The sequence below is a fragment of the Zootoca vivipara genome, chromosome 7 (assembly GCF_963506605.1).
Source record: "Zootoca vivipara chromosome 7, rZooViv1.1, whole genome shotgun sequence".
Taxonomy (NCBI): Eukaryota; Metazoa; Chordata; class Lepidosauria; order Squamata; family Lacertidae; genus Zootoca; species Zootoca vivipara.
Genome location: NC_083282.1, coordinates 6,967,162 through 7,028,109, shown reverse-complemented (window position 1 = coordinate 7,028,109; position 60,948 = coordinate 6,967,162). Strand labels below are relative to the sequence as shown.

General features: G+C 44.2%; 1 protein-coding gene across 1 annotated transcript; it reads right to left on the bottom strand.

The window, feature by feature from the left end:
- Nucleotides 1-1,375: 1,375 nt before the first annotated feature.
- On the bottom strand, nucleotides 1,376-47,755 carry LHX4 (LIM homeobox 4). Its single transcript, XM_035123574.2, has 6 exons — nucleotides 47,743-47,755; nucleotides 43,838-44,009; nucleotides 10,743-10,945; nucleotides 7,257-7,411; nucleotides 5,564-5,735; nucleotides 1,376-1,810 (listed from the first exon to the last, which is right to left on the bottom strand). Exons 1-6 carry the CDS (start codon nucleotides 47,753-47,755, stop codon nucleotides 1,416-1,418), a joined length of 1,110 nt encoding a protein of 369 aa, XP_034979465.1. The 3' UTR covers nucleotides 1,376-1,415.
- Between the last annotated feature and the right edge of the window lie 13,193 nt (nucleotides 47,756-60,948).

Below are 60,948 nucleotides of genomic sequence, written 5' to 3'. Positions count from 1 at the left end.
CATGGTGCCATATTATAACGTGCTGAAATAATGAGACAGCAAAGGAATTTGCACTAGATTATAGGCATTGTCAAATTCTTTGTAATCCAATTTCCTATAAACTTAAGACTCCTTTTTTCATTTCTGATCAGACAAAATATGCCTTGTGCTTGACTTGTATACAGAATGCAGCCTTGGAGTAGCGGAGACGGTGTTAAAGGCCTACAGCGGACTTTTTGCCCATGCTGGACCCTTGCATGCTCACATAGTTGATGGGGACTACAAGTCCAGTAAAATTGTGCATTGTGGAGAGAGTTGTTGTTGTTGTTGTTGTTGTTGATCATCGATCTTCTTCTTCACATGAAAGGAGGGAAAGTGTCCCAAGGTAAAGGGACTGCTCTTGCAGTGGTTATAATCAGTGATCCCCGCAAGTCAAGAAAATAACTGCTGTAATCACCCTGTGACCCACCTGTGGTGCAGGTTTTTCTAGCCTATGCAAAATCAATTTTTCCTCTCAGCTCCTCTGAAGCACGTTGCCCAATTGATCACAATGGCACCTACTCTCCCCTAGCTGAAAACAGGACAGGCATGGCTTGGTGGCTGGGAAGGGTTTCAAATGTAGGAGATAAAATTGTATCTGGCTTGTTTTTGGTGCTGTGCCTTGCCGGTTGGTACAGAGGTTGGGAAAAGAGAGGAAAAGGCAGCAACAGCCCCTGTGATGCTGCGAACTGCAAATGCTTAAAGGCTGCAATGTAGGTAGGAAGTAAAACCACCTGTGGCTGCCCCACCATTTATCCTGCATAAGGCAAAGATATACCAAAACAGCCAAGGAAATGTGAAGCAGCTGCAGGACTGGGTGAGGAAGAAAATACAGAAGGGGGGAAGGGGGAAATTGCAATCTCCCAATAACTTTCCATCCCTTCAGCAGTCAAGTCTGGATTTAGCAATATTGCATTTCCATTGGTTGACTAGAGGTGAGCAAATAAGGACAGTGGCCATGCCACACGAGAGCTGATGTGGAGCTGCCAGAGGCCAAAATGTTGAGTCATTTCAACATGTGCTAACGTTGCATTCAACAGCAGAGCTCTATGGAAAGAGTCAAGAAACTCTTATTTACTACAGCTGGCACCCCTAAAGTCATACAAATACTATACACACCAATGTGCTCTGTTCAGGAGCAGTGCCTCCTATGTCCCACTCTTTCAGACAGAAAGCAAATATATATATATCTTAATACCATGTTTTCTTTCAGCTCTACAGGAAACAAATAGTGGATTCCCATTTTAAAATAATGGAAATGTTCTCTGAATGGCACGCCTGTGATCCTTGAAGTCTGATTGCCGTCCCTCAGTGGGTGGCTGTTTGTTTTTTTTAGTATGCTTTCAGGCCCCAGAGAGCAAGTGGGGATATGGCAAAACTGAAGGGAGTGCGAAGTTTTAAAAAGGAGGATGATCCATTTCATCAAGCCAAGAGGCAGGGCTTGTTGGAAAGTCTGGATAACCAACGCTGCTTCCAGTAGAAATATCAGAGGTTGGGCCTCCAGCCATAGCTCTGAGTGTCTGACTCACCCCCTGCCCTCCGTGTGCCATTATTCCTAAATTATTGTCCATTGTGTAATCCAGGCCATTTAGCAACGGAGTATGTGATGGAAGGGATGATATGGAAGCGGGAGACTGTGGGATTCCGTAGGGGCTTCCATCCCTCAAGTCCTGATACGATTGTCCAGTCCCATCCATTGAGAAAGTACCGTTCATTAGCTGTCCACTAGCCACCTCACCAGCATTGTTGTAAATTCTGTTGTTGTGGCCAAGCTCTGAGAGGATTTGGTCTTCTGTAAACAAAGCAAGGAAAACAGCATTTTAAGTGCAGCACTGCATACATTTGCCATGAAAGGAAAAAAGAAGAACACAGGTACGGTGGCACCTCTACTTACGAATGTTTCTACTTACAAACGGAGCTCCGTCCGCCATCTTGGATGCGGTTTAGATAGGATTTTTTTCTACTTACGAATTTTTAGATAGGGTTGCTTCTACTTACAATTTTTTTCTCCCAATGCATTCCTTTGGGATTCGACTTACAATTTTTTTCGACTTACAAATTTAATGCGTTCCGAACACACATTTGTAAGTAGAGGTACCACTGTCATCTATCCAATTCCAGCCCCATCCAAGACAGCCAACCGTTCTCAAGTCCATTGATGCCAATGGATTTAAGCTGGCTTTGTATCTAATCACCTGTCTGGTAGCTGGTAGGCGACAGAGAATTGTAAAAATGTTACTAGCCTGGCAAGGGAGGGACCTTACCTGGGACAGCATAGAAACCCACAGGCAGGGCAGAACTGTCTCCTCTTCAGCACCTAGCAGACTAGTAAATGTTGCCACAGGCTAGTAACTTTTGTGACCTTATTTTTAAGGCTTATTCAAGCACACCTGCCGCATCATAAAACAGGATCAACCCCACTCCAATTGGCTGTAGAGCTACATTAACTGATTTCCCTTTCTTCTTGTGGCAGTTATGAAGTTCTGACAATCCAAAGACTGAGAAGCCTCATACATGCTCCACTGCCCACTTCTGGAAAAGACTAATCAAAGCAGTGCAGATGATGAAAGACTGACATGTTTTAAATGTTCTGCGCAAACAGTAGTTCTGAACTTCTCAGAGATATTTACATTGCAACATTCATCAGTGTCATTGAAAGGTCTATACTGGCATCAAAAGCCAAACTGTAACAAAAAGCCCTATTGTACCTGTGTGGGAAATGGTTGTGTTGTTGTTGCTTAAAAAATACATTTACTATTTTGACTTATTTTTAAACCACCATTTCTTTCTCACATCTCATTTTTATTTGACTACTTGGTTAATCTCCCATCAACTTATTTCTTGCTGATTCACTTGCTGATTCAGCACATACCTTTGTGTATTTAAGGCATTAGATGGCCAAACAAAGTGCTTAAAGTCCAGTTTATTTCAGTGGCAGAGTTAAGCCTAGGCTAAACACACACACCCCGCCATTGTCATCAGTGGGACTTACAGGGTCTAAGTTTTTCAGCTGGTGCTTGTTTTTTAAGATTCTACCTTTTCATCAGCCACAACTGAACAGACCCATCTTGTGGCGTCACTGTTTTAATGAGGGTTCACAACACCACATAAAAAATGCACACAGAACACCACACAAAACTTCCAGTGGGATCTAACATTTCACAAGCAGATTTATGGGAAATGCACACTCCCAGATCTGTTCCAAAGGGTCCCCAGCCCTCTGGAGGAGATTTGTGGGGAGGAAGAGGAAGGTGAAGTCCCATTGTGCCAGCAGAAGGCCATTCCATGCACACACAGAGACACCTTCACATTTAAAAGGAAGGGGAAATTCCAAACCTTAAAACAGGGAGGAGGTTTAATTAAATTGGATCTGGCTTTAGTAAAGGCAATCAAGTTTATATGGCCTTGCATGTCTGTGAATATCTCTTTATTCTGCCAGGTTTTATGCAACAAAGTTCTATTTGTGTGTACCAAGACATAAGTCCCATTCAATTCATTGGGCTTTACTCCCAGGTAACAGTATAAGATTTCAGTCTTCAAATGCTACCGGGCAGAGTTCAAGATTCTCATGGCAATGCACAAAGCCCGGAGCAACTTGGTCCTGGATATCTTAAGGACTCCTTATATCCCAGCTCAATCACTGAGATCATCTGAAAAAGCGCTGCTTATGTTTAAGAGACCTGAGACATTTAGTCAGTCTCATGCTGTGGAACACTTTTCCAGTAGAGATTAAACAGCAAGCCTCCTTGTTGACTTCCAAGCATCTTTTCAAGACCTTTTTATGCCAACAGGCCTTTGCAGCTGCTATTTATCTATCGTTAGGATTAGCCTGCCTCTTTAATTATTAACTGTATTGTTTGAATGGTGCTTTTATGAATTATTGTTGTATACCACCCTTAGATTTTATGATAGTGGCAGTATGGAAACATTTTTATAATAAGAGGTTAAAAATATGTGTTACTTGGTGGGTTGGTCTGGCTCTTCTTTTTTCCTCTTTTTATTATTGGTTACACTTCTTGTTGTTTATGGTTATTTTTTATATTTTAAAAAAAATCTTCATTAGCCTTAAATACCTTAAATAATGGGGATGAGATGTTTGAAGCAGGTAATTCAGGCTGCAATTCTCAACATACCCTTGGTCTAGCTCAGGGCCCTACAAGTGCAAAAGTAGGTTTCTAAATGGACTGTGTAGGCAGTTATTTAAGTCCATTTCTAAACAGCTTAATTTTAAGGGGGACGGGACATTTAAGCAGCATACAAGAAAACTCAAATGTATAATAAATTTACAATCTGTACAATATAAATGCCTATGGAATTTGGCTTATGGGGAGGCTGCAAATTACCGATAGCTTTCCAAACAGTTGCCATTACCTTCTGAGCAAATGTTTATGCATTCTTAAGGAAGCATGTTCTGTTTCCAACCTGTTTTGGCTAATGATTTTGAATCTTGTTAAGAACACAGGTGCTTTTAATGTGAGAAGAATCCCCGTGAAAAGCCAATGAGAAGTGTTCTCTCACGGGATGTCAGCACAGAAATGTTTGGGGTGGGAAGGTCACATACCGCCCATTCAATCCTGAACAGGAGCACTCCACACGGCACCATTTTGCAGGTCCACTGCCACATGTAGGGCCTTCTCTGCCTTGCAACTCCCACTAATAATTCTCTCTGGGTACTGGAGTTCATATCTGTTTGATACTAAAAATCCAATGGTGATACCAGAGGCTCCAAGTTTACTCACCAGATGCCTATGGGATGATTTACCCAGCCATTCTCCAGTCAGTCAAAGACTATGCATATAGCAAAGTGGTTGTTGTTTTTTTGGGGGGGGGGGAATTGTCACAAAAAAACAGCAAATTCAGCTCCCATCGGAGAACTTCATTATAACAAACAATTCAGAAGTTCAATTTGTCGTTTGAATTGGGCAGCCTGCACACAGTGAGGGCATGAAAGCAAAGGTTGGATTTTGCTGCCCTCTCCACTGCATGTAGAATGTTGCATTTGGACTGCGGCCTATGCCTAGATAGGCATACCCCTCACGCAACCCATTCCTTTGGGTGGCCAATGTACAATGCTTCTGTACGGGAGATTCTACGTCGAAGAGGGGAAATCCCAAGCCTCCTTCATGCCACTGCTTTTGTAGCCAACATAGACTAAAACGGGTGGGGAACCTCAGGACTTGACAACCTGACAGCAGCCCTCCCAAGACTCGCGTTGGCTCTGCTGTGTGCTTCCCTCAAGCAATTTTGTCTTATGGGTATATTCTGTCCTTGAACTCGATAATGCCTCTCACGTAAATGGATGGAAGTGTTTATATGTAGAGAAACCCTACGGCTTGCTTTTTTCTCTTGCACTGCCCACCACCAGCACGCAAAAGGTTGCCCTCAGTCTGAAAAAAGTTCTCCATCCCTGAGCAAGGGCAACTTTAGGCACAAGCATATGTGAGCCTGTGGTTCAATCTGCCTTGTAGAGCAAGTTTGCATTGTCTTGTGGACGACAGCCCTAAGGCCAAGCCTTCCCCCAGCCTCTGCTCTCCCCCATGCCTACCTCTGAAGCTCAGCTCACTATCACTAACCCCACAGTCCTCTGCAGAGCTCTCCTTTTCATGTTTGCTGCCGCCTCGATTCCTCTTGACGCTCTTGTAGAACTGGCCCCAGCGGTGACGCCCAGCATCTTTCTTCAGGCGTTTCTCTTTGGCTCTTCTATTTTGAAACCAGACCTGGAACCGTAGGAGATAAAGGAGGAAAAAAACAAGCCTTGAGAGTCCCATCCAAGCAGAGAACTCTAGTGTGGTTCAGTGGGCAGAGAGCAGCAATTTGATCTCCTGCATCTGAATTCAAGCCCTACTTCTGCCATAGATAACATTGATTTCTTTCGTTATTTGTAGCACTTCTACCCTGAAGCCAAAGAAAAGGCTCCCAGGGTTGCATACAGATAACCACAGAAGGACAAACAGAACAAACAAAATGAAAATGGTGTAAGAGGGAGGAAGAAGCAAGCAAACTCAGACACAAGTTCTTGGTTCCACGGTCGTCTGGTGTGATGACCAATAGGTGGAAAAGTTCAGAAGAGTTAGCTGATCTCTCCATTGTGCTGCAGTCAGGTGCAATGGCTGCTGGAGGGAGAGAAGCCTAGCTTCTTGCAACAGAGCTGGAAGTGGCCAGGCATCTGTTTTCTTCCCTCTATTACAGCCTCGATTATGGGACTTTACTTCTCAGCTTCAATTTCTGCATTCCTAAAAATATTACCTGCATTGGAATAATATTTATTTCACAAGATTTATAGACAATTTTGTTTCCTTTGTAAAAACCTCCAGGTGGTTTGTAAAAAGGTAGAATAGTTTCCCAATGTAAAGTAATGCCATTATTAATGGCATTGTAGCAGCTCCCCCCCCCCCAAAAAAAATCCCAAGGCAGATTAATATCTGGGGTTATTGTTTTTGTGTATTACTCTGTTCCGTGCTTTTGTGATCCTTGAAGGGCATAAAAGAAATTTCATAGATAAATAACATTCCTGCCAAACCAGACGATCCACAGTGCAGTGTGACACAAACAGCTGCCAGTTTACCTGAAGAGGAGCTCCGTGACAATACAAGCCTTATACACGCTCAGTTGGTACGGTTAGTTTGAAAATCCCTTGGAGGATGGGTGAGAGTTAACATGGGAGCACATGCTAGGAGGAAAGCCTTGGAGCTGCTTTTGATATCCCTAAAGATCTAAGAGGGTTTATTGTTGTGTCTAACCATCGGAGGATTCATCAGCCTTGCAATTAATGTCACATCCAAAGCTACCGTACCTCTGCATATGTTTGAACTGGTGCTGCTTTCTGCACCTTCTCTGAATGTGGCCAGATGAAAAAGAGGAGAGGATTAGTAAAAGGTACCGGATCGTGTAGGTGAGGGGATTTGCAAATTTCCCCACCGCTGCTTGACAAACTGCAACAGCTGATATTCCTTCTTCCACAACAGATCTTCATAAAAGCCCTAACATTCTATGCATTTCTTTCATTCTGTTTCTGCATCTGAGGTCCTTAGCAGTCTCCAGATATGCTTTATCAACCCCATGAAGTGCAGGATCAAGGAATTTTAACCCACAGGTAAAGGGACTTCTGCTGCCTCCTGCTTCCACACACAAACGTCTCCTGCATGAGCTCAGCTAATGCCACCTGGCAAGTAATTAATGCTGTAGATCAATCAATTACTTAGTTGAGGACAGCATCTGCATTGTGCCATTTGGCTCACCTGTACAACCCGCATGTCCAATCCAGTTTCAGAAGACAGCTGCTCCCGCACATGCCTCGCTGGTTTGGGGGAGTTTTTGTAGGCATTTTTTAATGTTTCCAACTGTTTGGCTGTGATGGTAGTTCGAGGCCTCTTAGCTCCAGCTTCTGAATCGTCTGTAACAGAACAGTTTCCTTTTATTTTGGATCACACGGAGCATGAAACGGAAGCTTGGGCAGAATATAGGTATATGTGCGCAGGGAGTTTTGAAAGTGGAAGCTGTCTCAGGAATGAGAACCAGCCTGCGCTGCCCTTTTAACAATAGGTTGACGCTATTTGAATGGCAATTTAGAGCCATTTGATTACACAGCTTGCAGAAGCAAACAAATTAGAGAACCCCCAACCTTGTTTGTTATCATCTAACTACCTTGTGCTTTTGATTCTTTTAATTAAGTAACACTTCAACTAGAAATGGATCTCACTGTCCGTTGGATCTGCAAGCAGCAGCATGTGCAATTCTCTGCAGTTAAAACAAATGTATAATTTGACAAATGTATAAACTGACTCCAAATCTGATTTAGTCTCAGATAATTGCCTATGAATTTCAAGGAGAGCAGCAACAGCCCCTATCATCAGATCAGCAATAAAAAATGCTAGTGTGAATATACTCTCTGGTTGAAGTTGCCAGGCTGAAATGGGTAAAAAGTGCTTGTTTTTATTTCTGAACTCTCGCAATGGGTTGCTATTTAGCAGCCATTCTAACAGTAGTGTTTTTCTTTCTTTTTTTGAAGGACAGTGCATAGTCTGGAAGAAGCATAACTGCCGAAGTCACAAATTCAAATATGCTTCATGGAAGTATGCTACATACTCTGATAACAAAATTTATTGCTATAGAAGCACAGTCTCTCCCCTTCCTTCATATATAGACAGTTTAGCAATCTTGTTTGGTCCACGCCTTGGAATTCCTCATCTCTTGCTTTGCATCTCCTTGCAGCTGCAAAACTTTATGACACTGTAGCCTATCGATAATGCTGAGTCAATAATAGAAATTGAGCAATATTCAATCTATGATCTCTTAGCCCTGCCCCCCAAACCAATCCCCTTAGCACAAATAGGCATTGCATCACCCTAGCTAAATTGATTAGGTCAAAATAGAGTCCTTAATTAATGAGAAGTCAGGGCTTGTCAACATGAAATCCATTAAAGACCAGTTCAGTTTTAATTTCAGTCAGGCACTGTTTGGCAGTCTCTGTGGATTCATTAGCGTTTGGTGATCTATAGCCTCTTTCTGTCTCACTTGCCTCAACCCACCCCCAATTCTGGGTTTTTCACCTACAGTAAATATTGGCAGTTTAGACCTCGGAATGAAAAATGGGAGACTCTCTGGGTTAAGGGCCAGATTAAGCTGATGTATAAGATACAACTCTGTTGCCTCAAGCAGAGCTGAGCCTGGGGTGTGTGTGTGTTTGCTTGCTTTTGGCTCTTAGATGTTCCTTCATGCACAGCATCTTAAACAGAAAATAGATGGCATGCATCCCTCTATCGCTCATCAATCCCCTGGGAATATAAGATTCTTTTTGGAGATAAATTTGTGGGGAATAAAAAACCAAATGTTTGGCCCAGTTCCGGGAGCTTGTGGGAGGAACTGAACAATTAGATGCTCAAGACCTGCCCCTGCTCCTTGCTTCCATGCACCCTGGCACAGCCATTTTGCCAAAGCTGAGAATGTGCCAAGGATGATGTTATGCAAAGAGATTCAGGCTGGGGAGGCTAACAGCAAGAGAGAAAACAATGTGTTGGAAAAGAGGTGGAGATCCTATTGCAGGCATCCCCAAACTCCGGCCCTCCAGATGTTTTGGCCTACAATTCCCATCATCCCTGACCACTGGTCCTGTTAGCTAGGGATCATGGGAGTTGTAGGCCAAAACATCTGGAGGGCCGCAGTTTGGGGATGCCTGTCCTAGGGTGGCAGGACAGAGCCAGGCCATTGTTCAGGCCTAGTGAAATGGGCATGTTCTGGGTGCCTTTTCCCATTTCCCTGCACCTGTATTTTCGCAGGTAATACTGTCCTTTCCAGTAGGATGTGTGTTCACTCGATAATACAGTAAACAGTATGCCCATCTATTGCAATTCTTTTCTACGATAAGGGAAAAGAGGTTTTGTGTGCACAGAACTTCAGAGATTTGGTGAGGTGCATTAAATCTCGAGAAAAGGAAGAAGACATGTTCTCAGTAGGAGAGCCCTTGAAATCCAAGGGAGGCAGGTACATCATTCAAATGGGAAAGTTACAAACTGCAAAAGTTCGGCTTCCTGGCTTAGCTGCCACCCGGCCATGCCCTTGCTATCTCTCAACACTGTTCACCCAAGGCATTCCTCCTTTCCTGAGACATAGAAATCTCCCCAAGAAACAATGCCGGGCTTTGTGTCTTGAGTATGGAGTTTTGAGCTGGAAGGAACGCAGCAGCACTTTGCTCCAGACCTTGCACAGCAGAAGGAGCCAGCCTGCAACGTTCAGGCAACAACATCAAGTGGCCAAAGGCAGCAGGAGGGGTGACACGATTGGAGAAGAGCAGGAGAGCCCACAGGTCATGGCACGACTCCATTCCCCAGCTCAGGCAAGCCACCCCACGGTACAGGGATCTGCAAGTGTACATCCTAGAGTGGTACCCGCATCATAGCTGCCAAGTCTCCCGTTTTCTCCGGGAAATCCCCGTGTTTCCAGCTGTTCCTAGCTGGAAAAACAGCTTTTTTTGTTTTTTCCCGGTTTATTCTGGCGCGGCGGCCATTTTGGAATCGGGCGGAGCATGCTCAGAAGTGACTTTTGATGCTGCTCTGCCCAGTTCCAAAATGGCTGCAGTGTGACTTCTGGCGCGGCGGCCATTTTGGAACAGGGCAAAGCAGCATCAAAAGTCACTTCTGAGCATGCTCCGCCCAGTTCCAAAATGGCGGCAGCACTACTTCCGGTCTGCTATTTCCGGCCCGGTCCCTTATTTCTCTGACAGCAACTTGGCAGGTATGACCAGCATTTGATTCAATTCCATTCATGGCACTCTTGCAAATGAGGCTGGGCAGAACTGATGTACCATAATGTGCATCCATGTGCCAGGATTGGATCCCAGGTTCCCAAAGGGATTACTGCCTTGCAAAATGTTATTTCCCACAAACCGATTTGCTGCCTTTCCTGCTCACATGTACTTATGTTAACACTGGGTGGTGCCAGAGGGGGAAAGAGGGGCAAATGCCCCCTAAATGAGGAGCTTGCCCCCCACTGCTGGACTCCTGTCGTTAACATGATTAACATGATTTTCTTTCATACCTTGCCAACCTAGAAATATCCTTTGCCCTTCCTGCACCTGCCCCCCCCCCCAACCTGGCCACTACTGATGTTAACCTGAAAGAAAAAGAACCAATTTTCCCCCGAATTCACACAAGCTCTCCTGTCTGTCTGTCCAGAAGCAACTGTATCTTGCTGCAGAGAAATGCCTGGCATGTTTGCTGAATCCCTACCGTTCTGCTTGGCTGTCTCATAGTCTTCCTTGCACACCAGGCGTCCGTCTTCCATGAGGTAGAACTCATCGCCTGTGGCCAGTTGGCGATTGCAGATGATGCAGGCAAAGCAGTGCAGGTGATAGACAAAGTCCTGGGCTTTCCTGACCACCTGCGTGGGTGGGATCCCCTGCTGGCACGCTGTACATTTTGTACCGAAACGCCTGCAAAGGAGAAGAACAAGAGACTACACCTATAACCAGAGCAATATATGTACTGTACTGTACTTGGTACGGGGGAGGGGAGCACAGAAAGTAGCATTAGGCACAGATTTCAGCTGAACACAATTTCCTGCTCATATGACTGTCGAGAGCTAGCCTAGAGTGTATGGGTAATGCCTGCTGAAATCTCAGAAGCCAGAGACATTCCTATATCTGCTTTTGAGAGGTAGAAGGCAGGGTTTCAGGGCCCTATATAGGTATTTGCCTCTTCCAAGGACCAGCAAAACTAGAATAAATTAGGTTAAAAAAAACACACACACAATGCAGATTGGCACAATGCATGCAGCTTTTCTTGGTCGTATAGAGGATGGATTACCTAGGCACCAAATTTTATTTTAAGGGTGGGATGCACACAGCTCTGCCTGTAGCAGAAAACCAGGATGGAGTGAGTCACTCTTCTGAGCAAGGGAGGCCAAGAGATCCTCTGAAGAAGATAAGTACTCAAAATGAAGAGAAAGGGATGTGGACGAAGGGGCAGAGTTTAAAGCAGCAATCGACCCAATTATGCATGACATTTCACACAGCAGGGCTTAATCTTCTTCACTGGAGAGAGACTGGCCTAATGGATCGCAGGGAGGGTTGGTTTTTAATGGTCCTTTTAACTAAAGCCTATGTGGGCCGTGCAGTTGCCCCCCCCCCACAAGGACAGTACATATTCCATCCACATTAAGTCTAAATTAATTACGGCTAAATAAATAAATTATAGCTGGGATGATGAATACGGAACTAATTTAGAATGATGGGGTCTCGCATGCGCCAATAATACTGGGCACAGTATTATCAATGAGATACTGTCCCCCTGCATGTGAGTGGGGCCCTAATGGTCTATATAAGGCAGTGCTAAAAGCTGTGCTATGAATCAGTGCCCAAGACAGATAACAGTCTCGGGATGGAGTGCAGCAACAGCATGCCAGCATGTCAATGTGAACATAATCAGCAGAGCCCCAATCCTGTGCAGTAGATGTTTATTCCCCTAAGAATTCAAGGATGCCATCTGTGAATTGTGGGGTCTCTTATGCACTCCACAACGTTGCAAGAAAGTTGAGGGCGCGCAAACTGCTCTAGCAAGTAACAGGAACACATTCGGTACATTGCAATGTTTACCAGCAGCAGATTTGTACTCCCAACGGGCAGGTGACTGCAAAAAGGCTCCCACAGCTTTTGGGTTTTGCTTATTGGGTTTCTGCCCCTTTTGGTTCTTTTCAGATGTATACTTAAAACATCTCAGGTCTACACCCACTGAAAACATAATGTGCGGTTCAACCCTTAAAGCTCCCTTCTCTGTTAGAGCATCCCAAGAAATGCAGGTCTTCCCGTCTGCCTGATTTGTAGCTTACCTTCAGTTTCCAAATGTCCTCTGCATCACAGAGAGAGAGAGAAAGTGACTGTATGCTCCTATATTCTGGGACAGCATATACCCATAAAGTCGCATTAAGGCAACATTAAGGAGCCACATTTATTTTAAGTGCCGGAAAAGCAGAGTCATAGCATCACAGTTCAGCCATGCAGCCACTTGATTTTATGGCCTACCTTCCCAAACCTAAACTGCAGCTAATCAATCTGCAAATGCAGGAAAGAGCATAAAAGCTACTTGCAGAAATTCACCTCTCGGTTTTTCCAAGTGTCGACACATGAGTGCTGGTTAGTAGTAGCAAAAGCAAGAAAACATTTACTCGCTAACTTTTGCAATTTATGCACACCTGCAGGCTACCGTCCTACAACAATAACAACATAAAATGGGAGAGTAGAGGTAAATAAATCTCCAGGCCTTCTCCACAATAACCACCTTTGGCTGAAAACAATATTGTATTGTTTTGCAGCATGCATGGATGTCCTCGCAATACCATGAAAAACAATTGACCTGGGGTGTTTGGATCAGCCCTCATTCATTGACATTTTAGCTATCTTTGTATTCATACTACTACTCCTTCTGACCCTGCTGCCCTCTGTTCCCATCTTTGCCTTTTCTATAAACAGCTTCCACCACTGGCCTTATAGTCAGCATGCTGGTCTTGATTTTATAACTGGAAATAGGAAATAGTTCCTTCCACCCCCAGTTGTACATCCAATCCTTAGAACTTTGCAAGGGGAGGGGCACTGGGGGCAATTTCCCCAGGGTTTTCTACATGGATGGGGCCTCATACACAAGGGAGCATCATCAGCATTGCCATTGCTGCATTTTGTCAACTTCTATAAGCTGCAGGCAAGCAGAGGCCTGGACACTTATGGGTTGCTCAAAAAAGGAAAATGCATAACCAAAAAGGGGGGGGGAACAGCATGGAGGGAGAATAGAGGAGCCGGGGGGATCATTCTGGTTGATCAGCTGAAATGCTTGTGCAGTTGGAATGACTGGAAGGGCACAACCCATTTGGATTCCACCCATTGTATTTCTTCTTTTAATCGGGGATCCTTTTTCGGTTCTAACAAATCAGGAATGCAGAAGCAGGTATACAGCATGGAATGGCGGTGGAAGAGAACTATTGTTGCATGCCACCCCAATCTGTGTGTGGTGCAAGATTCCAGGGGTTCCAGGCGTGCTCACCCAGGGTGTGACTGTGGTGTCTTTATCATATATGGTTTATTTACACATATATACAGTGGTACCTCTGGTTACGAACACTTCAGGTTATGAGCTCCGCTAACCCGGAAATAGCTGCTCCTGGTTGCGAATTTTGCCCCAGGATAATAATAATAATAATAATAATAATAATAATAATAATAATAATAATAATAATAATAATAAATATATTATTTATACCCCACCCATCTGGCTGGGTTTCCCCAGCCACTCTGGGCGGCTTACAACAGAAAAATGAAATAAAACAATTAAACATTAAAAGCCTCCCTAAACAGGGCTGCCTTCAGATGTCTTCTAAAAATCTGGTAGCTGTTTTTCTCTTTGGCATCTGATGGGAGGGCGTTCCACAGGACAGGCGCCACCACCGAGAAGGCCCTCTGCCTGGTTCCCTGCAACTTGGCTTCTCGCAACCAGGGAACCGCCAGAAGGCCCTCGGTACTGGACCTCAGTGTCTGGGCAGAACGATGGAGGTGGAGACGCTCCTTCAGGTATACTGGACCGAGGCCATTTAGGGATGCGAACGGAAATCGTGCGCCGGAGGCGCACACACAACGGGAGGCCCTATTAGCGAAAGCTTGCCTCAGGATAAGAACGCTTTCAGCTTAAGAACAGACCCCGGAACTAATTAAGTTTGTAGCTAGAGGTACCACTGTACAACCTAAGCCCATGATGGAGAGATTCGCAGCATTAACACTCTGAGAGGGTTTTGCTTTGCCCATAGGCACAGCTCTGGATCCAAACAAACATCAGGCATCGTGCTCTGTCCCTCTCTCCAGCTTGCTCTAAAAATATCTACTACAAACTCTGCCTTTGTCTTCGAACTAACTCTGAGCCCTCTCTCTTTGGCTTTCTCCATGGCTCCTCACCTTTGTTTTGTTCCCTAAATGGCTCACCTCAAGAGGAAACTGTCCGGCTTATTTAACTTTTAACATCTGCTGGGTCCAGGGATTAAGAGTCTGGCACCCACAAACTCATAACAATATGAACGGTGTGCTTCACAACTAACATAACGTACAAAGCTGTCGTAGGGGGATCGTCCATAAGCCTATTAAATCCATGTTTAATGGGCTGCACCACTGCTCCTGCGTATTGCCTACCTTGTGAGCATAAGGGGCAGTAGTACTAACTTGATGGTATCAATAGGGTCTGTCTGCTCCAACAGAGCAACAAGGAGCCAGAAGTGGCAGCTTGGCTCCTGAAGGCCAAGGCTCCACCCTGTATATTCAAGAGCTTTCAGTTCCATGAAAGTCACTTCCAGGTAGGTTTGCTCAGGGGCCAACAAGCCCTTGTTTTCTCAAACTGTGAACAACCCCCTTCCATCCAAGATGGTGCCAGGATGCTCTTCTGGCTCCCTACTCCCCCTGCTGCCAGGAAAGGAGACGAGGATCAGTTCTGACTTAACACTGCCAGTGGAGTATGTAAATGATTGGTTGCACCATCACCAAATCAATGAAATGTTTAAAGAAAATGGAAAAGAAAGTGGATTTGATCATAAGAAATCAAAATTTGAAATTGAAATACTGAATAATAGTTGTAAAATATTGTCTAAAATGTATAAAATACTGTTGGAATGGCATTTGAAAGATGAGGAGGTAAAGGCGGTGATGATACATTGGGCCAAAGATTTTGGATATACCGGTAATATACAGTTAGAGGACTGGGAGAGACTGTGGAAAGAAGGAATAAAATTTACTGCATGTAGTACTTTGAAAGAAAATATAATGAAAATGATGTACAGATGGTTTATTACACCAGTGAAATTAGCTAAAATGTATAAAACAAGTAACAAGTGTTGGAAATATAAGGAAAGGAGGAACATTTTACCATATGTGGTGGGAATGTAAGAAAGTGAAAAGCTGGGAAATTATATATGATGAGATGAAAAAGATGTTAAGACATGCATCCCCAAACTGCGGCCCTCCAGATGTTTTGGCCTACAACTCCCATGATCCCTAGCTAACAGGACCAGTGGTCAGGGAAGATGGGAATTGTAGTTCAAAACAACTGGAGGGCCGAAGTTTGGGGATGCCTGTGTTAAGATATACATTTATTTAAAAAACCAGAAGCTTTTCTACTTGGTATTGTAGGAGAGAATATTAGTAGACGAGATAAAAAATTGTTTCTGTATGTGACGACGGCAGCAAGAGTACTATTGGCACAAAAATGGAAACAAGAATTGCTGACAATAGAAGAATGGCAGACGAAGTTAATGGACTACGCAGAACTGGATAATATGACAGGGAGAATTCGAAACCAACGGGACCAGAGGTTCTTGAAGGACTGGACTAAATTTGAGAAATATTTGAAAGACAATTGTAAACAAAAAATTATGCTTGTAGGTTTACAAGAAGTTTTGTAAGGAGAACTATTTGAAATATTACAGCAAAAAGTTAAGAAAGTAAAAAATTGGTGATTGTTTTTTAAAGTAATAGTGAATTATGGAATACAAGAAGAAGTTAGGAAGATTGGAAATATTTAGACATGGCTGAGGGAAGTCCAAAAAGATGTATCAGATATGAATGAATGTTAAATGATGTATGGAATGTATGCAAAAACTTAATAAAAATATTTACTGTATATTTTTTTAAAAAAACTTGACACTGCCAGAAGAGGGAAGGCATCATTCAAAATAATCATCCAAAAGTTCACTTTGAAAAATCTGTCGCAAACAAGATGGTCCTTTGGAGAACCAGCCGCACAAGTTCTTGTAATAATAATAATAATAATAATAATAATAATAATAATAATAATAATAATTTATTATTTATACCCCGCCCATCTGGCTGGGTTTCCCCAGCCACTCTGGGCGGCTTCCAACAGAATTATTAAAATACACTAATTTCCTAAAGATTGGTTACAGGTAGGTAGCCATGTTGGTCTGGATCGAAGTAAAATAATAATAATAATAAATTCCTTCAGTAGCACCTTAAAGACCAACTAAGTTTTTATTTTGGTATGAGCTTTCGTGTGCATGCACACTTCTTCAGATACAGTGAAATGGAAGTTTCCAGGCACTTATGTAGAGAAGGGGTGGGGAGGGGTGGGGATGGGGAGGGGGGATCACTCAGAAGGGTGGTGGAAATGGGTGATTGACTGACTGATAGCTGTTGATGACCGCAAACGACTGCAAATGGTTTTGCATGTAAAAGCAAGGGTTGAGATGGCTGAAGATCGCTTATCATGTATAATGAGATAAGAATCCGATATCTCTGTTCAAACCAGGTCCCTCCATGGTTTTGAGCTTGGTGATAAGTTGCAATTCAGCAACTTCTCTTTCCAGTCTATTTCTGAAATTCTTTTGTAGTAAGACAGCTACTTTGAGATCTTGTATAGAATGTCCTGGGAGATTGAAGTGTTCTCCTACTGGTTTTTCTGTCTTCTGGTTCCTGATGTCAGATTTATGTCCATTTATCCTTTGGCGTAGGGTTTGGCCTGTTTGTCCAATATAGAGAGCTGAAGGGCACTGTTGGCATTTGATGGCATACACAATGTTAGAAGATGAGCAATTAAATAGTCCTGAGATGGTATGTTGGATGTTGTTGGGGCCAGTAATGGTGTTGTCTGGGTGTATGTGGCAGCAAAGTTGGCATCTGGGTTTATTGCAGGCTCTGGTACCAGTGTCCATGTTAAGTCTGGTGGTTGTATTATTGTGGGTGAGGAGTTGTTTAAGATTGGGTGGCTGTCTGTAGGCAATGAAAGGTCTTCCTCCCAGAGCTTGAGAAAGGGAGCTGTCATTGTCCAGGAGAGGCTGTAGATCTCTGATGATGCGTTGTACTGTTTTAGCTTGGGAGCTGTATGTGATGACTAGTGGTGTTCTGTTATTTTCTTTTTTGGGTCTGTCTTGCAGCAGGTTCTCTCTAGGTATACTGTGGGGCCATGCGGGTGCCCATGGCTGTGCCGCTGATCTGGAGGAACAGGTCATCACCTTACCCACAACCACTTCAAATTTGGTGATGACCTGTTCCTCCAGATCAGCGGCACAGCCATGGGCACCCGCATGGCCCCACAGTATGCCAACATCTTCATGGCAGATTTAGAACAACGTTTCCTTAACTCCTACCCACTCAAACCTCTCCTGTACCTGCGATACATTGACGATATTTTTATTATCTGGACACATGGACAACAGACCCTGGAAACCTTCCACCAGACATTCAATGACTTTCACCCCACCATCAACCTAACAATGAACCAATCTATGCAAGAAATACATTTTTTGGACACTACTATAAAAATACAGGATGGACATATAGACACCACCTTATACAGAAAACCAACTGACCGACAAACATATCTACATGCTTCTAGCTACCATCCCAAACATACCAAACAATCCATCGTATACAGCCAGGCCTTACGTTACAACCGCATCTGTTCCAACTCTACAGACAGAGAATCTCACCTAAGAGATCTACAGCAAACCTTTTTAGAACTAAAATATCCACCTGATGAAGTTAAACAACAGATCAACAGAGCCAGACAGATACCTAGAGAGAACCTGCTGCAAGACAGACCCAAAAAAGAAAATAACAGAACACCACTAGTCATCACATACAGCTCCCAAGCTAAAACAGTACAACGCATCATCAGAGATCTACAGCCTCTCCTGGACAATGACAGCTCCCTTTCTCAAGCTCTGGGAGGAAGACCTTTCATTGCCTACAGACAGCCACCCAATCTTAAACAACTCCTCACCCACAATAATACAACCACCAGACTTAACATGGACACTGGTACCAGAGCCTGCAATAAACCCAGATGCCAACTTTGCTGCCACATACACCCAGACAACACCATTACTGGCCCCAACAACATCCAACATACCATCTCAGGACTATTTAATTGCTCATCCTCTAACATTGTGTATGCCATCAAATGCCAACAGTGCCCTTCAGCTCTCTATATTGGACAAACAGGCCAAACCCTACGCCAAAGGATAAATGGACATAAATCTGACATCAGGAACCAGAAGACAGAAAAACCAGTAGGAGAACACTTCAATCTCCCAGGACATTCTATACAAGATCTCAAAGTAGCTGTCTTACTACAAAAGAATTTCAGAAATAGACTGGAAAGAGAAGTTGCTGAATTGCAACTTATCACCAAGCTCAAAACCATGGAGGGACCTGGTTTGAACAGAGATATCGGATTCTTATCTCATTATACATGATAAGCGATCTTCAGCCATCTCAACCCTTGCTTTTACATGCAAAACCATTTGCAGTCGTTTGCGGTCATCAACAGCTATCAGTCAGTCAATCACCCATTTCCACCACCCTTCTGAGTGATCCCCCCTCCCCATCCCCACCCCTCCCCACCCCTTCTCTACATAAGTGCCTGGAAACTTCCATTTCACTGTATCTGAAGAAGTGTGCATGCACACGAAAGCTCATACCAAAATAAAAACTTAGTTGGTCTTTAAGGTGCTACTGAAGGAATTTTTTTATTATTATTATTTTCCTAAAGATTAAAAGCTTCCCTAAACAGGGCTGCCATCAGATGTCCTCTAAAAGTCTGGTAGTTGTTTTTCTTTTTGACATCTGGTGGGAGGGCGTTCCACAGGGTGGGTGCCATAACTGAGAAGGCCCTCTGCCTGGTTCCCTGTAACTTGGCTTCTCGCAGCGAGGGATCTGCCAGAAGGCCCTCTGCACTGGACCTCAGTGTCCAGGCAGAGCGATGGAGGTGGAGACGCTCCTTCAGGTATACTGGACCGAGGCCGTTTAGGGCTTTAAAGGTCAGCACCAACACTTTGAATTGTGCTAGAAAACGTACTGGGAGCCAATGCAGGTCTTTCAAGACTGGTGTTATGTGGTCTCGGCGGCTGCTCCCAGTCACCAGTCTAGCTGCCGCATTCTGGATTAATTGTAGTTTCCGGGTCACCTTCAAAGGTAGCCCCACGTAGAGCGCATTGCAGTAGTCCAAGCAAGAGATAACTAGAGCATGCACCACTCTGGCGAGACAGTCCACAGGCAGGTAGGGTTTCAGCCTGCGTACCAGATGGAACTGATAAACAGCTGCCCTGGATACAGAATTGACCTGCGCCTCCATGGACAGCTGTGAGTCCAAAATGACTCCCAGGCTGCGCACCTGGTCCTTCAGGGGCACAGTTACCCCATTCAGGACCAGGGAGTCCCCCACACCTGCCCGCCTCCTGTCTCCCACAAACAGTACTTCTGTCTTGTCAGGATTCAACCTCAATCTGTTAGCCGTTCTCTGACAGGGAATTTTGAATTTTTAATATGAAAATTGTCAATGACTTGAAAGAGAAGTTGGCAGTTGAAGTCAGAGGCAAACTCTTTGGTAAAAACAAACAAGCCTGAAAACATTTGAAATACATTTAATGGCAGTAATCTGGGCATAAAGTCCTTCAAAGATTTGACTGTGTCAGCAAAATCCTAACAAAAACAGGTCTTGATGTTATGTCAAGGAAACAGTTGCTCTTTCCCCCTTTTCCGTGGCATGTAGAGCAACTCTGAAGAAATTGAAGAGGCAAAGGAAAAATGAGACATCAAGCAGAAGCCACCTATTCAGATGAAAGAGCAACAGCATAGAAACACCAATCAGTTTTCCCAGGTGGAAAAGGTGATGGCAAGCTAACTGGCAGAGACAAATGAATGGTTTGAACAATCTCTCAAGTGGAACGGAATAAGAGCTCCTGGGTTTCCCCAGAAATTGTGGATTTAATTCAATTCCTGACAAGACTTTATCACTCTTCCCAAAATAATGCTGCACTTGAAAGGGATGCAGTAGCTTTAGTGAGAGCTTACCTAAAAGATCTTCAAAACTCTGTTCCCTGATCTGAAACATTTCATTTTCTTCTTGGATGTAATGGACCTGAGATTATTGCATAAAGCAGTTTGAAGATCACTTAGAGCGAGAACCTGGTAGAGGTGTTTCCAAAATGTATCATAGCTGATGATAATCTTTAACTAACTCTGCCTATTTCAAATGGTGAAGGAGAAAGAGAATTCTCTAAATCATATCTTATGAAAAGTAAATTATGGTAAGCAATGCAGCAGTCAAGGCTGTGATCGTTATCTGTTCTCCCTACAGAATAAGATCTTAGAGAGAAATGTCTCCTGATAATCTCATTGCTGATTTTGCTGCTCAAAAGAATAAGTTATCCAAGGCTGAATTCAAATAACCTTGCATGCTGGCAGTGCAAGGACTCCCAGTACCACACTGAGCCTCTCCTTCTCCTCTATGCCCAATGCCGCCCCCCCAAATCTGCTCAGGAGGGTCAAGAAAACCCCCCAAAACAGCAAGCGGAAGGAGGAGAGGAGATATTGTTCTGTCTGGCAAACAGAAATGTTTACACTGACGGGCAATTGTAATAGTGCCCAATGTTGAGCGCCACCCAAAATTTCTACAGTAATGTAACTTCTACAATAATCTGAATGTGGTTTGTCATTGTGTATAAATAGATTCCTTAGATTTGTTTTTGTTTGTTTATGGATCCCAGATGCAGGCGGACTCAAGGAATGTTTGCAAGCAAACCTTATAAAACTATCTTCAAATTCTAGAGGCATATCTTAACGCACTCTTTCTGACATGAAATCAATATGTTTTTAATGGATTGCATGCATATTTGCTCTCTTTGGGGGTTTTCCGCAGCTGGAGGCGGGGAGGAGAATGGCATTAGCACATGGCATTGGTTTTCAGCCAGTGTGCCACGGCACCCTGGGGTGCCTTGAATGATGGTCAGGGGTGCCATGGGCAATACTGATCTCTGTCCCTCTTCCCTTCCCTCTCGCATCTCTGCCTCCCAAAGGCTTGCACAGCTGTTTGTTGCAGCAGCCCTGGCTACAAGCTCCCCAGGCAAAGGGAGCCTCTGGGGCTGGCCAGGGGGTGCTTCCCAGGCCCCTGTGGGGCAATGTGAGGAGGCACCTCTCTTTGGGGTGGGTGGGCAGATCAGAGACCAGGGGTGGCAAGCAGCGGCTGCCCAGAGGGCTCCCAATGAGAGGGGAGAGGAGAGGAGGCTGAGGGAACACTCTACAAGGGAGGGTGTTCGAAAAAGGGTGAGAGGCTGCCCGCTCTGCAGGCAAGGGGTGTCATAACTGGGCTCCTGAGCCCCACAGGGGTGCCACAGAAAGAATGTAGTTGGTCAAGGGAGCTGTGGACTCAAAGGTTGAAAACCTCTGGCACATGGGGTAAAGGTAAAGGGACCCCTGAAATTTAAGTCCAGTTGCGAACGACTCTGGGGTTGCGGTGCTCATCTTGCTTTACTGGCCGAGGGAGCCGGCGTTTGTCCGCTTCCGCAGACAGTTTTTTCCGGGTCGTGTGGCCAACATGACTAAGCCGCTTCTGGCAAGCCAGAGCAACACATGGAAACGCTGTTTACCTTCCCGCCAGAGCGGTACCTATTTATCTACTTGCACTGCATGCTTTCGAACTGCTAGGTTGGCAGGAGCTGGGACAGAGCAACGGGAGCTCACCCCATCACGGGGTCTCAAACCGCCGACCTTCCGATCAGCAAGCCCAAGCAGCACAGTGGTTTAAACCACAGCACCACCCGCTTTGGTGGGGAACCCCTCAAGCGAAAGATCTGCCCCTGCTCAGAACACAGGATTAAATGCAGTCCTCCCTACATTGGTAGCCAGTCTCCTGCCAGAACCTTCCAAACACCATGATTACACTTTAATACATCTTTTTGCCTCTATTCATGTTGCATGAAAAATGTTCCGCTCTCGTAAAAAACATGTTCTTTAATGGCACCTGTCAGAGACTATCAGCAGTCTGGAAATGTGGCTAAGTAAACACGCAATTTGTTACCGAGGGCAGCAACGGCAATTGCTGGACATCAGATCAATCAGTTTTTAAAAGGCAAATTAATAAAAGGGTACATGGCGGCCTAAACACATTAACATGTGGAATTCATTCAATTCCTTCCCCAGTTGGATGCCTCTGTGAGTAATATGAGAGCAGCCAGGTTCTACCTAAAGAGAATTGCTAGCTTCAGCTCTAATATTGCTGCATTTGGCAGCCATCGGGTTTGCAGGGATATGGCAAGGCTGTGATGTCAGTCAAAGGGCCTCTTCACACATTAAACGTTTGCTGTACAACCTAAAATGTTTCAAGTGAACGTTTAAACAAGTGCATTGTGGATGCAAAACAAGCCCTTCGGTTATTGAAAGTCGGAGTCTAGTAACCCACCTTTTGAGGCTAACCAGTTTTAAGACAGCGTACATTTTCAAGAATTGCAGTCCAACGTTCCTCCTCAAATCCCTGCCCTGACTTTTCGCCAGCCCCAGCGCCCCCCTCCCCTCAGTTGATGGGTATTGTCATTCAAATGGTGCGCAAGTGCTGTGTCATGTGAACAATTATGTGGGGCAGGGATTACCTCCCCCCCCCCTCCAATTATTTTATTCCTGTTGGCACCCCTGTTTCCGACTAAACATCAGGAAGAACCTTCAGACGGTAAGAGCTGTTTGACAGTGGAACAAACGAGATGGTCCTCGGGCTCCCTTCCAATTCTATGAAATATCCCCCACCCCATGATATTATATTAGCATTTGTGTGTTATCTGGAGAAGCATTATCGATGCTTGAAACATATCTGGCTTGCAGTAGTGCCTAGCAGTTGGGTCTGGCCTTGGGAGTCTCAACCTACCCAAAGTCCAAAAGATGACTACCGTAAATCAAACTGAAAGCAACGGTCCTGACGTGAAGACTTGGCACTCACCAACCTGCTCTGTAAAGAACTTCAGGAAGCCACTTAGCAGTGCTGGTAAGATCTCCAGTTAGTGCACTGAAAGGACATTCTGTTCCAGAGGCCGGGGGTGTCAAACAAGCAACTTCCATAAGCTATGTGCAACTTAACAGTTTCAAGCACCAGAAGGGATTCATGACAGACATGGGCTCCATGGCATCCACTTCACTTGCCCCACGGGGGACGGAGAAGCTACAGGGCGATATTGGACCAGTGTGAAAAGGCTGTCCGAAAGATGGATACAGCAACTACGCTCAGCATTTAAATGTGAATCAGAAGTCTCAGACTTCCCTGAGGCTTTCAACAAATATCTCAAGGTCCGCCTTGATATCCCTCCCGGTTAATGTCCCTACACCTCCTAAGATCAGTAGTCCATCTATGTCACCGTTAATAGATCTAAATACTTCTCCTACCTCTCCTCACAAGGGGACTAAATCTTCAGGAAAAGGCTGTTGGCATTGTGGAAAGAACGAACAGGGAGGCACAATTTTTAAATGCTTTTCAGAGTTGCTGAAATGGCTAGAGCCAGCCCTAACGCAACCACTGTTGCATTTTGATAGCAAAACCTTTTGAACATGGTTCGGAGGGCCTTTGTTTTGTTTTGTTTTTCTCTGGCATTGGGGTCATTGCGCTCATGCTGTTTTTACATTTATATCTCGCCTTTCCTCCAAGGAGCTCAAGGTATTACGAGTGGTTCTTCCTCTCCCCATTTTACCCTCAGAACCACCCTGTGAGGTAGGCTAGGCTGACAAGCATCGGGGCGGTGGAGGGGGGGGGAGATATATATTCTCCTGAAGGGAAAACAACCATGGGGGGAAAACAGAGCTAAGGATAAAATGCCCAAAAGGGAGGCAACTGATGAAGACAAAAAGTTGAAATGCATCTGACCATTCTAATTTTAATTAGAATGTACCTTATAGAGTACAGGAATGCTTTATAAATATGTACGTATGTGTTTGTAGAAATTATTTTATTTTATAGAATATTAAATATCATTTTTTATGTCTGTAACTCTCGAGCATTTTATTTGCAATGGAGGTAAAACTTGGGGGTGGGGGGGGGAGAGAACCCCTACCTGAGATTATAGTCATGTCAGGCTATATAATGGCCCAATTATCTACCTCTGTTGCAATGGCAGCTTTATATTTGTAAATGCCGGCAATAAATATCAATACAACTACCGTTCACCCACCACACCCTAATATTTAAGATATTGGCCTTATGACGCATGACACCAAATGCGAAGTGGTTTTTCTTGATATCAAAAGCTGTTCAATAGCAAGGAGGAAGGACGCAACCCAGATGCTCGCCTCCCTAGCTGAAATCCATGCTTTAGGACTGTGGCTTCATGCTTTACCACTTCATCCTGCATCTAAATCTCTCAAGCGCCTTCTGTGATTCATCCCAACCATATGACTCATGGCTGAAGGTGACAGTGGCCTGACTGGAAGAAGAGGGAGCCAGGAAGTGCCCTCAGCCTCCCCCAACCTGGTGCCCTCCAGATGTTTTAGGCTACAACTCCTGTGATGGCTGGGCTGATGGGAGTTGTAGTCCAAAACATCTGGAGGGCTCCAGGTTGGGTGCTAGTTCGAGACCATCCTTTTTAAATCATTGCTTATTGTCTTCACAAAATCAAACAGCAAAATAAAGTGAAATAGGCAATTATGTGTGCCATAAACAAATAGGAATTGTAATTTAACAGGAGTAGGCAAGATTCACTATTTCCTTATGTATGCCTTCATATGATTTCATTTGATTACAGGGTCTTACAAAAGATCAAGGGCATCCTTTATCACATGGGTCTGTGAAGAAGAAGAAGAAGAAGAAGAAGAAGAAGAAGAAGAAGAAGAAGAAGAAGAAGAAGAAGAAGAAGAAGAAGAAGAAGAAGAAGAAGAAGAAGAAGAAGAAGAAGAAGAAGAGCTCTCTCCACTCCTGCTTTCCCCTTCCAATGGAGATATCAACCAGATAGAATAAGCAAAAAATCAAAGTAAAAATAACAACAGTCCAATTATTTAAAATATCTAAGTAAATAGCAGTTACCATGCTAAAAACAGCATTTAAAAAACCTAGGAAGTTGAAACTCAGAGATAATAAAACAGCAAAAGGATCTAAGGATGGTTGAGAAACAAGACTCAGAAAACGTTTCTCTTCAACTATGGTTTTTTAAATGGGGGGGGCATTGGTTTGTTTTTGTTTTACTATATATTTTGCATTTTTTCTGTTGTGAACAGACCTGGGATCTTCAGATGAAGGGTGGTATACAAATTTAATAATAATAATAATAATAATAATAATAATAATAATAATAATAATAATAATGGGATACTCTGAGCTCTTGGGTAGGATGCTATACAATGGGTCATGTTCCCAGCAACTGTACCTGAGAAGATAGCGGCACATTCCCTTTCCTCACACACACCCCTTCCATTGTCCTTCTCCAGTTTGCCCCCCTTGCTTCACAACTGCACTTCTCCCCATTTTATGGTACCTTGCTTTCCTTTCTTTTCTGTACCCCTTTCAGAGACCTGCTCAAGTATCACGTTGCGTGCGTCATGACAGGTAGGCTCCTAGTTCTGCACCTAGATGGGCGGGGTATTATTATTATTATTATTATTGGGATGGTTTTGGTTTTTGTTGCTGTCTCCTGTATAATGTTACGAGCCTCTATCCATAGTTCTTAAGACACTCTGTCCACCAAATCTAAATCCTTAAACCTGTTCCTCACTTCCACTCTGTATTCATAAGGGATTTGATTTAGATTGTGTCTTACTGGCCCAGTGGATCTTCCTACTTTCTTCAGTTTAAGCTGGAATTTTGCTATGGGAAGCTGATGATCTGAGCCACAGTCAGCTCCAGGTCTTGTTTTTGCTGACTGTATAGAGCTTCTCCATCTTTGGCTGCAGAGAATATAATCAATCTGATTTCGATGCTGCCCATCTGGTGATGTCCATGTGTAGAGTCATCTCTTGTGTTGTTGGAAAAGGGTGCTTGTGATGACCAGCTTGTTCTCTTGACAGAATCTATTAGCCTTTATCCTGCTTCGTTTTGAACTCCAAGGCCAAACTTGCCAGTTATTATCTCTTGGTGTCATTTCTAGAAGGTCTTGTAAGTCTTCATAGAATTGGTCAATTTCACTTTCTTCAGCACTGGTAGTTGATGCATAAACTTGGATTACTGTGATGTTAAAAAGTCTGCCTTGGATTTGTATCGAGATCAGTCTATCTTTTATGAGATTGCATCCCAGTACATCTTTCACCACTCTTTTGTTGACTATGAGGGCCACTCCATTTCTTCTACGGGATTCTTGCCCACAGTAGTAGATATGATGGTCATCCAAACTGAATTCGCCCATTCCTATCCATTTTAGTTCACTGATGCCCAGGATGTCAATATTTATTCTTGCCATCTCCTTTTTGACCACACCCAGCTTACCAAGGTTCATGGTTCTTACATTCCAGGTTCCTATGCAGGTATAGTTTGGCCCTAAGAGGTCTTTGGGTTTGAGTTCCAGACTTCTGCAGGAATAAGTAAGAAGAGATCAGCAACTGAATGAGCAAGAAGCTTGTAAATGTGCTCTGTGACACAGGCCAGGTTTTCAGCTTTTCTTTCCTCACAGCTGTTACAGCATGGGTGAAAGGATCTGTCCATTCCAAAAACAAAAGTGTTTTAGAAAGCCTGAATGATTTTTTTAAAAAATCTTCAGTCAACTTTTGGGGGGATGAGGAAACAAGAAAGCACTAGGTGAGCCTCTCTCAGGAGGTTTTTCCTTTGCCAAGATGCCACAATGAAAAAGGCCCTCTCCTTGATAGTATCACTGCACTTGGAGGGTGCACAAGGAGCAGGCCCCACCCCTAAAAAAGGATATTATGGTTTACACAAGAGAAGAGGTTAGGTACCCTGATCCCAAGCCATTTATGGGGTTTAAAAATTAAAACCAGTTGCAGCTCATAGAAAAAAGTTGAATGAATCTAGGTAACTGTGATTGGGTGGCCCACCCCACAATGTACGGTAGCAGCACAGACAAAAATTTCTAGGTTAGGTGAGCGCAGAAGTTCCCTGCCCAGACAATGATGTCAGTTCCTCTTGTATTTTCTTACCAAGGTGTCCTGAACATTCCAGAGGATGCAGAAGCTCACAGGGCCATTCTGGAGACTTCTAAAAACCTCTTAAATATGTTGCAAACTTGAAACTTCCAGGGAGTCTCCCTATATAGAAAACACTACCTTTTAAAAATTGTTATTTTCTTTATATTTAAAAGATTTTTAAAATTTTGTTTTAATTCTATTAGTGTTTAATTACCTTTTAATGACTATCTTTCCTACATTTTTAGCTTTTTCTATTTTTGTCCCACTCTAGTCTCTGGTAAAGACATGATTCACTTCTTTACTGATAGGTACCTGACCTTGAGAGTCCCATGGACTGCAAGAAGATCAAACCTCTCCATTCTGAAGGAAATCAGCCCTGAGTGCTCACTGGAAGGACAGATCGTGAAGCTGAGGCTCCAATACTCTGGCCACCTCATGAGAAGAGAAGAATCCTTGGAAAAGACCCTGATGTTGGGGACGATTGAGGGCACTAGGAGAAGGGGACGACAGAGGACGAGATGGTTGGACAGTGTTCTTGAAGCTACGAACATGAGTTTGACCAAACTGCGGGAGGCAGTGGAAGACAGGAGTGCCTGGCGTGCTCTGGTCCATGGGGTCACGAAGAGTCGGACACAACTAAACGACTAAACAACAACAACACCTGACCAATTGAGTTTGCTATTAAGGGCTCATCTACACTTCCACTTACGCTGTGCCTAGAAACTACAGGTCCAAGCAGTTTTCTGTTTCCCTGGGAATCTCCAATTCAGAGGTCCAGAGGGTCTCGACATGAGAATGGGCCATTTCTGCAGTGGCTCCCTGGCATCCAAGACAGAAGAATGTCAACAGAATACAAAGTCGTTTGCAAGGAAGATCCTCAGACTAGAGACTCGGCTGCCTTCTATCTTCCTTGTAAATTCCTCATGGATTCTGCATTTCATGTCTATGCCTTCAAGGATATTCTTCCATGGTGGAGGGGGGGGGGAATATTACAGTAGAATTGGCTCCAAGGCTTAACCTGCTGAGTGATGCCCACACGAGAGCCGTTACTTCCTTTAAAACCTGCTTATGTAATGCCATTAAAGAGGTTTTAACTAAAAGCAAAAACACTCGTTTCAAGCAGCCATTTCCCCACTCCAGAGAGATCCAAACAACTGGCGAAATGAGGGGGGATATTAACTGTTGGATTAAAAAGCTCATTAATGCCAACAAAGGAGCACTGGAGAGAGGTCTGCAGAGCAAAATATTATCTTACGACATTATGCCACTGGGAGCTTTGAAAGCTGCACAGGTTTTGGCCAGCCAGCCAGCAAAGCATTATATGATTTTTGGGTGTCCATAGAATGAGATATGAATGCTAACAAGCAGGTTTGCCAACATGAATAAAATAGGGGTGGTGAGGAGTAAGCCTTGCCCTGCATAATCACAGGATGTGGTGCATGCACACCATCAATTTGGGGGGAGGCCCTCAAATATTTTATTGGGGGTGCCAAAGCAACCTTGGCCCCTAGGAGTTGGCTCCTATGCTAATAGGGGATTCTTCATGTTTGCCATCCTTCTGAGTCACCCTAAATCAGGGGTCAGCAAACTTTTTCAGCAGGGGGCCGGTCCACTGTCCCTCAGACCTTGTGGGGGGCCGGACTATATTTTGAAAAAAATATATGAATGAATTCCTATGCCCCACAAATAACCCAGAGATGCATTTTAAATAAAAAGGACACATTCTACTTATGTAAAAACACCAGGCAGGCCCCACAAATAACCCAGAGATGCATTTTAAATAAAATGACACATTCTACTCATGTAAAACATGCTGATTCCCGGACCATCCGCGGGCCTGATTTAGAAGGCGATCGGGCCGCATCCGGCCCCCAGGCCTTAGTTTGGGGACCCCTGCCCTAAATCAAGCCTGTAAAGGGCCAGTTTTCAAGTTATTTGGTGAAATGGCTATTTCTAAGCAATCACTTGTTTTCAGCTCCCATAATTCTTTGAAAGGGTATGTGAGCACGCCCTTCAAAGGTATATATTGTGTACACAGCATAGGTTTTACTCAGAGTAGGCCCGCTAAAATTAACAAGACCTATCTGAATCATGTTCATTAATTTAAATGGGTTTACTACAAGTAAAATTTAGTCAAACACTACCCATACATAATCTCTAAAGACGGTTTACAAAATAAAAAAATACAAGCAGCAAACACCATCACCAGGGAGCCATTAGCTGTCCTCTTCCTGTTGCTCTAATCCCTTGCATAAACAAAAACCCCACTCTCTACATTATGGCTTCAAATGATCCATGTTAATTGAGCATCTGGCCTATTACATGTTCCTCAGCTGCTAATGGCAAAAAAGAAAGAAAAAAAAGATAGGGCAGGCAGAAGCATCAGGTTTCATCCCAAGAGTTGCAAACAAACCCACAAACAAAATGGGAAGTTTGGGGGGGGGGAGACTACAACAACATTCACACCTCACGTATTAAGCTCTTTATGATACCACTTGGCCATGGTTTCCCCCAAAGAATTCTGGGAGCTGTAGTTTGTTAAGGGTGCAGAGATTTTGCTAGGCAATCCTATTCCCCCCCCCAAAAAAAAGAACTACCGTCCCTCGAGATTGCCTGTGAAGAGAGATTCATTGTTAAAAACAACTCTGGGAGTTGTAGTTCTGTGAGCGGAACAGGGCTTTCCTAACAACTTTCTGGAGAGGAATCTGTGCCAATAGTCTGTCATATGTATAGTTAGGTCTGTATAGTTAAAGCTATGGTTTTCCCGGTAGTGATGTATGGAAGTGAGAGCTGGAACATAAAGAAGGCTGATCACCAAAGAATTGATGCTTTTGAATTATGGTGCTGGAGGAGATTCTTGAGAGTCCCATGGACTGCAAGAATTTGTCTGAAGGAAATCAGCCCTGAGCACTCACTGGAAGGACAGATCCTGAAGCTGAGGCTCCAATACTTTGGCCACCGCATGAGAAGAGAAGACTCCCTGGAAAAGACCCTGATGTTGGGAAAGATGGAGGGCGCAAGGAGAAGGGGATGACAGAGGATGAGATGGTTGGACAGCGTTCTCGAAGCCACCAACGTGAGTCTGACCAAACTGCGGGAGGCAGTGCAAGACAGGAGTGCCTGGTGTGCTCTGGTCCCTGGGGTCACGACTAGTTGGACACGACTAAACGACTAAACAACAACAACAATGTCAGCATCAGTCTAAAGACTATTTCACAGGACAAGCCTGGGTTTGGCACCAGATATACACTTAAAGGAGGAGTTGTAGCCCAATATTGGTCCCCAGCAATGCATGATATGCATGCCAGGAAAAACGCTTAAATTGTTAAGCATGCACTTAAACAATTTTGGAGCACATCTTTAGCTATGCTGTATTTAATGTTGGCATGCTAAACCTTTCTGCTGGTTCCCAGGCAAATTTCATTGCTTCAATCTGCCATACAACAAATGTGTTTGGGAAAGATCAGGAGGAAATAGGAGGGCAATCGAGAATGGGCTTTATTGGGGGGAGGGGGCTTCCTGCCCTCTGGCACAGAACAGATGTGCTTGATGTGGGCAAGAGAGATTAAAATCAGACGAAGCAATAGTCCAATTTGGGCTTAAAAACGCAGTGAGGGGGGCGGGGGTGTATTAGAGGGATTTGGGTCTCTAAGAAGGTTAAATTCCCACAAATAGCATTCACCCTGCGAGAGCTCTAGAGCAGGACAAAATTCCCTTTATTACATGCTTGGAGATTCTACTCCATTTAAAAAAATGATCCAGTATTTTCCCACACATCACCTGCTTGTCTTATGTAGAGTCTCTTTCCCATGACATCTACCTTCCCCCCACCCCACCCCACCCCGTTCCATTTCCCCCAAATCTGAATTTCCTCCCCTCTACTAGCACATAGCATAAGGACATATCCGTGGCACATTATCGCAGTCAAGCCAACAATTCATGTTTTGCCAGATAGACACATGAAGGCTCACAGAGCTTTCCTGTAAAATTTGCTAGGGAGAACTCTGTGAGATCACTTCCTTGGCCTGCCTCAGCAGGAAACAACACGACATCCTTCCTTCCTGCCCTGACAGCCTCCTCCTTTTTCATCGCACTTCCAAGGTGACCCCATAGGCCAGGGGTTCCCAACAAAATTTTCCTCAGGACCCCTCATCGAGCCGCTATTGTGACAAGGACCCCCATTAATTCCTAATCCTACAATTAAAAAGTGAGAGCCAAATTAAGAGTCTTTTTATAAGAGTCCAGGGAGGAGGGAGGGGAATGGAGAAGACAGGGTACCTGCACAGTAGCGCACAAATGAAGCCGACACGCGCAAAGCATCTTGGGGAGGTGAGCGTTAGAATGCGCGCGCTGCCTCTTTGCAAAACAGTAGTGTTTGTAAAGCGCCACCTAACGGCATACAGCAGAACTACTACCTCATCTAATTCTAGTTTTGCGCTAGACTCTGCTCATGCAGGAAGCGGCCAAAACAAAAAATCTGTTATCATACGAAATATATTTAATATATATTTTATTCTAATAGCATCTTGCGGACCCCTCTGGCATAGCTCGCGGACCCCTGGGGGTCCGCGGACCACCTGTTGGGAACCACTGCCATAGGCATACCTGCGCTCTGCAGCTCAGACGCCATTTTTTAATTTTGTCCTTTCGTAACTTAGACAGCAGTTTTAAACCTGCCTACATTTTTGCTACTGCAACTTCTGCTTCAAGGCCTAGATTATGTAAGGAAACACAGTACTGCTTTTATTTCTTCACAAAACAGTATGTGCGATGGACGATTTTAAGGGGGAGAAAAGGGGGTCATGCCAGGGAAAATCCAGTCTACCTTAAAGCATCCTGGAATACTGTTTCCAGAAGGTTAAATCAACCTTGTCTTAGATTCACATGGGTGACGATGTGTCCTGTTTTGTAGAAGACAGTCCTCTATTTGAAGGGCTGTCAGAGGACTGTCTTCTATCTGGTCCAAATCAGTTCAAAGATAAAGAAGGAAGAGCAGCTGGCGGGGAGTTGCTGAAAACTAACCATCAAACAGGCAAGCAGCTTTACAGCAGACTGATCACCTGGTCACAGTTTTCCCTATTATGGTGAGATGTATTTCAATTTAAACCATGGTAATTATAAATTTACAGTAATACATAATGATTAGCTTTTGTAAATTTGTGCAAACCCATGCCCTTTCTTTTGCAATGCATTTCTTCCTTTTGGAATGATATGTAAGTGCCCCCCTCCCCCCCCCCGGAAAGTAAAAAGTATTGGATTCTCCCTTTTGCTTCTGATGAAGCATGGAATGACCCAACCCAGCCACACGGGTGGGTACTGATTGGACAGGTCGCACTCATGCAATGGCATACCCTCCAACATTCCTCAGATGAAAATAGTCACATTCCATTCTACCTCAGTATCACTGCTTGAGCCATTCTTCCTGGTCAAGTACAAAAGTTATTCGAGGAAACCCACAAAAGTGCAGGATTTTAAGCACAGAAATTTTTGACTTTACCTTTCGCATTTAGGGAACCCTGAGGGAGAAAGCAAAACCCAAATCAATACATACAACTCAGGGCCGGATTTCGGTTTGATGAGGCCCTAAGCTACTGAAGGTAATGGGGCCCTTTATATGTCCAGCTGTCCTTTGTCAACAACAAATTGTCGCTGTTTTTTGCGTTGAATATATGCTACATGCTCACTGGAAGGACAGATCGTGAAGCTGAGGCTCCAATACTTTGGCCACCTCATGAGAAGAGAAGACTCCCTGGAAAAGACCCTGATGTTGGGAAAGATTGAGGGCACTAGGAGAAGGGGACGACAGAGGATGAGATGGTCGGACAGTGTTCTCGAAGCTAGAAACATGAGTTTGACCAAACTGTGGGAGGCAGTGCAAGACAGGAGTGCCTGGCGTGCTATGGTCCACGGGGTCACGAAGAGTCGGACACGACAAAACGACTAAACAACAACAACATATGCTACATGATAATTGATGGACCTAATAGGCATCCAAAGCCATTTGCACATAACAAATAGGAGCCTACACAACACAAAACACTGTTGCTGTACGTAGGTTTTATTTTATTTGTTTTTTATCTTATATTTTGGAAATTTACACCCAGGTTTTTTCCCTTTACATTTTTTTGGGAGGGGCAATAGTGTGGGGCCCTAAGCTATAGCTTGTTTAAAAGGTAAAGGGACCCCTGACCATTAGGTCCAGTCGTGACCGACTCTGGGGTTGCGCGCTCATCTCGCATTATTGGCCGAGGGAGCCGGCGTATAGCTTCCAGGTCATGTGGCCAGCATGACAAAGCCACTTCTGGCAAACCAGAGCAGCACATGGAAACGCCGTTTACCTTCCCGCTGTAGCGGTTCCTATTTATCTACTTGCATTTTGACGTGCTTTCGAACTGCTAGGTTGGTAGGAGCTGGGACCAAGCAACAGGAGCTCACCCCGTCGCAGGGATTCGAACCGCCGACCTTCTGATCAGCAAGCCCTAGGCTCAGTGGTTTAACCACAGCACCACCTGGGTCAACTAGGTAAACTAGCTTGTTTAGCTTATACCTAAATCCGGCACTGATACAACTAAGAGTGTATGTGTGTGGACACTATACAATGTCATCGTCCATTTATGAGCATTTTGGAAGCACGATAACTTTGAACAACCATTATAATTGTGATTATTCTGTGAACTGTCCTGCGAGCCCTGGGTATAGGGTGATATATAAATTCATTCATTCATTCATTTATTATTATACAAGTGTATGATATGGGATACCCCTAATGTTTATGTTGGGGTCCAGGGACATATAAACTTTGGATTTCAGGGATAGATACATAAACTTACCCCTTTTTAAGTGTTTTCAAACTGCTGAGCAAATTAGGGATGTGTAGAAGGGGAAGAAATGGAGGCAGTGAGAGATTTTACTTTATTGGGTTCCATGATCACTGCAGATGGTGACAGCAGTCACGAAATTAAAAGACGCCTGCTTCTTGGGAGAAAAGCAATGACAAACCTAGACAGCATCTTAAAAAGCAGAGACATCACCTTGCCGACAAAGGTCCGTATAGTTAAAGCTATGGTTTTCCCGGTAGTGATGAATGGAAGTGAGAGCTGGACCATGAAGAAGGCTGATCGCCGAAGAATTGATGCTTTTGAATTATGGTGCTGGAGGAGACTCTTGGGAGTCCCGTGGACTGCAAGAAGATCAAACCTATCCATTCTGAAGGAAATCAGCCCTGAGTGCTCACTGGAAGGACAGATCCTGAAGCTGAGGCTCCAATACTTTGGCCACCTCATGAGAAGAGAAGACTTCCTGGAAAATACCCTGATGTTGGGAAAGATTGAGGGCACAAGGAGAAGGGGACGACAGAGGATGAGATGGTTTGACCATGAGTTTGACCAAACTGTGGGAGGCAATGGAAGACAGGAGTGCCTGTCGTGCTCTGTCCATGGGGTCACGAAGAGTTGGACACGACTAAACGACAACAACAAAGCAACTGCAGCATCCTGGTGCTTTGGTGAATTCTGGATGGATCAGCTACACACACACACACACACACACACACACACACACACACACACATCAGGCATTCCCTCACCCAGCTGTCTTTTCCCTTCACCCAAATGCACAAGGATTAACGGGTTTTGTGAAGGTCCCGGCATTTTTGTGGGAATTGGAGTCTATGGAATTGGGGTGCTGATTCCATAGTCCCGGCCTGCCTGATTAGGACTCACTCACATAGCTGAGTCATTTACAGAGAAGTTGCTCCCACAAGGCTGGGAAAGTGAATACTGTAAAAGGCAACTTAGAGATGCAATATTAGAAGCCAAAGGCCATGCACAGCTGGCCTTACACGAGTGGGGTTTGAAAGAGGGAGAAAGAGAAAGAGAGAGGGAAAGTGATACATTTTTAATTACAGTAACTTCAGTTGGTGAAGGAGTCCAGAATTTAGATCTGCCTACACACATTTCATTTTTAACTTGTACTCCACTTTTCTATGTTTTTAAAAACAAGGCAGTTTACAAGTTGAAGAAACAACAAAATGGGCAGCAAAGACCACATACCTAATAACAATCTGATCCAATACACAAAAAGTCATAATATAACTTTAAAATAAACAACTTGCATCAAACAAAGCCATACAAAAATCTGTTAAAATATAGTAGTAGTAGTAGTAGTAGTAGTAGTAGTAGTAGTAGTAGTAGTAATATTTATACCCCGCCCATCTGGCTGGGTAAAGAGTAAAATTAAAAATCAGCAAATAATAATTAAACAGCTTACACTTAACAATTGCAATAAAGAATTACTAAACTATAATCAATAAAAAGAATGGCAAGTCACATGCATAAAATATCCCCAAACATACAAAACCATGTAAAAGGATCAAATTGAGAAACAAGGACACACAACTTACATATTTTTAAATATATATATATATTCCTGAACTCCTCTTTCCAACTGCTTCTGTTGTTCTCAAAGGCAGGACAAAGACTCTTTCCCCTCACTTCAACCGGTGATAATTAATTCTAAGCTATAGCAAGGTTATTTACTAATGATGACTGTTTGGTAGTAATTATCCAAACCCCAAACTTAGCTGTTTTAATGCTCAGCCCCAGAGGCTCTGGTGTCCCCTTGGGGTTCATGAGATTACAGTGAAACTAATATAGAAAACAGTTGGGAAAACTGATCTTTCTCTAAGGTTTCCACCACATGCTGAAGAGCAAGCCACTTTTCAGTTAAAATGTAACATTAAAAACAACTTGCCTCTTCCACATGCAAGTAGCTGTAAACATCAAAGAACCTCCTGGCTGTGTGTTCATGGGGCCCTATAGCTTTGGTGAAACACAAGGGGACAAATGCGGAAGCTGAGTTTTAGTCTGGAAGCCTTTCAAGCCTCTCATAGGTTGGCCATATCAGTAAGAATAAAACTCTGGTGGGCCTCAAGCATGAAGAAAACCAGGATATGTAATGTATCCTTAGCACACAAAATTTAAGAACTACTGACATTAAGTGTGAAGTCAGATGTAACATTTTAAAGAGTAACAGAGCCAGCTTCACAGTGCACCACAGTAATTCAATGTATCTTTTCCTCTGGAGTCAGTGCTAGGATTTTCAGTGACTTTTAGTTTAATAGGGCAATCCCAGCTGTGGGGGGGGGGGCACCTACTGGCTAGCACCAATGCCATCGACAACACAATTCCCAGAGAAGGTATGCTATTGTTCTCTTTTAAGTGATTGCATTAAAAACAAACCTTCAATTTTGTTTTATTTTAGGTAAATCAACGAATACAAGCTGCTTATAAAAAAAAAACAGAGGAGGTGTCATGGTTCAGTCTCTAGGATCTCCAAATAAAAGACCTCAGACAGCAAGACTCGAAAGGACCCTTCTGCCCAATTGTCAGCCAATATGGAGGTAGATAGACCACCTGCCTAAATAAGTGCAAAGTGCAAGACCTTTCCATATGCACCGTCACTCAATATATAACAGAAGGGACAAAGCTAATCCAGCATTTGTCTTGCTGACATGTCAATGTATAAGGCAAGCTACGGTGCTGAGTTCACACTGTGTGTGAAGAACCAGCTAAAATAGCTCTTAAAATCTGCCAGTTTTTACCTCAATCCTTCCTGAAAGCCATGTTAGATGTGTTTGAAGAATTAAACATTTCATGATTAAGCTATCTGTTTCTTAAACAACCGGATAGGCATGCATCTCCTTACACATAACTGAGAATTTCCCTCCTTTTCCCAATGAAGCATGCTGTGTAATTCAAAAATCAGCGTGCTCTTTTGCCCACAGAAATGGGTCCACTGCAATGTGCATTGCCATGACTATTTTGTGTCCTCCCCGTGCCCTGCGCCCTGCCGTCAGTCCCCACAGCAGGCAGACAGGGCACCAGCTGCCTACCAAACTAACTGGGTCACTGAGGCTACAATCCTGTGCATGCTTACTCAGAATAAAGTCCATCTGTTTTAAATGAGGCTTACTCTCAGGTAGCTTTGCACAGGGCTGCAGCCTGAGATACTTTACCTGGAGCTGATCCCCGAGGCGCCATGCCCTTGTTCCATCAGTCCAATCCATGCCATGCCTAGGTTCCCCACACCTGCAACTGAAGCAAAGCAGCTGCAAGGAGCAGATCAGGTTTTGATGAGGAGAAATATTGAAGTTAAAAGGGATTTATTTCTCTTGCAAAACAGCTTGGAGGGATTGTTATACAGCGGTACCTCGGTTTAAGTACTCAATTGGTTCCAGGGAGCCATTCGCTCCCCGAAAAGTACTTAAACCGAGCAGCAATTCCGCACACACGAGAAGCACCAATAGAGTGCTTCTGCGCATGCGCGGACTGCGCAGATAGCTTTTGTGCATGCGCGTGCCGCGGAACCCGGAAGTAAATACTTCCGGGTCTGCGGAGTACTCATACTGTAAGTACTCAAACCGCAGTGGACGTAAACCGAGGTATGGCTGTAGGCTGGAGGGTGTCTTAGGTTAAGCCACTGCGTGACTCTGTACAGGAAAGGTGTTTGTGTTACCCCTTTGCCACTACTTTAACTACTAAAGCACTACTAAGTTCCCTTTCTGATGCTACTGTGTGGTGACTGAGTTTGCAAAGAGGTCTATCACTGGCCAGCCAAAGTGATGAGCAAGCAGCATGATGCTCAAGCAGGCCCTCACGAACACCTGTCCTGAACCCAAAAACAAAGACTTCACACCCAGGTAGATGTCCCAGAAGGGTATAATTTTCTTGCTGTATGCTTGTGAAACATGAACCACTTATAAACGCCACCTCCAACTCCTCGAAAGATTCCATCAATGGTGTCTCCAAAAAAAATTATACATCACTTGGGAAGAGAGGCAAACTAATGCCAGTGTACTAGAAGAAGCAAAGATCACCAGTGTCGAAGCAATGATTCTTCAACATCAACTTCGTTGGACTGGTCATGTTGTGGGGATGCCTGATTATCGTCTTCCAAAGCAACTACTCTACGTTACCTTCGGGTTGCGAACACGGCAAACCAGGAAGTGTATACTTCCGGTTTTGCTGCTCACACATACGCAGAAGCGCTCTATCACACCACGCACGTGCGCAGAAGTGGCGCCTCTAGATGCGGACTTTTCAGGGTACGTACGGACCCCCGGAACGAACTAAGTTCGTATCTGGAGGGTCCACTCTATTATGAACGTAAAATGGAAAGCGTAATGCTGGTGGTCAGCAAAAGAGGTTTAAAGACTCTGTCAAGGGAAATCTTTTAAAATGTAGTATAAACACTGACAACTGGGAAACACTGGCCTGTGAGCACTCCAGTTGGATAACAGCCTTTACCAAAAGTGTCATGGACTTTGAAGACGCTCAAACTCAGGATGAAAGGGAGAAATGTGCTAAGAGGAAGGCACACTAGGCAAACCCTCACCGTGATCAACTCCAGGGCCGGCTCTAGGGGTAGTCTGGGTGGCGCGGGGCGCCAGGGCGCCAGGGCGGCGGGTCGGCAGGAGGGCGCTGTGCGGTGGAGCCGCACGGAAACCATGCTACGTGCTGTGCCCACCCACCAGCCACGGGGAGAAACGGGGCGGGGGCTCCGGAGTGATCTGCGCACCACAGCGCCAGGACGCCCAACCTGCTTAAGACAGCCCTGATCAACTCCCACCCAGAAACCTATGTCCCCACTGTGGAAGGACGTGTGGATCCAGAATTGGCCTCCACAGTCACTTGCAGACTCACTGTTAAGACTGTGTTCCTGGAAGACAATCTTACTCGGCTACGAGTGGTCACCAAAGAAGAAGAATCGTATAATTTTCTTTTCCCTGGATGACTAAGTGGCTGAGATGAGCTTCCCAACCCAACCAACTAGCTGCAGAAAACAAGGTCAATCTCTGTAGCTCCTCCAGAATCATTCTTCGCTATAACCGGGAGGAATCTATTGGCACTGTAGCTCCCTCTTGGCTGGGCCCAGAATAGTTATCTGCCTTCTCATCAACCCTAAGATGAGTTACTGGAATGGAAACAGAAGCTGCTGAAGGGACTGAGGGAGAAAACACAACTTGAGGAAGCCTCAAGTTAACACCATCATGCTCTGTAGCTGGGGCCCAGAATATGAGATGCACAAAGCTGATGATGTCACTTGAAACACCAGCTCAAATTCTGCAAGCAGGGGAGAAAGAATATGTCTAATAGCACCAGTTAATTGATATAACAATACTCCAAAAATAGTTTTGACATCAGCCAATTATTTGTTTCAAATAAAAGCAGCTAGATGAAGCTTCTCACACCTCCGTGCAGCGGGCAGAGCTTGTCATTGCCACCTTAAAACTGCAGTTTAATTGGGACATAATAAACTACTTGAAGGCCTGAGGATTTCTCTTCCGTATTAATTAGGCAATAAAGAAAAAGGCACCTTTTGCCCTTGATTCTACTGGACACCTCTTTAGAACCTTCAAACAGACTGTCAGATAAAAGGATAAAGAAAATGTATCTTATGTTTAAAGGCCATGCTTCATTCAATAGTAAACTGCCAAAAGATAGGGAGAAAAAACAAAACAGCATCTGAGCTTTGACTGCTCACAAATCTTCTACTCAAGGTGTGTCTACCAGGAGTTCCTTAACCCTATGCACTGAAATCCGAACAAAAGAGGGACAACCATGCCCTTTCAATGGATTAGGCTGAAGCCTCGTAAACATGAAAGAAGACAAACCCACCATTCAGCTTCGTCCACCAGGGTAACTCAAAGCACATCCTCCAGACCAAACTGTGATCCATAGACCACCAGAGGTATATGAGCCTGCTTCAGGTGGTCTGTAGCATGTGTGTGAAGAACACTCATCACATTAAATATCTATATTGGCTTTAATTGCGTTGAATTTTGCATTTCATACACAGCATCTAGCACAGCACACTACAGCTAAACAACCAGTAAGTGGTCCGCAGAGAAACTTTGCAATTTTCAAGTGGTTGAAGGGAATGTGGATTTGCTCTAGGCAAATGCTTCACTCTCCTTGTGGACTCTTAAGGTAATTATATTACCGGTATTCATTTAATTTCGAACTGCAGCTATTGCAGATGCCAAGGGCTTTCGTAGGAGTTTCCACAAATGGAAACAAAGCAAAAAACAAATCCTCATGCCGAAACCCCATGGGGAATTTGTTTTTATTCATTTATTTGACTGTAGTAATATGCTCCCTGTTGTTGCTCTTGGAATGCTTCCTTGACCCTCCAAAGCCTTGGGGAGACAGAGAGGGAGCTCTCAACAGAGAGTGTTTTATTGTGTATTTCGATGCAGTGAACGCCCCTGAGATCTTCGGATGAAGGGCAGTATACAAATTTAATATGTACAATAAAAAATAGCTAAATAAAACAGTTTGATCCTGACTTTCTAGTGCTTTCCACAAGCACTAGAAAGGCTATAGATGAGAAGAATTGTTGTCCAGAAAAAGAAGACCCAAACATCACAGACAGCAGGCAGGGTTGGTCTGGAGAGAGGCATGACTCCTTTCCTTCAGAGGACCCTGCCTAATTCTTTAGGAGCAGGGCTGGATTTAGGTTTGATGAGGCCCTAAGCTACCTAAGGTACAGTAATGGGGCCCTTTATACGTCCAGCTGTCCTTTGTCAACAGCAAATTGTCGCTGTTTTTGTGTGTTGAATATATGCTGTATGGTAATTTATGGCGCCTGCTTCTTGGGAGAAAAGCAATGACAAACCTAGACAGCATCTTAAAAAGCAGAGACATCACCTTGCCTACAAAGGTCCGTATAGTTAAAGCTATGGTTTTCCCAGTAGTGATGTATGGAAGTGAGAGCTGGACCATAAAGAAGGCTGATCGCCAAAGAATTGATGCTTTTGAATTATGGTGCTGGAGGAGACTCTTGAGAGTCCCATGGACTGCAAGAAGATCAAACCTATCCATTCTTAAGGAAATCAGCCCTGAGTGCTCACTGGAGGGACAGATCGTGAAGCTGAGGCTCCAATACTTTGGCCACGTCATGAGAAGAGAAGAATCCTTGGGAAAGACCCTGATGTTGGGAAAGATGGAGGGCACTAGGAGAAGGGGATGACAGAGGACGAGATGGTTGGACAGTGTTCTCGAAGCTACGAACATGAGTTTGACCAAACTGCGGGAGGCAGTGCAAGACAGGAGTGCCTGGCGTGCTATGGTCCATGGGGTCACAAAGAGTCAGACACGACTAAACAACAACAACAATTTATGGACCTAATAGGCATCTAAAGCCATTTGCACATAACAAAATATGTATTTTATCAAAGTAATTGTTGAACTGAAGTACAATTAAGAAGTATATTAATAGTGAAATAGAATTAAGAAGAATTATATTAATAGTGAAATAATTATTAAGCTCTAACTGCATGTAGGTTTTATTTTATTTGTTCTTTATCTTATTTTTGGAAATGTACATCCAGGTTTTTTCCTTTAATTTTTTGGGGGCCCCCAAGAGAGTGGGGCCCTAAGCTATAGCTTGTTTAGATTATACATAAATCCAGCACTGTTTAGGAGGCTGTCAGGAATACCCCACAACCAGGGCCAGTGCTATTATAAGATCAAACAAGGCAGTCGCCTCAGGCACAGATCTCAGAGGGGCACAGTTTGATACAGACCGGTTTTTGTTGTATCTTAGAATTTTCAGATAATATTTTACTTTCCTTTTCTATTTTGAAGAATTTTGTCATTTTTAAACTAGGGCAGAAACCGGCTTGGCACTGGGCATTGCCCATAACAGCATCTGGCCAAAAAAAACCCACCAAACATACAAGTAAGTCAAGTTCTTTTTATGTATGGAGATAGGATTCTGCCCAATTGCTCCTTAAGAACATAGGCCTGTTGCTGGCTTCCAGTGCTCTGTTCAATGAATACAAACAGGGCCAGATTTAGGTTTGATGAGGCCCTAAGCTACTGAAGGTAATGGGGCCCTTTAAATGTCCATCTGTCCTTTGACGGCAACAAATGGTTGCTGTTTTTTGTGTTGAATATATGCTGTATGGTAATTTATGGACCTAATAGGTATCTAAAGCCATTTGCCTATGCAGAATGTAGGCACCCTATATATAGAAATGAGCAAACCAGTGATATTTTAGGGACCAGGCTAGCAGGCGGGGTCTGTTACTTACAACACAGGAGCCTACACAACATAAAACAATGTTGCTGTATGTAGGTTTTATTTTATTTGCTTTTTATCTTATATTTTGTAAATATACATGCAGGTTTTTTCCCTTTAGGTTTTTTTTTGGGGGGGACCAAGAGAGTGGGGCCCTAAGCTATAGCTTGTTTAGCTTATACGTAAATCCGGCACTGAATACAAAGGGCGCTAAGATGTTCTACAAGTACTCCTTCATATGCTATTAAAATTTATTTTATCACACTTGTTTCATAGATTAAATGGCGCAAATATATTAAGCTACCTTTACTGAGGATTCTGTTGATTTGCACTGGGTTAGGGTGGGCTCAGCCTGGTTGAAGCTGACACCCACTTCCAGTTAACTTCCTTGTTATGGGTTTGGTTGAACATTAGAACTGGGAGAAGAGGGAGAAGCGTCCCAGCAGAAGTTATTTGCATAGGGCTATGGGAGTCTTGCTAGTGCGACCCTAAACATGTCTGCTCAGAAGTAAGTTCTCAATAGCTATTTCAATCCTCCCCAAGAAGAAAATGTTGGCCGGAAAATACATACTGCTCTTGCTGCCCCCATCTGCATACCTGCCAAGTTCCTCTCTGGAAAATAAGGGACCGGACCGAAATTAGCATACTGGAAGTACTGCGGCGGCCATTTTGGAACTGGGCGGAGCATGCTCAGAAGTGACTTTTGATACTGCCGTGCCCAGTTCCAAAATGGCTGCCGCACCAGAAGTCGCGCGGCAGCCATTTTGGAACTGGGCACAGCAGCATCAAAAGTCACTTCTGAGCATGCTCCGCCCAGTTCCAAAATGGCCGTCGCGCCAGAATAAACGGGGGGAAACTAAAAAATCCGTTTTTTCGGCTGGGGACAGCTGGAAAAACGGGGGTTTCCCGGGGAAAACGGGAGACTTGGCAGCTATGCATCTGACTGTAAGGAAGTAGGTATGTTGGATGGAAAAACAATTACATTGGCAATAATTATGTCAAGTGAGCAAAACTGGAGCTTTCTATGAAGCAAGCAGGATATCTATCTATATATCTGTATAAAATAAATACCATTGCCATGGGAAGTTGCCACAGAATCAGAATATGATATTAATAAAAAATACCCAGATTTCACTTTTATCAAGAATTTCATAACAGTAATATTTACAACAATCCTGTATGTTAGGTCTGCATTATCATCATGGTTTGCCTGCTTGCCCTTTCAGTCACTATGTGATCTCTCAATTATTCCAAGCGAGAATGGTATGTTCAAGTATCAGCAAACATCTCCCTTGAAAGGAAGTGAGATTGCATATCCTGCAGCTACTTAGAGGGCTAGCAAACTCCCCAAGGGGAAACTGGAAAGTTCTCTGCACCTACTTGAAGAAGTCTTCTTTGCAATAGACGCTCCCGGCTCTCGAGAAGCAGCGATCTGCCAGCTGCATTTGGCAATCTGCACACTTGAGGCAAGAACCGTGCCAGTGGCGGTCGAGGACTTTCAAGATGAACTTATCCAGGATGTGCTGGTTGCAGCCGGCACACTGGGGGATCTCTGGCGGAGGAAGAAAGAAGATCAGCCAAAAACAAAACCACCCAACAACACTGCAGAACAAGAGAAGACTTCAAGGCATGACCATTTTTGACCTAGAGGGATAATGACAGCAACCTAATATGTTGCTTGAACAATTGAAGTGGGGAAAGGTGTATTGGAACTGCTGGTTCAACATGTATAACAAACAGAGCTCCTAACAAAAGGATATCTCATATTCCTCTGCTGTTTGCACACCATTTCTCTGCCTGGACTTACCATCCGTACCAATTTGGTCATTTCTCTTGGTTCGCTACATGAACTAGCCTCGAACCAGCACAAGAGCTCGGGCCAGCCTCCACACAGCTTGTAGGGGCTGGTAGCCGAGATCAGCTCTTGCGCAGAACTGTGACACAGAATTTATTGTGAAAACCCATCCCTGTGACTTGCAGGAATTGTGGTAAATATTAAAACAGACACACCCTGGATCTCTTAGCCCATGTCTCCTGCTTTAATTGCCGTGCTGTTGTTTTCTGGCGTATTTTAATTATGGGTGCATATATAATGGGATTGCTTTATTGTGTATATATTTTCATTTTAAAATGTTTGTATTTTGATGCTCATATCATTGGTTATTATACTTGTAAACAATGAAATTGCCATCATCTGAATCGGGGCGTCCAAATATTGCACCCATTTAACACCTTTGTCCCGTATATACACTGATAAAACAATCTGAAACCCCAAGGAATTGCGTCTTTGATCCTACGCGACCAGTTCCAGTCCGGTTGGCAGTCAGTGGTTCTGAACTCTCTCCAGAATATGGGCCTTGCCCCCCAAGCCCTCCTAAGATTGGATCTAAGACAAGCCAAAGCAATGGTCAGACAACGACTCATTGATATTGAAAGACAACAGGACTGCTCAAGTTGTCCTGAATATAGATCTGGAGAAATTGAGAGATACATAGTCATCCCGGCACCTTATTTCTCCTTTCTCCTGTCAAAAAACGCAAGAAGGGCTTTTACACCTGCCAGAAGTGCGGCATTGCCCACGCCTGTGCTGGAGGGGCTTTACAAAAAAATCCCATACGCCCAAAGACTCTGCGTATACCCTCTAGGGGAAATAGGAAGCCCAGAGCACTTCCTCTTCAGATGCCCCCTCTATGAAGAAGCTCGAAAGGAGATCCTGGATCCCATACTGGTGAGGTTAGCAAGCCTCCCGGAAAAGCAATTATACAACATGCTCCTGCTAGGCAAAGACCAGGAGATAACCAGGGCGGTCGCCAGATTCTGTGCCCAACTATGCAGGCACAGACTTTCTCCCGAGTCCGTCTGAATTTCCCAACATATGGTACCCGAATTTCCCAACATATGAATTTCCCAACATATGGTATCTGCAGCTTCTATTTTAAGGGTTAAACTTTCAGCATTGTATATATAATTAACAATGTATTTTAAATGTTCCACAAAGCGTCATATATACGTTATGCTCCCTGAAACTGTTCTTTCAAAAGGGACTCACAGTATTTTATTTTTATTTTTATCTGTATTTTATATTTTTCTATGAACTGGTCCTCGACCGTAATAATAAATAAATTAAATTAGGAAATTAGGATTGAACAAGCACTGGAGGTGGTGAGTGGCAAGATCCTTTGGGGCCCCAGATCTGCTGCCTGCCCCCCCCCAACTGTCCCCAGCTTGCCGCTCAAGGTGACTGCCTCACTGAGCCTCATGGGCTGGCTGGCACCGGGCGGAAAGGCCCTGTATAAATTAAGATATATGTCCAAATAAGTTGCTATAAGTAGATCTTGATAGGATAGCCATTCCCCTCCCCAGTTTAAGCCCAACAACTACAGAGGCCTTCTGCCTATATATAAACTCTCTGTCTGCAGGCAGAACAGGTAATACTGATGTGCAGATCTGTGTGTTCATCTCTATTTCTATCCGCCTATAGTTCGAAATAATGGAATGTGTTGTAAAAATCTGCCAAGGGAGATTACCCAGTAAAAGCAATGCGCATAAATTCTGGTATACATGCCTGAAAGAAGATTGATTTCTGGAGAGTCAGACGGCAGAGCAGGTTTAGTGTAATATTGCAAGAGATGTTTATGCATCAGAGCCCTCCTGTTTTGCTATCCTCTTGGGTAGCTCTGGAGTGGCAGGAGACTGGCTCACAGTAAATATCAAGGATTTGTTGCCTTTTGATGCTGCTACAAATCCTCTGGATGGCCGGGAAAGACTTCCCAGGAGCAAGAGCGATGGAACCTTTTGTATTGAAATCCAAATGAAACAGCCAACCTGATTGGCTTATTTATTGAGGAGCTTTCTATAGCTGGAGACAGGCATTGGTTTTGAAGAGAACTGAAGGTGGAATGATAGACCCATGACTGCTCCTGCTGTACAGACATAACCAGCTACTGTCTCTGGAGTCAGGGAGCATGCAAGGTTCTGTAGTCCAGGGGTCAGCAAACTTTTTCAGCAGGGGGCCGGTCCACTGTCCCTCAGACCTTGTGGGGGTCGGACTATATATTTTTTTGGGGGGGGGAGAATGAACGAATTTCTATGCCCCACAAATAACCCAGAGATGCATTTTAAATAAAAGGATACATTCTACTCATGTAAAAACATGCTGGTTCCTGGACTGTCCGCGGGCCAGATTTAGAAGGCGATTGGGCCGCATCCGGCCCCCGGGCCTTAGTTTGGGAACCCTGCTGTAGTCCATCAAAAACTCCAGAGATGACCATGGGACAAAGGAAAATGGGTACACTATATCGTATACCTGTATCTATTTTTAAATTTACAAACAATTATCAAACAACCAACATAAAAAGATAATTCTGAAGAATATCCTGGACTTCCCTCCTCTCCTTTGGGGGTCCTCATATTAACCTTTTCCTCCTGCATCTTGTCTATTAATCCACATCTATTAAATCTCCATTATAGCCAAAATTCAACACTGAACTACAAGTGTTATTCCAATCCTACTAACAGTTTTAATTGTTTACAATAGTCTTTAAGGTAAATTATATATTTTCCCCATCGTATACCTGTATCAAACCAGCATCAGCTTTTCAGAGCAACTGTCTCCAACTGTCAACACAAAGGCACCAACCATCAAGAACTGAGGCTTTTTTCAAAGACCTGTGAAAAATGCTGTTTAAACTCATTATGATTAACAAAGCACATTCAGTTCCAAAATCCACAGGTGAATGCAATTCACTTCTAGATTGCCCTGCTGTTCCTCCTGTCTCCTCCACCAAACTCTTTGTTCTGGTTTCACGTTCCAAAACATTAGAAAAACATAGGAAGCTGGCTAGACCAAGTTGGACCCGTGGCGCATTTAGCTCAGTATTGTCTGACTGGCAGCACCTCAACTATTCTCTACAGGCATCCCCAAACTGCGGCCCTCCAGATGTTTTGGCCTATTACTCCCATGATCCCTAGCTAACAGGATCAGTGGTCGGGGAAGATGGGAATTGTAGTCGAAAACATCTGGAGGGCCAAAGTTTGGGGATGCCTGTCTCAGGAGATGCCAAGAGACCTTCCGCATGCCAAGGCATGCACAATACCATTCGCTCAGCTGCACCCTTTTCCCAGAGGAAGCACCGAAGTGAAAAATAAAAAGAGTGCTTCTGACCATATCCTGCCCAAGTTCAACTGGGCTCACACTGCAAATCTTTGATCAGCAAGCAAACAGAATGGTCCTTTTCAGCAAGCCACCACCTGAGCAGCTTTGAAGCTGTTTATTGTAGGGTTACCAGATGTCCCCATTTCCCGGGGACAGTCCCCAGAATTGCAAATAAGTCCCTGGATAAATTCCATCCCCGGAATGTCCCCGGATTTCATCTAATGTCCCCGGGAAACGCAGCGGTGGCAGTCTCAGCAGCCCGGAGCAGTTGGCTCTGGCTGGCTTCAGGGGCTGCTCCCCATATGATGGTGGTGCAGGGGCTCTAAGATGCAGCTTCTGGGCTGCCTCCACCTTCCCTGACCCCAGCAACTAAGCTGTGAAGGGAGGCTTCATGCTGCCTATTGGAGCAGCCTCCCAACTCCTACTTGCGGGCAAGCAGGAGCGGGGCGGGGATCTCTCAGCTGTGAAGGGAGGCTTCACGCTGCCTATCAGAGCTTGCGTACAAGCGGGAGGAGGCAGGGATCTCTCAGTTAGGCAACGGGAAGCCTCCCTTCCCAGCTGAGGGATCCCCGCCCCCTCCTGCTTGCACGCAAGTAGGAATGGGATTCCCCACCACCACCACTGAAGAACCAACAACTCAGGGGCTGCCCAGGCTCATGGAGAAAGGAGACAGAAGCCTCGGAGGAAGGGGAAACGTGGTGGTTGAGGTCAAGGCGGTGGCCGCCCCTCTGCCACTGCCATCGCTACAGCATCAATGTCCCTTATTGATTGATTGATTGATTGATTGATTGATTGTGTCCCCGAATTCATTGAAAAAAAATCTGGTAACCACTCTAATGACTCTGGCAAGGCCTTTCTTTTTCTTTTTTAAAGAAAGGAGTGAAAGCAGTGGGTTTCAGATGACCCAGTGGGGATCATGTTGTTCTTTACCAAGCCACTGCAATATAGCAATCCCAGCCACACGTCCCAGCAATGTGGCTGGGAAGTTGTGCTAACTAAATCCATTATGCAGAAAAAAGTTGTTGTGGAGAGGGTTGGGGTTAGTGCTGTGCCCTCGTCTAGGGATGCCAAAAGGGAGCATTTGTTGAATGAGTCAGCCACCAAGTTGCACAAGAACAATTTAATTAGATTGTTGCCATTTTTAAAAGGGATGTAGTACATAAGTCGGACACTGTCCTCCTTAGTTGTTTGACTACCGATAAAGACTGCTGATGCAAAGCCTATTCAAAGTCAACTCGGAAGACAGCCCCAACACCACCTATTGGGGGCTGAAGGAAAAGGAGATTTTTTAAAATGTAGCCGGTGTAATGCGTTTTACTATCAGATTTCTAAAAACAGGACTATCCCTGTGAGATTCCTTAAGTCAGGGGTAGCCAACATCTTAGCCTCCAGAGCCTGTGGCACTCCAGTTCCCATCAGTTCCAGCCAGCATGGCCAATAGTCAGGCATCATGGGAATTGAAGGAAATCAGCCCTGAGCGCTCACTGGAAGAACAGATCGTGAAGCTGAGGCTCCAATACTTTGGCCACCTCGTGAGAAGAGAAGATTCCCTGGAAAAGACCCTGATGTTGGGAAAGATGGAGGGCACAAGGAGAAGGGGACGACAGAGGATGGTTATTGATGGACCTAATAGGTTTCTAAAGCCATTTGCACATAACAAATGGGGACAACAGAGGATGAGATGGTTGGACAGTGTTCTTGAAGCTACTAACATGAGTTTGACCAAACTGCGGGAGGCAGTGGAAGACAGGAGTGCCTGGCGTTCTCAGGTCCATGAAGAGTCGGACACGACTAAACGACTAAACAACAACAAATCAAAGTATTTGATTCGACAAAAAGTGTTAATAGCATGGAATATTTCAGGCAGGAAAAGCTTTGCCTCCTCTACTGTTTGGCAAGACTGCTGCTTTGCGTTAGATCTCAGGCTGGATCTAGACACATCAAAAAAAGCGTTTCAGGAAAACACATTGTAAACTTTGTAATGGGAAATCACATTGGCAAAAGACGGGAGTCCACAGCGCCACCTGGTGTCACTGTGTTATAAAACGCTTTTCCTTTACTAGTGTAGCTGAGCCTTCAGTGTCCTCCCCACTGACCTCCAAAACAATAACTGATTCCCCTCTCCATCACTATTTGTTTGTTTATTGCAATGCTGAGATTCTGCTTTACCAGCAATGACCCTTACGATAGCTCACAATAACGAAATTTAAAATTAAAACAATCAATCACATTAGATGGAATGGCCCTGCCCAAGGGTTATTGATTGTTGCTTTCCTAATCCATCCCACCTGGTTGTCCCACATGGCACAAAACGGAAGCCCACCAAAATGGGGCAAAACCCCTCCCTAGCTTGAACGGCGAAAGACTAAAAGAAGCAGGAGTCAATAAAAAATCTATACGCCCGCTTTGTCTTCTTAAATAGAATTGTCTTTTGCGTGAACGGCTGCCAGGCCAGCTCTTCCATTGCTATCATAGGCCTGGCAAACAGCTTTCATTTATCTAATTTATTTTAACTAAATTATTTAACATAACAGGAATCATGTTAATGGAATTCTGCATAGTGACCAGATTAGAGTCTAGCGCTTTAAAGCAACAAATGTCTCCAATTCACCTCTGAGCTAACACCATCTTATTAAAATAAATATGTTTCCCTCTGCATTTGCCTCTCGGTAGACATTCAGCGCAATACGTAATTGGATTAGCGTTGCTGCTTAATTGACTAGCTACAAATTCATTTCCCTCATTTGTCCTCATGCACCTTCCCACTCGCCCACCCCAGACACACCTCCAGGACTTGCCAAGATCACAAAATGTACAGGAAAAGGAGAGGATTTAGAATCATAGAATCACAGAATTGGAGAGGTATCCCAAAGGTCATCCCAAAGTTCAACCCCCTGCAATGCAGGAATCTCAGCACGTGGCCCCCCAATTGAATCATGTTGGTTGATCCACAGTAGAGAAGTAATCAGCTTTTGAACTAGCCTTCTACAAAAAGGCAACAGGAATTAACCCTCCCTTCTTCTTCTTCTTTGTTTATTATTTGTGTTTCTTAAGGGTTCAAAGACTGCTCTACATTCAGAAAACGAACAGTGTACAGAAGTGGGATGTAAAACTATTGAAATATAAAAATTGAACTGGAATGTAAAACTGCAGAAATAAAATAGACTGGCAGTGTGATCCTAATTGTATCTACTCAGGAGTAAATCCTATTAAATTTGTTGGGGCTTGCTATGGGGGTTAGGTTTATGGCCTAATTTGAGAAGGTTTGGGAGAAAATAGGTTTTCAGCAAATGAACTGGTAAAGGTAAAGGTAAAGGGACCCATGACTGTTAAGTCCAGTTGCGAACGACTCTGGGGTTGCAGCGCTCATCTCACTTTACTGGCCGAGGGAGCCAGCGTTTGTCCGCAGCCAGCTTCCAGGTCATGTGGCCAGCATGACTAAGCCGCTTCTGGCAAACTGGTACCACAATACTGTATTAAAAAGCATATGCTCAAGTCACAGCATGCTTTATCTAAAGTGGCATGTGGCAGAATCGACAGGTTTTCATTCACAGGTCAACGTAACCGGGTTGGGATGTGGAGAAGAGATGGCTCCTCAGATACCCTCCTGCAGAACAATAGAGGGCTTTCCGTACCTTGAATGTAGTTCAGTAGCAGATTAGCAACTAGTGCAATGCCTTTAACATGAAGCACATTTAGTGCTATAGTGCCTTGAGCCCTTAGCCCTGAAACCAGACCCTCCAAGTGTCCCTGTTTTGCAAGGACATCCTTGATTCAGAGAAGCCGTCCCAGTTTCTGATTTGATCCCAGAATGTCCCGCTTTTCCTTAGGATGTCCCTATTTTCATTGGAGAAATGTTGGAGTTATCTGACCCCCCGAGCTGTCTGAAGGCATTCCTGTATAGGGAAGTTTTCTTAATGTTTAATGTTTTATTATGTTTTTATATATGTCAGAAGCTGCCCAGAGTGGCTGGGGCAACCCAGTAAGATGTATAAAAGGGGTATAAGTAGTCAAAATTATCATTATGGAATGGGATATCCCTAGTGTCAGGCTTCAGGGGCTTGACTTCCTCTCCCCTTGGCCGTAGATAAGCTGGGGGGGGGTAGGGGGGAGGAAGCCGAGCCCCTGAAGCCTGACAGAGTGCACCCAATTAAGGTTCTTCCCACTTCCGCCCAGTCACTTCCGTCCTTGTGTCTCCTAGCAACCTGATTTCTCAACCACTGAACCTTTTGTGAAGTTGCCTTATCTAATCTCCTAGCCTTGGGACTGAGAGGCTGCACATCTTCCAGTGAGAGAGAGTCGGCTAGCTCACTCTCTTCCCGTTGTTGTTCTTCTTCTTGCTGTTCACCTCCCAGTTCTGCCCAACTATTGTCTTCCAAACTGTGCCCCTCGGCAAACCATTGTTCCAAATCAACACTACTACTCCACTACTCCTGTGGAGTTTCAGGATCCTGGCCATGAGCAGGCCATTCCTCAACAGAGTTGTACTCCTCAGCCTGGTCTCTAACACCTAGTTTCATCAGAGAAATATTGGAGGGTATGTGAAACTATTGCATGAAACATCTGTAGGTAATTTGAGAAGGGCTTTTAAAAATGGTAAAATACAATATAAGATAAAATACAATATAAGGGGAAAATACAATATAAGGAGAAGGCTCTGCTTAGATCAGGCATGGCCAAACTTGGCCGTCCAGATGTTTTTGGACTACAATTCCCATCATCCCTGACCACTGGTCCTGTTACCTAGGGATGATGGGAGTTGTAGTCCCAAAACATATGGAGGGCCAAGTTTGGCCATGCCTGGCTTAGATGAAACATATTTAGGAAAGAGGAGGTGAAGGAATTTCAATAAAATTGGTGAATTTTTTCATGTGTATTTGCCACACCTTACAGGCCTATACTTATTTCCTAAGCCTCTCATATTACAAATATTTTTTTAAGTGGGGCTTTTCTAAGGCCTCAGGAATAGCCTTAGAAGCTTTTCTGTGTTTGGCTCTTTTCAATCTGATTCTTGACCAGTATTGTGAAAAAATTAGGAAGCAATACCTTGAAATGTTAGAGTGCTAAATATGACAGAGATTAATGACTCTCCAGGATTCTCGGAACTGACTAGGGATTTGGAAAGTGTCTTAATCAGGCACTTTACACATCATCAATATCAGAACATCCTGAGTACTTTGCTCCTGAAACTTCAAAGTGTTTCATTGTCCTTCAAAGTAACTGAAACTGCCTGGGCAGAGAACTTGTTTGGTGCTCCAAAAACATTTTAGAACTGTTTCTTTAGACTGTTGGGACCTTTCAGGTTCAGCACATGAAATAAGCATCTGATAAGCGATGGAGAATAGGGAGATCTGAATGCTTTCCTTGTGGAAACACTTATTTTGGAAGACTATCACCACCACCACCACCCCAGCCACACAAACTGCAATAATTTGACAATGGAAAAATGTGACCCCATTTACCACTTATTGCTTAAATTGCAATGGTGTGGACCATATGGCAGGAACCACCAGCCTGTTTCCGTTGCATGTTGGTGGCGAGTGGATGGTTTATGTGGGGCCATGTGTTCAGCCCTTTGTGGGGGCCCCTACTCATTTACCCAAATTAATATGACTATGACCAAAAATATGTCATTTGTATCCATTACTTAGCTCTCCCCCAAGACTCCTAGAAGATGTCCTGACCAAAAATATGTTGCTAAATGCATAAAAACGAACCCTTGTGCTGGCTCCTACTAGCCTGCCAGGTTAGTTTAATCCAGCCAACCGTTTCTGATTCCAAGGTGATATGAAAGTTCTGCCTGTGGTGGCCATTTCACACGCAGGTCATCGCCATACCTGCCAAGTTGCTGTCAGAGAAATAAGGGACCAGGCCGGAAATAGCAGACCGGAAGTAGCGCTGCCGCCATTTTTGGAACTGGGCAGAGCATGCTCAGAAGTGACTTTTGATGCTGCTTTGCCCAGTTCCAAAATGGCCGCCGCGCCAGAAGTCGCACTGCAGCCATTTTGGAACTGGGCAGAGCAGCATCAAAAGTCGCTTCTGAGCATGCTCCGCCCAGTTCCAAAATTGCCGCCATGCCAGAATAAACCGGGGAAAAACAAAAAAAATCCGTTTTTTAAGCTAGGAACAGCTGGAAAAACGGGGATTTCCCGGGGAAAACGGGAGACTTGGCAGCTATGGTCATCGCTTGTTATAGTCATGGCCTGTGAAGCATGCCTGTGTGAAACAGTGTTAAGCTCAGTTATGAATCTGGATAGATAACCCGCCCCCCATTCCTGCCCACCTTCTCCATTGCTCACAAATAGGTGCTTAACTGTGATGTCAGAACCCTGCCACCAACCACTCATGAAACATTGGTACCACCAAAGGCAGCTCTACTTCCATCCATCTAACTCAAAATGGCCATGCTCTCCTTAATTCCCTGAAGCACCTCTCTCTCATTGTAGGAGTACAATTTCACTGAACGGCATACGTACAAAACAAGCCCCACGTAATAAAATTCTGAAATGCAAAATAAGTGAGGCTTACTGAATCAACTTTAGTATGTGCCTTGTTCTCAGAATTCTTCATCAGCATCCCGAAGGCAGTGTAACAACATATTCAGAGAAAACTCAAAGGCTGCATAACCTTGCACTAGCAAATATTAATCGCCTTTTCAAACTGTAACAAATTGCACCTGATAATCTGGTCTAGAAGCAGCAACAGCTGTGCATCAAGCTAAGATTTGTGAGTCTGTTGCCATTTATTTACATCAAGGGAACATTTTTTTCCACGCGTAACTAATATGAACCTTGTTATCTCCCTCCTTTGTCCAACTTATGAGCACTTAGGTAGACTCTTCCGTCCTCTCAATCTCTCTCTCATGTGTAGCTGAGCTTGCTTTCAGCAGCCACAGATCTGATTAGGTTACCAGCTAATGGACCTACTCCTTTAACCCTAAGTCAGTGTCTTTCAGAGAAGCTAAGTGCTGGAAGGAGGGTCCTTGCATGATTCAGAAGACAAGACAAGACAATGTCCTCTCTTTTAACAACCTGTTCCAACAACATTTTCATTGAGCCCCACAACTGTTTGAGTGAGGAGATAATCTGAAAGGAGGGTTGGGAAACGTGCCCAAATTTCCAGTCTGTTCAGCATGGCATCTAAAAGCTAGGGTCTAGGCTAGCTCTAGCCTTTTCTGAAGGTCAGCTCTATGCTTTTCTGGCCTCTGAGAGCCAGTGTGGTGTAGTGAAGAGCGGTAGACTCGTAATCTGGTGAACCGGGTTCGCTTCCCCGCTCCTCCACATGCAGCTGCTGGGTGACCTTGGGTGAAGTCTCTCAGCCCCACTCACCTCACAGGGTGTCTGTTGTGGGGGAGGAAGGGAAAAGGGATTGTGAGCTGCTTTGAGACTCCTTAGGGTAGTGATAAAGCAGGATATCAAATCCAAACTCCTTCTCTTCTTCTTCTTAGAAAGTGATAATCACAGGCGCTGAAATGTACCCAACATTGATGGGGGAGGAGGCTGAAGTCCTGCACGCATTGTGTGTGATGTCACACACATCACACATGCGTGACAACAGTCACATTGGGGAGAGGCCTCAACTCCATAGAGTTGGTGCACCTGGTAACAATGGCAATCTTGTAGCATCACCAGAAGCAACCCTTTTAAAACAAGCCTCCTCAGTTGGTGGCGTTGCCTACCAAGCCCCTCAACACGCATCAAGGGACATATTCACGGGAGGCTATTACTGAGGCAACACTCATGCTTGTACCCCTTGCCTTGCAAATAGGGGCAGCTCTACCGTTTGGCAGAGTGAAGCAGCTGCCTCAGGAGACAGATCCCGGGGTGGCTGAGGGGAGCAGCATCAGCTTCAGCTGTTCCACTCTGTTGGACTACAGACCTGTGTGCACCCTGGCCCCTAAACTAAGACACTGCTCTCAAGAGCAATGGAGGCTGTTGGCCCATGGCCAGTACTGAAGTCAGATTCAACTGTTTCTGTATGTGGACCTTTGTTCTTCAGAATCTATTGTCAGGGATGAGCCAGAGGTGTCAGGTTTCCCAGGGGGAGGGGGAGACGCAGAGGTGGAAAGAGGAGGAGGTGAGCCCGAAGGGGAGGAGGAAGAGGAGAAGGAGGAGGAGAGAGCTATGGAGGTTGGTCTGGAGGAGCAGGCAAGAAGAGATGTAGAGCCAGGAGGTTCGCAGGAGCGACAAGGGTTAAGTTCCAGTTCAGGCTCAGGGGGAGGGTTCAAGCCGGCTTTCGCAAGACGTGTAGAGAAGCGGAGGGGGAAAAGATGGCTCGAGAGTTCGCCATTTTCTTGCGTGGTGGCCAGGCAGAGGCAGACCTCAGCAGAGACTCCGATGAATGATCATGACTTGCTAATGGCTGCTTGTAAATACTGTAAATAAACCAGCCATAAAACGCCAGGAGGCTCTCATGTCACTGTGTGAAGAGAGGAAGCCCGTCAGCTCCGACATCTATACACCAAGCCAACTGCAAGCATGTGTCCTCTTATACCGGCACAGGACATTAAGGCAAGCTGAGAAGCTCCACCTGTCCCTAGGCAGCAGCTCAACTTTGTTGGACTGGTCACGTTGTGTGGATGCCTGATGGTCTTCTTCCAAAGCAACTACTCTAATTCTGAACTTAAAAATGGAAAGCGTAATGCTGGTGGTCAACAAAAGAGGTTTAAAGACTCTCCCAAGGGAAATCTTTAAAAAATGTAGTATAAACACCGACAACTAGGAAACACTGGCCTGCGAGCGCTCCAATTGGAGAACAGCCTTTACCAAACGTGTCATGGGCTTTGAAGACACTCAAACTCAGGACGAAAGGGAGAAATGTGCTAAGAGGAAGGCATACTAGGCAAACCCTCACCGTGATCAACTCCCGCCCGGAAACCCATGTCCTCATTGTGGAAGGACGTGTAGATCCAGAATTGGCCTCCACGGTCACTTACGGACTCCCTGTTAAAACTGTGTTCATGGAAGACAATCTTACTCAGCTACAAGTGATCGCCAAAGAAAAAGAAGTCTGTCAAAGAGAAGTAGAGCTGGGCATAGGCAGACTGACTTCTGTCTGGCTGATTTCCAGAAGCTTCTATAAACATTATATATGCTCTCCACTAGATGTCCACCTCTTTAACTGCCCAGCATACATTCCAGCTCTTCTCCTTTCCCTAGAGAGATGGATTGCCCTGGTCCTGATGCTAAACTTCCTTATTGACTCAGCCCGCCCATGCATTTCAATGGGAAGTGTTGTGTGCAAGCCATAATTAATGCAGACTTGGGCCCTATAAATTTTTTATTGCCCTGAGCTAGTTGAGACTGCGTAGGCTCCCGAAATGTCAGTGAGTTATGCAGCTTTCCCCAATAAGTGGCAATGAAAACTTTATAGCATCCCCAACACTGCGGATTTTGTTTATGCTACTGATTTTAGTCCCCCTTTTAAAAAAGAAAATAAAACCATGCTCTGTTTTCTCCTTGAAGTGCATTAGTTGCCATGGAAACAGTGATGTCAATCAAGTGGGCAGAACTTCAGTGATGCCCTAAAGTGCTGACTTGAGCAAGGGGAAGCTTCTCCCGCAACACAGTTGCAGAATTTGACCCTAATCAGTTGCAGGAAGTTGCCGTGTACAGAACAAGCAATGAAGCATACTGATGGCATAATCAGTCTATTGTGACTTATTGTGCTTGAAATTAAAGATGTACAAATAAAATAAAATAGAGCTGCAGAATTTAATCAACAGAATTTTAAAAACAACTTCAGTTGTTTTATTGTAGAAGCCTATTTTAATAGCAACCAAACACTTAGATAGTGCTTTGAGCATTCAAAGTCCTTTCTATACATTACCAGAGAAATCTGTACAACGGTATTGTATAGTGGGCCATAGAAAGAAAGAAAGAAAGAAAGAAAGAAAGAAAGAAAGAAAGAAAGAAAGAAAGAAAGAAAGAAAGAAAGTGTGCATTCTCTGCCTATAGTTTGGCACTTGAGGCAATGTACAATATGAGTAAAACAACAATAAATCACAGAAATGAAACCATTTTAAAAACACAATTTAAAACACAAATCAGGAAGTCAAACAATTTGTACTAAAACATCCATAGAAAGGTCAACAGGATCCTAGTGGTAGAGGGAAAAGCCAGCTTCACACTGAAAGCCACAGAAGCCTTTTTTTTTACAAAGCCATTTTTTTTAATCACTGGAATGACAGCAAAAATGCCTCTGCTGGCAAGGTATTGCAGAGTATGGGTACAGCATAGTAAAAGTATAGCTTCCTATACCTTTAGAGCCCCCCCCCTCTCTCTCTCAAAAAAAGCGCTTCCCCAGCAGATGTGAGGGATTCTCCAGGAAGTGCCACCCCTAAAACATACAAAAGCCAGAGACCAAGCCAATTTTAAAGATCATCACCAGCACTTTGAGCCGGGCCTGGAAGCTCATAGGAAGTCAACAGAGCTGAGCAAGATTGTGGGTGAAATGCTCTGTGTGGCCACACTTGCAAGAGGAGAGACATGAATTCTGCAGTAACTGAAGTTTCTGAACCATCTTGAAAGGCAGTACCTCCCATAGCTGCCAAGTTATCCCTTTTTTACAGGGATTTTCCCTTATGCTGAATAGGCTTCCTCGCGAGAAAAGCGAAAACTTGGCAGCTATGGTACCTCCACCTGGCAACAGCTCACCTTGCAATAGTCAATACGATATATTACGAAAGCATAGGTGACTTACAGCCAAATCTTTATCAAAGAGAAGCAGTTGAAGCTGGGGGGGAAGCAGCCCTACTGGGCACTGCCAGCACCTGAAAATCCAGCAGCAATTCAGGGTCCAGGAGAACACGCAAGCCATGCAGGTTGTCCTTTTTGGGGGGGGAGAGAATGTCACCCATCACATGCAAAATTGGCAACTCGCCAGCCTAAGGCTGAACATCACCGTCATCACCACTGCCAAACTTGTACAGTATAGATAAAGCTTCAGCATATTACAACAGTGCTGTGAGTATATCTGAATATAGAAAAGATTGTGATTATGATTACGATTATGATTATTAAACAACTTCCAGTCATCATTGATGCAATGCCCAAACTGACTTCAACTGAATCTCAGCTAGAGTTGCATGCTACAATTATATCCTCTATTGATCATCACAGTTCCACTCATGCCACTCTAGTTAAGATTCTGTCAGTGTTTCCATAACGGAGAGGTTTATAATTCAACCCTAAAAATGTCACCTCTGGCTAGGAGATCAAAGGGTGGAAGCAATTAAAGGATTGTTGGGTTTAAATCAGATTGATTATGATTTTTTCTCACCCTTTTTAAAGTTCAGATAATCCTCGAAAATCAATTTGCTTTTTATTTACTTAACTTTGCATCCTTAACATCATTTCTTGAAGTTCTGGAAAGGAAGTATTAAGCAACAACTCTACTAACCTGGGGAAACTGATAGGAGACATAGCAAGAGGAGAGAGAGAGAGAGAGAGAGAGAGATTAGCATCACACAACTGATCCTAAAAAACAGCAGAGCAGCTCTATCACCAGCTATGAGCAAAGAGAGCTCTATACAACCTCCAAACACCTAAAACCATATGCTGCAGACAAACAAGTGAGGGCTTGCAAACACCCCAGAGTTATTCAGCTGACTACTCTTGGAAACTTAAGGGACCCAGGTGGCACTGTGGGTTAAACCACTGAGCCTAGGGCTTGCTGATCAGAAGGTCGGTGGTTCGAATCCCTGTGACAGGGTGAGCTCCCGTTGCTCGGTCCCAGCTCCTGCCAACCTAGCAGTTCGAAAGCACATCAAAATGCAAGTAGATAAATAGGAACCGCTACAGCGGGAAGGTAAACGGCGTTTCCGTGTGCTGCTCTGGTTCGCCAGAAGTGGCTTTGTCATGCTGGCCACATGACCTGGAAGCTATACGCCAACTCCCTCGGCCAATAATGCGAGATGAGCGCGAAACCCCAGAGTCGGTCACGACTGGACCTAATGGTCAGGGGTCCCTTTACCTTTTTACTCTTGGAAACAGAATGCCTGGCTTTTGGGAAGGAGATTTATTGTTGGGAAAGTGACTCCTCCAACACAGTTGTCATGAGTTTAAGGGCTTGATTGAAATCCTTATTATGACACAATGGGCTGGATACTGCAACAGAGTTATTTGCCACTTCTCCTAAAGGGGCACAAAGTCCATAGCCAGGGGGAGATGGAGATAAGGGCCAATGGCCAAGGTTGATGCACAACAACGAAAACCCAGATCTGAACATTTGTCTATGTTCGTTTTTAATTCATTTTATTTAAATAAGACGGTAATAACTGTTAAGGGTTCAGTGTCCGGGAACCTGTTAGTAAATTTGTTCATTTGAACAAAAACAGTGGCATATGGGAGCTGGGTTATTTCTATTATCTGCACATTTCCCCTTCTATTTCTACAAGAAAAAGGACAAAATACTTGAAATTATGCTGAAAAATCACAGGAGAGAAGGAAAGGCCCATGGCTCGCCCCCTTGTGACTATGGGCCTGGACCACAATGAGCAAAAACTCTTCCTAAAACCAAACCAAATCACCTCAAAATTTATAGAAAATCTACCGCCTTCCACATTGTGTTCCCCATGCACAGTCACCTTCCTTTTCTAATGATCCTGCAAAATTCCTATCAATTCCCAAAGAAGTGCTGTTTATTTGCATAATAATGATGCCATAATTCACAAGGCAGCCTCCTTCCCTCCGCCTCGTGACATTGCATTTGCCTTTGAAGTGGCATGCAGAGAAGCTGGGATAGCAAATACAATCACATCTTAACTGCTCTGGTTCCACAAAGAAAGTGTAGTATGGATCATATCAGGTACCCATGGATTTTCAGGAGAGACTTTCCTGCGTTGCATTGCGGAACATGCCTGTTAAACAGGACCAGTTGTCAAGAGCATCCTATGCCAACACAATCTGCTGTGGTGTCCTAATCTGGAGCTTTCTGGGGGGGGCTACGATTTAAGGTGCTGGGCTTGACCCACCCCCACCCCCATGACAGAGTTGTTTATCTTCTTCTTTTTCTTTCTTTTTTTAAATTTTAAAATAAACTTTATTTTTCATTTTAAAAATCAGCAAATCAATAAATGAACCAATACAAACCTATAAACAAAGAAATATAAATACAAAAAAGACAAACAAACAAACGACAAACACAATTCTGCAATAAAAAAAACCCATCAATACACTCCAATTAAGAAATTTTAACCAGAGTTGTTTATCTTCTATGATTTTTCCATGTACAGATTTTCTGAGGTCTGGGACAGAATTTGACATTGGCCATGGATTCTGCAGGATCTAATCTCACTTTCAAACTTTCCCAAATGTTTATGGAATTATATTATTAA

Bases quoted from the DNA above. Each gene is read 5' to 3' on its own strand.
- LHX4 (XM_035123574.2), bottom strand. The intron at 5,736-7,256 runs GTGAGCCAAATG...CTACGGTTCCAG, and splicing joins TGGACATGCGGGTTGTACAG to GTCTGGTTTCAAAATAGAAG. The intron at 1,811-5,563 runs GTAGGCATGGGG...CTTTGTTTACAG, and splicing joins TAGTGAGCTGAGCTTCAGAG to AAGACCAAATCCTCTCAGAG.